Source organism: Erinaceus europaeus, chromosome 7 (genome assembly GCF_950295315.1).
Source record: "Erinaceus europaeus chromosome 7, mEriEur2.1, whole genome shotgun sequence".
In the NCBI taxonomy this organism is placed as follows: domain Eukaryota; kingdom Metazoa; phylum Chordata; class Mammalia; order Eulipotyphla; family Erinaceidae; genus Erinaceus; species Erinaceus europaeus.
The window spans coordinates 113,008,166-113,069,113 of record NC_080168.1 but is presented as its reverse complement, the minus strand read 5'-3'; the positions used below and the strand labels follow the sequence as shown (position 1 = coordinate 113,069,113).

The window sequence follows — 60,948 nt, the reverse complement described above, 5'->3', positions numbered from 1 at the left end:
GGGGAATTAAAAAGTCAGAGGCTGAGTAATAGCCAGCCACACCCGTGGCCCCATAAATCTTCCCCTGCTCCCTGGAAGATGGACTCACTCTACCCTCACCCAAGTGCCTTGTGAGGCTCCTGCTGCTGGACCAGCTCATCCTCCTGGCAGCTCCAGCCCCACCAAGGTGGAAGTGTGAAGAGGGCCTATTGTTAGACAATAGGCATGTCTCCCTTCCTCTCCTGAAAGGCCCCTGTAATTCTAGCCCATAGCTGTTGGTTAGGTATAGCTTCCTGAGTCTTCTTCTGAATCCCTTGATGAGGGGTCCAAATCCAGGAAATCAGCCTCCTCCCCCACTCTGGCCTCTCCAGGAAAGGAGAGAGTGGGGGCCTGCAGAAGAATTGGCAGATGGTGCAGTGTTAACAGATGACAAGGAAAACAAAATTACTCAGCTGTTCCGTCTCCCCCCATCTTCCCTACAGAAGGGGATGGCGTTCAAACTGGAAAGAGACAATGATGCCAATTAGGAGTGGTTCAGGGGAGGGGGGTAGGAGGAGAGCAGCCACAGCCCACAGAAGGTCTGGCTTGAAATTCTCTCTGCCTCTCACTTCCTGGGTGATAGTAGGCAGTTCCACTAGCACCCACACTCTGTTTTGTCACCCCAAAAATGGGTCAATAAAAAGCCCCTGCCTTCCCTTCTGCTTTTATAAAAATAATGAAGATATTTATGTTTTTCAAATGGGCTCTACAACTTGTGACAGTGAGAAAGTATAAGTTACTTAAGAACTGTGCCAGTCCATTAGTCATTCATAAAATCATTTAAAATATTTTTTATATAGTAGAGATAGAGAGATAGATAAATAGACAGATGAGAGCACTGCTAAGCTCTGACTTACTGTGGTGCTGGGGATTGAATTTGGGACCTCAGAGCTTCAGGCATGAAAGTCCTCTGCAGAACAATCATGCTGTCTCTCTAGGCCCTGTAAAATGATTAAAAAATGGTTTGCTAAAGGATTAGTCCAGTGGGTATGCCACTTGCCTTGCCATACTCAAAACCCAAGTCTAAACTCTGGAAGTGTCTTAACACAGGGGAAAAGCTCCAGTGCTGTAGTGTCTATTTCTCTCTCTCTCTCTCTCTTTCTATCTGAATGAGAAGAGCTACCAAGAGCACTGAAATAGTGCATGAGTGACACCTCAGCTCCACAAAAAGTTCTTTTTTTCCATAGAAGATAGAGTAGAAAGCATCATAGTCAACTCCCAGGAAGTGGTGCAGTGGATAAAGCACTGGACTCTTAGAAGCATGAGTATCACAGCACATATACCAGAGTGATATTCTGATTCTCTCTTCCCTCCTTCTTTCTCATTAATAAACACATCTTAAAAACCAACCAACCAACAAACAAACAAAATCAACCTTGGTTAGTAGTCATTGTCCATGCTGATGTGGCATGTCCTGTGGCTGGAGGTAGAATAGTATCTGTTGTTCAACGCACTCCAGGTGGAGAAAACTCTTTAATGAGAGTTCCAGAAGGAAACGGAAACTAACAGCATGCAATATACTGGGTGAGATTTCAGTGCATTTAGCAGTAGACTGTGGAACCCCTCCAAGATGGGAGATTGACTGAAAGCAGTTTCTTGTAACTGAGGTTGGTATTGATGGAAGGAGGTTTTACTTAAGGACTAGCCTGGCTGCCCTGACTGGTAATAGGCTCTCTTTGCTTTGTCAGCTGCCTAGGTCTGAATCCCAAGGACACTGTCCCTGAGTGCCTGTGGCTGTGGACACCACACCTTCTACATGGGCCTGAGCTGAGCCAAAGAGAACAGACTAGTCTGTGAAACCTTGAACTTCTGAGCCTAGACACCCCACCCCCACCCCACCAATCCACTAAGAGGGCAGGATTGGCAACAGGTGTGATGTAGTGGTGGTCAGGACCCCCACCCCCCTGCCTGAACTTCACCCATGACCCTCATCCCACCCCCACCCTAGGGTCTATAGTCCAGTGAGAGGGGCTCTAAATCAGTCCCAGACTTCCCTGGCTGGGGTTGAGTTATGAGCTGTGGGTTTTGTGATGTAGATCATGGTTGGGGAGGAGGGGCATGACCTATGGCAGGTCACACAGGACCCCCAGAAGGGGCCAGAGTCAGGGTCAGAGGCCACCTCCTCCATTCTCTGCTCCGCCCCTTGGGTCCTATCCCGTGTCTAGACCTTAAACTGGATTGGGCCATTTCCTCCTGACTCCTGGCTGGGGCTGTACCTGACTTCAGGCTTGTAGAATTGGGAGGTCAATGTGAGTGTTGAGAAGAGATCCTGGAAAAAAGGAAGAGAGGATGTTATCTGTTTGGTTTCCTGAGGGCATCTGGTCTGTACTCCAAACCAGACACAAGACTTTGCTGAACACTGTCTGAGAATTTGCTACTACAAGCTCTCCAAACCTTCACCTTCTCTTCTGATTGATTTCACAAATCAAAACTCCTGCAGAATCTTAGATGATTTGGCATGACAGTCAAAGAATAAGAGAGAAAGAGAAAAATCAAGCTAATGTTGTTCCAGACAATAAATGTTATGGGTAGGCAGAGAAAGAATTCACCAGATGACTTCTCTCTCTCTCTCTCTCCCTCCAGGGCTCGGTGCCTGCACCATGAATCCACTGCTCCTGGAGGCTATTTTTTCCCTTTTGTTGTTTTATCATTGCTGTGGTTATTATTGTTGTTATTGATGTCGTTGTTGTTGGATAGGACAGAGAGAAATGGAGAGAGGAGGGGAAGACAGAGAGAGGGAGAAAGACACCTGCAGATCTGCTTCACCACCCGTGAAGCAACCCCCCTGAAGGTGGGGAGCCGGGGGCTTGAACCGGGATCCTTATGCCGGTGCTTGCGCTTTGCACTACCTGCACTTAACCCTCTGTGTTACTGCCTGTCCCCCCTCTATCTCTCTTTCTGAACACACACACACACACACACACACACACACACACACACACACACACACACACACACACACAGTCTTAAAAGGAGAGAACTTACTTTAAAAAGAGGGATAGAGGGGGCCAGGCAGTGGCACAGCGGCTTATGTGCATATGGCTCAAAGTGCAAGGACTGGCTCAAGAATCCCACTTCGAGCCCTTGGCTCCCTACCTGCTGGGGAGGGGGATCGCTTCACAAGTGGTGAAGCAGGTCTTCAGGTATCTACTTTTCTCTGTTTCCCCCCCTCCATTTCTCTCTGTTCTATCCAACAACAACAACAACAACAGCAATAACAACAAAGACAATAAAGGCAACAAAAATGGCCTCCAGGAGCAGTGGATTTGTAGTGAAGGCATCGAGCCCCAGTGATAACCCTGGAGGCAAAAAAAAAAAGATAGAAAAGGAAAAATTTCAGAGGGTGAGATGAGAATAATCAAAAGTTGAGAAGATGGAGAGAAGGTGAAGACTGACAGAAGGCAGAGAGAAAGCAAGGTGAAGAGAAATTGGAACAATCAGAAAGGCATACCCCAGTGAAGTTCCTGTCAGGCCCCAGCAGCTAAGAGCCTGGAAGGAATCTTAGCTTGCCCAATTCCTGTGCTGTTAATCCTGAAGCAGCCACATGGAGACTCCAAATGCCTGACTGATATTTACCTTTATCACCAGGCTGCTCTCACTTTACACAGTAACCAGCACCCTTCACTCCTTGCAGCCACTCACATCTCTGTTATCTGGACAGACAGTGGAAGGGTCCAGACCCAGTCTGGAGAGCTAGGCAGGTGGTGGGACATGACCCATGGAGTTCTGAGAATAATGTCACTACAGATAGGTAGTAAGAAAGAAACACTAGGGAGTTGGGCGGTAGCGCAGCAGGCTAAGCGCACAGTGGCACAAAGCACAAGGACTGGCAGAAGGATCCTGGTTCGAGTCCCTCACCCCCCACCTGTAGGGGAATTGCTTCACAAGCGGTGAAGCAGGTCTGCAGGAGTCTGTCTTTCTCTCCCTCTCTCTGTCTTCATCTCCTCTCTCCATTTCTCTCTGTCCTATCCAACAATAATGACATCAATAACAACAATAACAAGGGCAATAAAAGGGAAAATAAATAAATATATATGTAAAAGAAAAACTCACAAATCTTCTGTGTATCTTGTTAAGAAGGCTGGTCTACAGAAATAACTTCCCTGTCCTTTGAACTTTGCACCCAAAGCAGGACCCCATCACCATCCTGTGCACCTGTTCTGCCAAGACTTGTCCTATTATCCATCCCAGAACCATGTGCTATAGTTTTAACTCTGGGTTGGGATTGCAGTTCCAATTCCTGCCCAGGGCTGCCACCTGCTGGCCAAGGATGGCCTTGCAGAAACAACTGGAAGTGGTTTCTTAAGGGACTTTCTCTAGACCTGGAGAAGAGAATTTAAAAAACAAAATGTTCCATTCCTGGCATCAGGTGTGCCAGTGTGATACTATGGTGTTTCTTTCTGCCTCTGTATCTGTCAGTAAATAAACTCTAGTCCCTTCCTTCCTCACTGATAAACATTTGAGTTGCAACCCCCCCCCCACCATTACAAATGATGCAAAGAATATATAGATTATCTTTGTAGTGTCTCTGTAAATACTGTTTAGGGAAAGATTTCTTTTTATTTATTTATTATTTATTTATTTATTCCCTTTTGTTGCCCTTGTTTTATTGTTGTAGTTATTATAGTTGTCGTCGTTGCTGGATAGGACAGAGAGAAATGGAGAGAGGAGGGGGAAGACAGACAGGGGGAGAGAAAGACACCAGCAGACCTGCTTCACCACTTGTGAAGCGATGCCCCTGCAGGTGGGGAGCCAGGACTCGAACCCGGGATTCTTCCGCCGGTCCTTGCACCACCTGCCCTTAACCCGCTGCGCTACATACAGCCTGACTCCCTAGGGAAAGATTTCTAAAGCAAGAGCTTCTGAGCTAATGTGTATGTCCATTTGTTATTTTGATAGCTACTGTCAAAGTGCTTTCCAAAAAGACTTGCCTAATTTACATTTTTCTAACAATATAAGTATTTAATATTCTTAATGATTTATTTTTTGCTAAGCTGATGGGCCAAAAATAATCCCTCATAGTTTTAATTTGCCTGTTTACTTGCGCTACTTTTTAATATGTCTATTGGCCATTTATATTTCGTCTATGAATCAGTTGCCATGTCTTTTACCCATTTTACTATATATTCTTTTGTTATTCACTGGGACTGCACGTAGTAATGTGTGTCAACAGGTGTGGCACCACTTAGCCCCTGTCTCTATTTATAGCTCTGTCTTTCTATCTAGAGTGGTGAAGCCTCAATGATGTCTTAAAATTTTTTTCCGGGGGGGTTGGGCGGTAGCGCAGCAGGTTAAGCGCATGTGGCACGAAGCTCAACAACTAGTATAAGGATCCCGGTTCGAGCCCTGGCTCCTGTCTATGGCCATACCACCCTGAACACGCCCGATCTCGTCTGATCTCGGAAGCCCTGGCTCCCTACCTGCAGGAGAGTCACTTCACAAACAGTGAAGCAGGTCTGCAGGGGTCTCTCTTTTTCTCCCCCTCTGTCTCCCCACCTCTTTCTATTTCTCTCTGTCCTATCCAACAATGATATCAATAACAACAACAATAATAACTACAACAAGGGCAACAAAAGGGAAAATAAATAAATATATAAACATTTTTCCATAGTATGTAGTTTATTATTTTTTTTAATTTATTTATTGGGGGATTAATGGTTTATAGTCGATAGTAAAATACAATAGTCTGTACATGTATACCATTTCTCAGTTTCCCACATAAGAATTCAGCCCCCACTAGCTCCGTCTTTATCATCATGTTCCAAGACCTGAGCCCTCCTCCTTACCCCAGAGTCTTTTACTTTGGTGCAATACACCAAATTCAGTCCAACTTCTTTGCTGTGTTTAAAATTTTTTTTTAATTGAACATATAGCTATTTTAAATTTAGGACCAGCAGAAAGGTTACCAGGCAAAGTATATGCCTTACTATAAGTGAAGGCCCAAATGAAATGGGGCCTTGAAATATAATCCATATAAGCCCTGAAATCATATGGAAGCACCACTGGACTACATCAGGAGATACTCCACAGATGGCAGAGCTGTGTGGTGGCTCTTTTTTTTTCCTTCTCCTTTTTTTTTTTTTTTTTTTGCCTCTAGTTGCTGGGGCTCAATGCCTGCACCATGAATCCACTGTTCCTGGAGGCCATTTCTTTTCCCCTTTTGTTGCCCTTGTTGTAGCCTTGTTGTGGTTATTATTGTTGTTGATGTCATTTGTTGTTGGATAGGACAGAGAGAAATAGAGGAAGGAGGGGAAGACAGAGAGGGGGAGAGAAAGACAGACACCTGCAGACCTGCTTCACCGCCTGTGAAGTGACTCCCCTGCAGGTGGGGAGCTGGGGCTCGAACCGGGATCCTTAAGCTGGTCCTTGCGCTTTGCGCCATGTGCACTCAACATGCTGTGCTACTGCCTGACCCCCTTCCTTCTCCTTCTTATTCTTTTTGTTGGTGATTTAAAAAATTACAGGATAATAGGGGTACAGCTCCACACTGTTCCCGTCACCAGAGCTCTGTGTCCCTCTGTTTCTTTTCCTATTTGAAATTAAAAAAAGTAATGTGTAACACTTCTCAGTTTTTTTTGTTGTTGTTGTTGGTTTTATCTCCAGGGTTATCCTTGGGGCTCAGTGCCTGCACTACGAATCCATTGCTCCTGGAGGCTATCTTTTTTCCAATGTTGTTGTTGCTGTTGCTGCTGCTGCTGTTGTTGGCTAGAACAGAGAGAAATTGAGAGAGGAGGGGAATATAGAGAGGGGGAGAAAGAAAGACACCTGCAGACCTGCTTCACCATATTTGAAGCAACCCTCCTGCGGGTGAGGAGCTGGTGGTGGGGGCTCAAACAGGGATCCTTGCGCGGGTCCTTGTACTTCACAGTATGTGTGCTTAACCTGGTGCACTACTGCCTAGCCCCCTCAATTTTTAAAAAAGACTTTATTTATTAATGAGAAAGATAGGAGGAGAAAGAGAAAGAACTAGACATCATTCTGGTACATGTGCTGCCGGGGATTGAACTCAGGACCTCATGCTTGAGAGTCCAATGCCTTATCCACTGCATCACCTCCTGGACCACCATTTCTCAGTGTTCCACAGAACAATCTAAACCCCTCTAAGTCCTCTGCTATCATGCTCCAGGACCTGAACACCCCCCCCCCACCCCAGAGTCTTTTATTTTGGTGCAATACACCAACTGCAGTCCAAGTTCTGCTTTGCATTTTCCCTTCTGTTCTTATTAAAAATAAAGTGTTTTTTTTAAAGAGAAAGGAAGATAAAAACACCATAATACGAAGCTTCCCTCTGTATGGTGGGGGTTGGATCTGAACCCGGGATATGCACATGGCAAGGCAAGTATACTATCCAAGTGAGCTATATTGCGGTCCAAATGGTCAAATTTAACAGCAGATTTAATTAGCTGATTAGACACAGCTAAAGAAAGAATTAGAGCTTGTTGACAAGTCAAGAGAAATCATCCAGGCTACTTCAGAGAGAATGAAAGGGAGAGAAGAAGGGTATTTATCTGGCATATGCAGTGTCAGAAATTTCAGTCTGGGACCTTATACACTCAAATCTGGCACTCTGCACTGCACTGCCTCCCGAGTCACCAGTAGATCTAGTCTAACTGCTGTACGAAACCTAGTCACCTAACTCAAGTCACCTAACTCAAGTTGGACGTGCTAAGATCGACCCAGTCTGGAAAAGAGAAATTTCCCATGAGTGGTCGTCCCACTTCCGTTTATCTTGTCCATCTCCAAAACTCTCTCCCTTTACACTGTCTGAATTGGAAGACGCTTTGAAGAGGGTTAAACTGGGAACAGCTGCTGGCTATGATAACATCACCCCAGAACTCATTCTTAACTTGGGCCCCGCGGCAAAGAAGTGGCTCACTACATTCCTGTCCCACATCTTGGAATCCGAATCTATGCCCAAAATTTGGCGTCATGCGAAGATAATAGCAGTTTTGAAACCAAAGAAAGACCCAACACTGGCCGCCAGCTATAGACCAGTTTCTCTCCTCTCCGTGTGTTACAAACTCCTTGAGAGGCTGCTTCTGTCACGAATTTCTCCTCTTACAGAGAAATTCCTATCACCCGCCCAAGCTGGTTTCCGCCCAGGAAGATCTACCTATGAACAAGTCCTGGCCCTCTCAACTTACATTGAAAATGGATTCCAGAAGAATTTAAAGACGGGTTCTGTCTTTGTTGATCTCACAGTAGCCTATGACACGGTCTGGCACCGTGGTCTCCTAGTCAAGATCTCAAGATGCCTGCCTCCATGGGTGGCCAACACTATATCGTTTCTTCTCCAAAACAGAAGATTCTGGGTTCATCTGGGTGACAAGTCTAGCAGATGGAGACTTGTCTCAAGTGGCCTCCCCCAGGGCTCTGTTCTGGCTCCTACGCTATTTAATATTTACATCAATGACCTCCCAGAAACTTCTTCAAGGAAGTTCATCTACGCCGATGACATCTGCTGTGCAACTCAGGCATCCAAGTTCAACATCCTAGAGGAAACACTCATGAAAGACATGTCTCTGATATCTGATTACTGTAAAAAATGGCGACTAATCCCTAGCACTGCAAAAACGGTATCATCTGTTTTCCATCTACACCATGCCTCGGCCTCGCGTGAGCTTAATGTGCAGCTTGACGATACGAGAATCCGGCATGAAGCCCAGCCAGTCTATCTTGGCGTTACTCTTGATCGCACTCTGTCATTTCACAATCATCTCATAAAAATTGCAGCAAAGGTGGGCGCGAGGAACAACATCATTGCAAGACTGGCCAGCTCCTCATGGGGCGCGAGCACTTCCACACTACTATCTCTGGCATTATGCTGTTCCACTGCAGAATACTGTGCCCCAGTATGGTTCCGTAGCCCCCATGTCCACTTGGTCGATTCCAAATTATGTTCCTCCATAAGGATAATTTCTGGAATCATCCGTTCCCCCCCGGTTCCATGGCTGCCAGTTCTTAGCAACATCGCCCCGCCAGATATTCGTCGGGATGCGGCATCATCTAAGTTCATTTCCCGCTTCTACGCTCGACCGGACCTGCCAATATACGCGGATATCTTCGCCCACCCTGTCCAACGCTTGATGTCTCATCACCCAATCTGGTCCCCTATGCCTACACTGAACTTCTCTGTTCCAGACTCTTGGAAACAGAGCTGGCAGTCAGCTGAGGTCAAGAACAAACACCTCATCACAGACCCCTGCAAGCGTCAACCCGGCTTTGACCTAGCACGTTATGATCGGGCCCTCCTCAATCGCTATCGAACAGGCCATGGCTGGTGCTCCGCTATGTTCCATCGCTGGGGAGCCAGAGACGACCCGAACTGCCCCTGCGGCTCCAGACAGACTATGACCCACATAGTCAACGACTGCCACCTCTCCAGATTCAAAGGAGGTCTTGAAACTTTACATCAGGCTCAACCTGACGTTGACTGGCTACGGAAGAAGGGCAAATGCTAGAAGAAGAATGAGACCTGTAAGTGTGCGTCCATTTTACTGTGATGGCTAGAGACATAGCAGCTGTCTTGTGGCCATGAATAAAAAAAGTCAGACTCCCAGAAAGATGCTGACCTCATCAAGTTCTGAATCAGTAATAGTTTTCTACTTCTGAACTTTTTATCTTGTGTAAAGAATAAACTTCTTTTCGTTTAAGACACATGGTTCAGTTAGGTTTTGGCTGCAGACAGCTGAAATTAATCTAGTGGCCAGATCAATAGCTCAGCTGCTAGAGCATGGGACTTACAAGCCTGAGGCTCCTGATTTGACCCCTTAGTGTAAATACTGGAATGGTGCTCTGGCTTCTTTTACCCGCCACCTCCAACTCTACCTCATATGAAATAAATTAAATATTTTATTTTACTTTGCCTCCAGAGTTATCCCAGGAGCTTGGTGCTGGCACTACAAATCCACTGCTCCTGGTGGTCATTTTTTCCGTTTTATTGGATAAGACAAAAGTTGAGAGGGAAGGGGGAGATAGAAAGGGGGAGGAAAAAATAGACTCCTGCAGACCTGCTTCACTGCTTGTGAAGCTTCCCCCTGGCAAGTGGGGAACTGGGGGCTCAGACCCAGATCCTTGTGTGGGTCCTGTGCTTAGTACTATGCACACCTAACTGGGTGCACCATTTCCTGGCCCCCATTAATACTTTTAAAAACAAGACTTATAAAGCAGGTTAGTTTAAATGGAAAATGATGGAGAAGTAGGCTGTCAGTATAGGAATAACTCCCAAGTTTAAGAGGCACATGACTTCTGCCTGCACTGGGGAAAACAGTCCCTACTGCAGGAAGCTGCCCACCAGTAGTTCTCATGTCAGTGACAGCAAGACGGATGTCCCTTACCACCAAGCTCTGTTACAGATTTATGTCTTGCAAAAGAACGTAGATTCCTAGCCATAGAGAACTTGGGAAATGTAGTCTTAGCTTTCTAGTTTCTGCATTTCAAAAGAAACACTCAAAGGAGTTGCTGGCTGACACTAAGCATTCAGTCTGCTTGTTCCTTGCCATGGAAGCAGCCTTTCAATTGCTTACAACCAAATGCAAGTGTTTCACAAGAAGCAACACAGTAGCTTAGAGGTGGCACATTAGATAAGGCGTTAGACACTCAAGTCCAGAATTCAGTCCCAGACATATGTCAGAGGGATGCTTTGGTTCTCTCTCTCACTTTCTCTGTATCTCCCCTTTCTCTCATAAACAAACAAATAAATAAATAAATAAATGTTTTTTAAAAAGCAACAAGGATAAATCTCCCAGACATAGCACTGAATGGAAAAATAAAATAGAATGACCACCAGAGCTCAACTCCTAAGCTGCTAATTCAATTTCTCTCCACTGAAAAGTAAACTATAATCTTTCCAAGGATATAGAATGCCAGGTGGTAGAAGGAAGGAGGAAGACAATAGGCTATGGGTACCAGGGATAAAAGAGATAAATCAAAATGAGTCAAATAAATCAAGAAGAGATCTTGCATAGGCTGATAGTAGGTACGATATAAACAGAAAAATATAACTGGCTCAATGTTCTACATCTGAGGCCCAAGTTCAATCCATTAAAGTTAATAATCAGTAATAATTTAGTTTAAATACTAGCAATAATTTATGATCAGATGATGATTATAAATAATTGGGCTTAAGTAATTAATTCATCACATTGTAAATCTAGGATTTAAAGACATTTAATTTGCCTCACCAAAATTGAATTATTAAACTTAATATATAGTAAATTCCGTATTCTAATTATTCAAATCCTCCCCATAACCTTAAAAATAGGCCCAAGTGGGTTAAGGAGAGAAAGCAATAGTAACCCACTAGAATTTCATACCAAAGACTCCAGAGGGCCCAGTTCACTCCCCAGCAGCACAATAAACAGTGCTGCACTCTCTCTTCCTCCTCTCTCATTAAAATACATATTGGTGTTTTTTTTTTCTAATAGTTTCATGTGACCCCTGAAGGGGCCTGTCCCAAAGCTGTTCTGAAAGGGCCTGACCCAATTTCGAGAGCCATCTGAACTCTTCTCCTGCTGCCCACCCCCCAGTCTGTCCACAAATCCCCACCCCACCAAAGGGCAGGAGATTTCAGGCTTTCAAGATTGGATTTGGAGACCTGTCATCTCCTTGTTGTCCAAGAGCCTGTGGTGCCACAGGGCTCTCCGGAAGGCAGAGGTAGGCATGTGTCTGAGTGAGGAGGGTCATGTGGTGAGTCTGAGCTGCCCTGACTACTCCTGGCAGATTCTTGGAGTGGGTCATGGTCACCCAAGAGGAGTGTGTCTGCCCCTCCCAGCCGCCTCCCCCCCCCAGCCCTTAGTAACCCGGCTTGATCCAGCTCAGCTTGGGGTGTTTGCAGTAGCTCCTAAGTCCAGCCATCTGTCACCTGCATTGTTTCCCAGGGAGACAGACTCCAGAGTCCACCTTGGGTACTCCCAGCCATTTGGGGATGCTGTAGACAGCCAGCAATGACTGCCTCCTGGGAAGTGTGCAAACTTCAGGTAAGGTCCCCTGGGGAAGAAAAACCAGGCATTGTGTGAGATGTCCCTCACTGGGTCTCTCACAGTAGGATCCACTTCTGCTCTTCTAGGGCTCAGCCACTCCATCCTCTGCTCAAGCTTTGTCTCCCCTCAAGCTGAATTGCTCCCCACTTTCCTGCAGCAGAAGACTCTCCTAGAGCAAAGCTTGGGTGATTCATAGTTGCTGGACACTCTTCTGGGGTCTAGGTAGACTCTGCTCCCCTGCATTCTGTGTCTAGATGCAAGTTGCTTGAGGATTTGCCCCGAGGCTGGAAGAGCAAGAAGAGCTGCTGGAAGAGGAAGAAGAGGGGAGGGCTGGTCATGTCTGAGACTCTGCCCAGCCTCGATGTTGAGACCCCTGCCCCAGGTTGCAGCCTGGGGACCTTGTACTGGGCCTGTGTCCGCAATGACCCTGCCCAGCTCCAGGCCCTGCTGGATGGTGGAGTCTCCCCAGAGGATGCCGCCCAGGTGGACAGCAATGGAAGGGTGAGAACCCCTGCCCTTTCCCAGGCAGGTCTGTGCCCCTACCTCACCACACTCCTGAGAGTTTCAGGAGACAGGTACCCATTGTGTCCTCAGGAGGGTGGGAGTGGTGAGGGCAGGTCTCACTGGGATTGGGACAACTGGGGGTCTACAGGGTCCCAGGGCCCCAAGGAGGTCCTGGAGAAGGGTGCAGGGACTAAACTGTTCCTCCTCTAGACAGGCCTGATGGTTGCCTGTTACCATGGATTCACTGGTGTTGTGGCCCTGCTCAACCACTGCCCATTCCTCGATGTGAACCAGCAGGACAAAGAAGGGGACACAGCCCTCATGCTGGCTGCCCAAGCAGGTGCCAGGCTGTTGACACCACCCTCTACCAGTTGTTCCCCTGCCCCCATCCCTGCACAAGGTCTCAGTCATGCAGTTTGTCTGACCTTCTCCCACCCCAGACTGCCCGGCCCTGTCGGTTGGAGGGTGGATTTGGGACTTCATGACCCCTTTGCTGGAGAGTCAAGCTTTCTTGGTGTCCCCGCAGGCCATGCATCTCTGGTGAGTTTCTTGCTCAACTACTATGCGGGCCTGGACCTGGAGCGCAGGGACCAAAGAGGGCTCACAGCGCTGATGAAGGCCGCCATTCGGGACCGCTCTGAATGTGTGGCTGCTCTCCTCATGGCAGGTGCATGGGGCCCGGATTGGGGTGTGTGGCCTCCAGTTCCTCTCTTGACCCTCCCTACCAGATGCTGAGTCAGCTGCTGTAGATACTGAGAGGGGAGAGTTGGAAATGGAACACTCTAGGTGGACTTCCCAGAGTAGGAGAGTGGTAGGGCTTCTCACAAGCAACAAGGCACAGCTGTGGATAGCTCTGTTTTCATTGGGAATGGTAATCACAGAAACAAAAGCTGGGAAGGATAACATAGATCATATGGAAAAACTAAACTGATAAATAAAAGCTGGTGTCTGGAACGAGACTCTGGGGGTCTAATACTGGCTCTGCCACAAGCTGAGTGGCCCTGAGCCAAGGGCGTCATCCCCTCTGGGCCATGCCAACATAATAATGATGAAGGAGCTGGCCTTCTCTGGGATGACTTCTAACTATTGCAAGCCAGAGGAGGGTTGGCAAAATAGCCGGCCTGGATAGTGCACCTGTTCTGCCATGCATGCAACCCAGGTTCGAGGCTGGCCCCACTACATTAGAGGAAACTTCAGTGCTATGATCTTTCTTCCTTCCTTCCTTCCTTCCTTCCTTCCTTCCTTCCTTCCTTCCTTCCTTTCTTCCTTCCTTCCTTCCTTCCTGTCACCAGGGTTATTGCTGAGGCTTGGTGTTGGCACTACAAATCCACTGCTCCTGGTAACCTTTTTTCCCTTTTTATTTATATTTATAATAATAATTATTATTTATTTATTTATTTGCCTCCAGGGTTATCACTGGGGCTCAGTACCTGCACTATGAATCCACTGTTCCTGGAGGCTATTTTTCCCCCTTGTTGCCCTTGCTGTTTATTTTTGCTGTTGTTATTATTGTTGTTGTTGTTGTTAGTATTATTGTTATTGTTGTTAGATAGGATAGAGAGAAATGGAGAGAGGAGGGGAAGACAGAGAGGGGGAGAGAAAGATAGACACCTGCAGACCTGCTACACCACCTGTGAAGTGACTCCCCTGTAGGTGGGGAGCTGGGGGCTTGAACTGGGATCCTTATGTTGGTCCGTGCACTTTGCACCATGTGCACTCAATGTGCTGCGTCACTGCCCGGTGCCCCCCCCTTTGTTTTTTATTATCTTTATTTATTGGATAGAAACATCCAAAAATCAAGAGGGAAGGGGGTGACAGAGGAGGGGAGAGATAGAAAGACACCTGCAACATTGCTTCACCACTCACAAAGCTTTTCCCCTGGATGTGGGGAATGGGGGCTTGAACCCAGGTCCCTGTGCATTGTAACATGTGCGTTCAACCAGGTGTGCCACTACCTGCTCCCTTTTCTTTTCTTTCTATTTTATTTTCTAGGACAGAGAGAAATTGAGAGAGGAAGGAGACAGAGGAATAGAGAAATATAAACATTTTCAGACTTGCTTCATCACAGTGTCCCCTCTACTGCTGGGGACCAGTGGCTTGAACCTGTGTCCTTATGTTCAACTGGGTGTGCCTTGGCCCCCTTCTATCAATGTTTCTTTCTCTCTAAGTGGAATAAAAAAAATATTTGACCTGCATCAGTGAAGTCCTAGCAATGATAAAATAAAATAAAACAAAACTGGTATTTGACAAGCCAGGGCTCCAGAGATACAGTGTTGTGGAGTTCTTGGGGATAGAGTCACTCTGTCAGGGAAGTTGGGGAACGGTGTCGTTCCCCAAGGTCAGGCTATCCTTGAAGAATTAGGTCTGGGATAAGAAGGGAGGGATCCTGTACCTCCTCTTCCATCAGAACAGCAGCTACTTCTCACCACTTCTGGACTAGAGGGCTGTGGTGGTAAAATGAGGGGCGGGGGGACTGGTAGGAGCCCCTCACCTGCTTCAAAGGTGCAACCTGTCCTGAAGACTCTTCTCAGTTCTTTTGTTCAAAAACCTATTTATCAGAGAGAGGCGAAGGGACTAGAGCATCGCATTGGCATATGATGTGCAGGGGATAGAACTCAGGACCTCATGCTTGCAGTTCCAGAGCTCTGCTGCTGTGCCACCTCCTGGACCACTGGCCAGTTCTTTGAGTGGGGAGATATCTGTTCTGCCCAAGCTTGAAAACCACCCAGAAGGTCTCTCTAAAGACTTTTGACTCCTCTCTGGTATTCAGTTTCTCTCCCTGTCTTTAAAATTTATCGTCATTATTATTGTTATCACCAGGGTTATTACTTGGGCTTGGTGCCTGCACTATAAATTCACTGCTTCTGGTGGTCATCCCTCCCCACTTTTTTTATTCCTTTCTATTATACTTGATAGGACAAAGAGAAATTGAGAAGGGGAGGAGAGAAAGAAAGGGAGAGAACTCAAGGTGTCTAGTAGTCGCGCTAGGTGAGATGGGGTGGTCCCCAGTTCCCACCTGCAGGGGAAAGCTTTGTGAGTGGTGAAGCAATGTTGCAGGTGTCTCTGTTTCTCTCCTCCTCTGTCACCCCCTTTCCTCTTGATTTCTGGATGTTTCTATCAAATAAATAAAGATCATAAAAATGCTTGTTGGGGGCCAGGCAGTAGTGCACCAGGTTAAGTGCACAAGGACCTGCACAAGGATCCCAGTTCAACCCTTCGGCTCCCCACTTGCGGGGGGGGGGGGAGGGTTGCAAGCAGTGAAGCGGGTCTTCAAGTCTATCTTTCTCTCCTCTTCTCTGTCTTCCCCTCCTCTCTCAATTTCTCTTTGTCCTATCCAACAACAATAACAGCAGCAACAACAACACAGTGCGAGGGGGAGATGGCCTCCAGGAGCAGTGGGTTCATAGTAAAGGCACCAAGTGCCAGCTATAACTTTGGAGGCAAAAAAATGCTTGTGAAGTGTTTGAGATCTGGGGTTATAACTACTGAGGATTCCCAGATTCCAGCTGTTGTAGAAGGGGATTCCATGGCACTAAAGTGAATCTAAATCAAACCTACTACTAAAGACTCTGGCCTTCTGCAAATCACCAGCCTCTGTCCCACCCCTGTTGCCCCTCTGCCTCCTGCCAGGAGCTGACCTGACAGCAGTGGATCCAGTTCGAGGCAAGACAGCCCTGGAGTGGGCTGTGCTGACTGACAGCTTCAACGTGGTGCGAAGGATCCGGCAGCTACTGCAGCGGCCGAAAGTGGAGCAACTCAGTCTGTGTTCCCAACCCAAGTGGCCAACCTTGCCCAGGGTCATGGCCCAGACTCCTCGTCAGGCCACCCCATCTCTCCTAGAGCGACTACTGGACACCCTGAATCTCTCCTTTGTCCAGTCTCCTCAGGAGGGGGGTGTCCTGGACCACCTCGTGACCATCACAACCGGCTTGGCCAGTCCTTTTCTCACCACTGCCTGCCACAACCTATGCCCGGACCACCTGCCTACATTGGGCAGCCGAAGCAAGTCTGTGCCAGAACTGTTGGGCACTGCCCCACCCTCTCCCCCAGCCCCCCATCCTCCCCAGGAAGTCCCTGGTGTCCAGGTCCTCATCCCTTACCAGAGCCCTCAGGGTGTGTTGGGCATATGTTGTCAGTGGCTCCAGTGCAGGGACAGTACCAGCCCCACGCTCCAAACCCCCAAGATCCTTCTCTCCACGGTACCCTCTACACCCAGGCAGTCCAAGCCAGAGCCCAGACCCAGAGGGCATCGAAATCTGGCCCTTCCTGTCTGGCAATACCAGGAGCTCCGGATGGAGAGGAGAAGGCAGGAGGAGGAAGAGGAGACCAGGCAGGCTCAGAATAAGGGGGAAATGGACTAGAGCAGGCTGGGAGCAGGTAGTTGGGCTCTCCTTAAACTTCTTTGCTCTCTAAAACCTGTGTCAGCCCCCCCATCCCCTTCTGTCTAAGTAAATCTGCTTTCAACCTATGTAGGAGCCTATTAATACAACATGGCTTGCAGTAATCAAAGAGTGGAAACAACCAAAGTGTACATCAGTTGAGAATGGACTAAATTGATTCTGGGTGTGATTACTGTATATCCATACAATGTATTCTATACAATAGTAAAACTTAAGTAAGGAAACTCTTTTGCTGTGATTTGAAACGACCCTCTAGTTAAATTAAGTGAAAATAGCCCAAGGTTAGAACAATTCTATGTGGCATCCTACTACTTGTCAAAATAAAATATATACAGAAATAAATTTGAATAATAACAATATAGAGTACCAAACTCTATTAGTTTATTTTTATTTTATTGATTTCGTGAGTCAGAGATAGGTAGAGAAAGAAGAGAGAACCAGAGCGTCACCACTCTGGCGTATGCAGTTCTGTGGGCCAAACTTGGGACCTCATTCTTTTTTTTTTTGCCTCCAGGGTTATCACTGGGACTCAGTGTACTATGAGTCCACTGCTCCTGGAAGCTATTTTTTCCCCTTTGTTGCCCTTGTTGTTTATTGTTGTTGTTATTATTATTGTGGTTATTGCTGTTCTTGTTGGATAGGACAGAGAGAAAACGAGAGAGGAGGGGAAGACAGAGAGGGGGAGAGAAAGATAGGCACCTGCAGACCTGCTTTACCTCCTGTGAAGCGACTCCCCTGCAGGTGGGGAGCCAGGGCTGGATCCTTGCGCTGGTCTTTGCACTTCACGTTATATGTGTTTAACCTGCTGCACTACTGCCCAGCCCCCAGGCCCTCATTCTTTTTTTAAGTTCAAAGCACTACACCACCTCCCAGCTAGCACAAGATTTATTTAACTTTTTTTTTTTTGCCTCCAGGGTTACTGCTGGTGCTTGGTGCCTGCAGTATGAACCCACTGCTCCAGGCAGCCATTTTATCCTTTGCTGTTGTTGTCTGATAGGACAGAGAGAAATTGAGAGAGGAGGGGAAGACAGAGAAGGAGAGAGAAAGATAGACACCTACAGACTTGCTCCACCGCTTGTGAAATGACCCCCTTGCAGGTGGGGAGCCGGGGGATCGAACCAGGATCCTTGCTTGGGTCCCTGCACTTCGCACTAAATGCATTTAGCCTGGTGTGCCACTCCCTGGCTTAAATTCAACCTCTTAATATGTGTTCCAACAGGATAAATCAAAAGGTGAAATGAAAACTTTTACTGACATTCAAAAAAAAAAACCGCTGGACTAAGATTGCAAAATCTGATACAAAAATATTAATTTATACTTGGCAATAAAACCATACCTTTTTTTTTCTTGCATGCAAAAATAATTTCAATTTATCAGTCTTCTACAGTGAGGACCTTCTGAATCCTAATCAGTAGTAAACATGTCAAATAAAGTGACTTACCCTACTTGACCCATAGGTGGGGCTAGTAGGCAGTGATCTAAAATAGCTTTGTCAGGACAGCATTTTTCTTTTACCTCATTTACAAGTTTTCTTATTTTTCTTCCTTTTTTTTAAAGAAAGAATGTAGATTGGGGGCCAGGCAGTGGCACACCCCATTAAGCACGCATAGTACTAAGTGCAAGGACCTGCACAAGGATTGGGGTTTGAGCTTCTGACTCCTAACCTGCAGGGGTGACACTTCACAAATGGTGAAGCAGGTCTGGAGGTGTCTATCTTTCTTTCTCCCTATTTCCCTCTGCTCTCTCCATTTCTCTCTGTCCTAGATAATAAAAATGGCTGCCAGGAGCAGAGGCTTCGTAGTGCTGGCACAGTGATATTCCTAAAGGCAGATGATGATAATAATAATAATAATACTGACCATAGGAGGGAGAGTTTTCATTTTAATATCTTTCTGAACCTGTACTTTTTTTGTTTTTCATTTTTAAAATTTATTTTACTCTCTTTTGTTGTTTTATTTTCTTTATTTTTTCTTTTTCTTTTTAATTTTCTTTTATCTGTGAGCTTGTACTTTTATTTTATTTATTCCCTTTGTTGCCCTTGTTTTTTTTTATTGTTGTAGTCAATGTTGTTATTGATGTCGTCGTTGTTGGGTAGGACAGAGAGAAATGGAGAGAGGAGGGGAAGACAGAGAGGGGGAGAGAAAGGTAGACACCTGCAGACCTGCCTCACCGCCTGCGAAGCGACTCCTCTGCAGGTGGGGAGCCGGAGCCTCGAAGTGAATTCCTTACATTGGTCCTTGCGCTTTGCGTCACATCTGCTTAATCCGCTGCGCTATGCCAGACTCCCTGAGCCTGTACTTTTCTATTTTTTTTGCCTTCAGGGTTATTGCTGGGACTCGGTGTCTGCACTACTAATCCACTGCTCTTGGAGGCTATTTTTTCCCATTTTTGTTGCCCTTGTTGTTGTTGTTATTGCTGTTGTTGTTACTACTGTTGTTGTTATTGGATAGGACAGAGAAAAGGAGAGAGGAGGGAAGACAGAATGGGAGAGAAAGACACCTGAAGACCTGCTTCACTGCTTGTGAAGCAACCCCCCCCCCCCCCCGCAGGTGGGGAGCCGGGGTCTGGAACCTGGATCCTTAACTCTAGTCCTTGCGCTTCACTCCATGTGCACTTAACCCGCTGTGCTACCACCCAAGCCTCGAATCTGTACTTTTAAAAACAGCTTAGATTTAGCAAAAACTTGTGAAAATAGTGCAGAGGGATTGTATAAATCCCTTGCCATTTCCTCTATTATTAATATGAGTATAATACATTTGTTATAATTAAAGAACCAGTATTAATATGTAATTTATTTTTTGCCTCCAGGGTTATTGCTGTGGCTCAGCATGAATCCACTGCTCTTGGAGGCCATTTTTTCCCCTTTTGTTGCCCTTGTTGTTTTAGCCTTGTTGTGGTTATTATTGTTATTGTTGATGTCGTCATTGTTGGATAGGACAGAGAGAAATGGAGAGAGGAGGGGAAGACAAAGAGGGGGAGAGAAAGATAGACACCTGCAGACCTGCTTCACTGCTTGTGAAGCGACTCCCCTGCAGGTGGGAAGCCTGGAGCTCGAACCGGGATCCTTCTACCCGTCCTTGCCCTTTGTCCTTGCCCTTTGTGCCACGTGCGCTTAAGCCGCTGCGCTACTGCCCGACTCCCACCAATATATAATTATTAATAAGTTCATACATGCAGGCTAGGAGGTGGTACAGTTGCCAAAGTGTTGGACTTACAAGCATGAGGCCCCAACTCCTATTCCTGGCATTACATGTGCCAGAGTGATGCCCTTGTTCTGTCTCACTTACGCTTCTCTCTCTCCCCTTCATTAATACATAAATAATTTATTTTTTTTAGGTTTTATTTATTTTTCAGGAAGCTAGAAGGAGAGAGAGAAATAACCAGACATCATTCTGATACATGTGCTGCTGGGAATTAAACTCAGGACCTCATGCTTGAGAATCCAACACTTTATCCATTATGCCACCTCCCAGACCACATAAATTTTTAAAAATAAATAAAGCTCCTGCTTTACTCAAAGTTACTTAGTTTGTACCTGACGTCCCTTTTCTACTCAGGATACCACATTTTGTTTCGTTGTCCTGTCTCTGGTTTCCTCTTAACTGTGGCACTTTCTCACATTTTCTTTGTTCCTCATGACCTCAACATCTTTGAAATACTGAAATTTGAAAATACTGATTTCTGAAGGACCTGGTAGTGTCTAGGGCACAGGGTACACAGTTTCATGCCCAAGGATCCTGGTTTAAGCCCTTGGTCCACAGCTGCATGGGAGAAGCTTCATGAGTGGTGAATTAGTGCTGCAGAGAGCTCTCTTCTTCTTTCTCCTTTTTTCTCCCTTTCTATCTCTCCCACTCTGTATCAATAAGTAAATAAATAAATAAATAAATAAGATAAAGAAAGAAAAGAAAGAGAGAAAGAAAAAAGAAAAGGAAATACTGATCTTTGGAGCTTTGAATACACTGATCAGGTGTTTCAGAGGGAGTCCCTTCATTGTGATTCCCCTGTTCGTTCCCCCATGATTGGACAGTGATGATGAGTTGTCAGGAGGACTGTAGAGGTAGCCTGCCCTTCTTATCAGGTCATATCAAGGGCCCATGCTGTGAACATGACTTATCACACTTAGGTCAACCTTGGTCACCTGTCTAAGATGGTGTCCATGAGGCTTCTCTGCAAGCCCCTTCCCTCCCCTGGGTAGACCCCTAATAGTACTCCTTGGAAGCTCAGGCTTAAACGGTGGAAAGCTATGCCCCATCCCATTAGGAATGGGCTCCCTACATAAATTATTTTGAACTCTGCACAAAGCATCCTTACCTTTTATTCATAGTTACCAAATATTGAACAAATTTTTAAAAAGGTAATTTTATTAGAAGAAGACACACAGAGAGCTGAACATGACTGGCAGAGCTCGTGTATGATTTCTCCCAGAAATGTCTGCGGACAGTGATGTTGGACAGCGATGGAGCCACAGGTCAGCTCCTTTGGCCATCTCCTGCCTGTGTGACCCTGAATTGTGCACTTGTTCGTCTTTTCTTCTTTTTCTCATCTGTTAAGTGGGAGTGGGGTAGCAGAGTGAATAAAATATTGGACTCTCAAACATGAGGTCCTGAGTTTGATCCTCAGCATCACGTGTGCAAGGGAGATGCATAATTTAATGGGGGGCTGGGGGAAGAAACAAACCTACTGGAAAGAAAAGTAGATAACATGTGGGAAAAGGCTCTGTAGAGCACACCTATTACTATGAGCAAGGACTCAGGTTCAAGGCCCCTGTTCCCACCTGCAGGTAGGGAGGTACTGCAGGTATCTCTCCTCTCTCTCTCTCTCTCTCCACCTTCTATCAAAAGAAGAGAAATAAATAGTTTTTTCTTAATAAATAAAATTTTAAAATGAAAAACTCTGGAGACCAGGCAGTAGCGCAGCGGGTTAAGCATACATGAAGTGAAGCACAAGGACCGTCATAAAGATCCTTGTTCGAGTCCCTGGCTCCCCTCCTGCAGGGGAGGTCGCTTCACAAGCAGTGAATCAGGTCAGCAGGTGTCTTTCTTTGTCCTCATCCCACCCCCATCTTCCCCTCCTCTCTTGATTTCTCTCTGTCCTATCCAATGGCAACAGAAGCAAAAACATCAATAATAATAACAAGGGCAGCAAAACTGGGAAAAATGGCCTCCAGGAGCAGTGGATTTGTAGTGCAGGCACTGAGCCCCTAACTGTGTAAACAAAAAAAAAAAAAAATAGAGAGAATGAAAGAGAGAAAGAAAGAAGTAAGAAAGGAAGGAAGGAAGGAAGGAAGGAAGAAAGAAAGAAAGAAAGAAAGAAAGCTGAGTAGTAGTGGTTGGGTGGGTTAAGAGCACACTGCGCAAGTGCAAGGACTGGTGTAAGAATCCCGGTTCGAGGAGCCCCTGGCACGAGCGCCGGGCTCCCCACCTGCAGGGGAGTCGCTTCACAGGCGGTGAAGCAAGTCTGCATGTGTCTTTCTCTCCCCCTTTCTGTCTTCCCCTCCTCTATCCATTTCTCTCTGTCCTATCTAATAATGACAACATCAATTACAACAATAATAATAACTACAACAATAATAAAAAAACAAGGGCAACAAAAGGGAAAAATAAATATTTAATAAATTAAATAAATTTTTTAAAAAAGAAAGACTCTGTAAACTGTAAAGTACTACCAAGAGTTGAGAGGGTTTGGAAAGGCTTGGAAGACTGACTTGGAACTGCCTGGGTTCTCTGGGATGGAGCTAGAGTCCCCATCCTACTCCCCACACCCATTGCAGAAACCAGCCCTGGCATGGGTTTTGCAGAAAGGGGAATAAACTACATCTACAGGTTCCAAAAAGCAGGGTGGTTATAAGCTTCAACCTGGGAATTGGCTTGTGACTTTGGACCTTTCTGTGCCCCAAGGCTCTCTCAATATCTAGAATGGAGATCATTCACAGATGCAGCACTTCCTCCTCTGTCTGGCTTTATCAGTGCCATCATGATCCTGGTTAATCCACACAAGCTTCCTACCATACAGTTGAGGAAATGGAGACCATGAAGGTTGGTGACTGATGGCTGATTGCTGAGTGGTGCTTGGAGCTCAGGCCTGAGAGACCTGGGAGCCTGTGCCCTTCCCACTGTAGCAGCAACTTCTCTCTCAGCTTCTCCCTCTCACTTCCAACTGACTTGAAGTTTACAAGTGTGAGGGGGAGAGCACATCCACAGGCCCAGAGGACTAGGCTCCAGTGAGTCTCCCTCTTTGCTGGGTATAGTGGGTGTGCTTTGGGAGGAACAGACTGCAGGGCCCGGGCACCCGGGCTGAATAACATATTCCAGCAGAGGGAGCCAAGCTTCTTCACCTTGGAGAAAACCCACCTCTTCCAGATCATACCATTTTCAGGGCATCTAGAGAAACCTTGGCTTTTAGTCTAGTGAGTTCCCTCCCTCCCTCCCTCCCTCCCTCCCTCCCTCCCTCCCTCCCTCCCTCCTTCCTTCCCTTCTCCTTCCTTCCTTCCTTCCTTCTTTTTTCCTGGAAAAGAGCTTCATATGAGCATGATTTCACTTCTTTGGTTCACTTTTTCATTTCCATAGTGGGGAGACAGGTTGGGAGGGATAGCATAATGGTTATGCAAAGAGACTTTCTAGCCTGATGCTCAAAAAAACCAGGCTCAAGCCCCCCCCCCCCATAAATTTGAGCTGAGCATGTTCTGGTTAAAAAGGGGGGAGGGGGGAGGGGAGACAGACACCACAACACCAAACTTTCCTCTTTTGCTGTACCATCATCCTCGTGGTTCTGGGGCTCCAACTTGGGCAGCACATGTGGCAATGCAGGTTTTCTACCCAGTGAACTATTGCTCAGGTCCTTTCCTCCCCGGTCAAATCATAATCCTCGAATCCCCTAACAGGTCTTGACAGTCTTTCAGTCTGCTAACCTCTCCATTAACATCTCAGCTTCTCCCCGCCTCCAGCCAGTCTAGAAATTTCCAATCTGAGTTCCTGTCAGCAAAGATTTTGATCACAACCAAGACAAATGCCCTGGTTGTGCACACTGGCCTCAGTAAAGCCACCCTCCTCTGTCCTGGGTTGGGTCCTGCCTCTGCCTTTTAACATCTCTGTGACCAAGGGCCCCTTCAATTCATCTCAGCAAGGCACTGAGCACATGGTCAACATCCAGGAAGTAGCAGTCATTGTATGTATGTATTTATTTATTTTTACTATAGTGCTGCTCAGCTCTGGCTTACAATGGTGCTGGGGATTGAACCTGGAATCTTTGCTGCCTCAGACAGGAAAGTCTTTTTTTTTTTTTTTAATGACTCATAGTATTCCATTATGTAACACAACTTTATTTTTTATTTCTTTTTTATTATCTTTATTTATTTATTGAATGGACATGGCCAGAAATCGAGAGGGAAGGGGAAATAGAGTATATGAGAGACAGAGAGACACCTGCAGCTCTGCCTCTCCATTTGCAAAGCTTTCCCTCTGCTGGTGGGGACCAGGGGCTGAAACCTGGGTCCTCGCACATTGTAACATGTTAGCTCAACCAGATGCACCACCACCTGGCTCCAGGAAAGTCATATTTATTTATTTATTTATTTATTTATTTATTTATTTATTTATTCATTCATTAAAAATTTTTATATATATATATATATTTTTTTTTTCTTCCTCCTCCAGGGTTATTGCTGGGCTCGGTGCCTGCACCATGAATCCACCGCTTCTGGAGGCCATTTTTCCCCCCTTTTGTTGCCCTTGTTGTAGCTTCGTTGTGGTTATTATTATTGCCCTTGTTGACGCAATTCTTTGTTGGACAGGACAGAGAGAAATGGAGAGAGGAGGGGAAGACAGAGAAGGGGAGAGAAAGACAGACACCTGCAGACCTGCTTCACCGCCTGTGAAGCGACTCCCCTGCAGGTGGGGAGCCGGGGGCTCAAACCGGGATCCTTACGCCGGTCCCTGCGCTTTGCGCCGCATGCGCTTAACCCACTGCGCCACCGCCCGACCCCCAATTTTTTTTTATATTTATTTTATTTATTTATTCCCTTTTGTTGCCCTTGTTGTTTTATTGTTGGAGTTATTATTGTTGTTGTTGTTGGATAGGACAGAGAGAAATGGAGAAGGGAGGGGAAGACAGAGAGGAGGAGAGAAAGATAGACACCTGCAGACCTGCTTCACCGCCTGTGAAGCGACTCCCCTGCAGGTGGGGAGCCGGGTTCGAACCGGGCTCCTTATGCCGGTCCTTGTGCTTTGCGCCACCTGCGCTTAGCCCGCTGCACTACAGCCCGACTCCCATTTATTCATTTTTTTAACCAGAGCACTATTCAGCTCTGGTTTGTGATGGTACAGGGGATTGAACCTGGGAATTTGGAACCTCAGGTATGAGAGTCTCTTTGCAGAACAATTATGCTATCTCCCCAGCCCAGCAACCCTTGTTATTGTACTGAGCTGTCACTGGCAAAGAAGGGGTCTGAAGGGGCAGCTCTGTGGAGGAGGCCAGTGGATGCATTCTTGGAACCTGCAGGATCCCCTGTGCTTCAAAGATCCTATTCTGGTGCATCTTCAGGCATATCCTGAGCACATTCTCTACCAGACTGCACCACAGACAGGACTCCTGCAGAGGGACAGCAGGGTGACTGTCCTGACACACACTAGGATATCAGTCAGGCTTGGAGGGTGGGACATCAGGGGAACCCTCCCGTAATTCCTATGGGTATAGAAACTCTGTCTGTCTCCTTAGCCTTTGGCTCAGAAACCAGACCATATAAGCTCAGTACACATGTATAGAAAATGACTGAGTTCACAGGTGAGGGAAATCTGTTAGAACACAGGATTTGCATGCCTGAAGTCCCCAAAGTTCCAGGTTCATTCCTTGGCACCATCATAAGCCAGAGTAGTGCTCTGGTCTCTCTCTCTCTCTCTCCTCTCTATTTTGCCTCTGGGATTATCACTGGGGCTCGGTGACAACACTATGAATCCACTGCTTCTAGAAGACATTTCCTCCCCCCATCCTATTGGATGGGACAGAGAGAAATTGAGAGAAGACAAGGAGATTGGGATAGAGAAAGACGACTGTAGACCTGTTTCACCACTTGTGAAGCGTTCCCCCTGGTCTTGAACCCAGATCCTTGTGCTGGTTCTTGCACTTTATACTTTATACTATGTTCGCCTAAGCATGTGCACCACTCTAACCAGCACCTTGTTTCCTCTCTCTCTCTCTCTCTCTCTCTCACCCCTTCCTTTTTGTCTGAAAAAAAAATCTGGGGGCTGGACTGTAGCACAGCTGTAGCACAGCGGGTTAAGTGCATATGGTGCAAAGCACAAAGATGGGCTTAAGAATCCTGGTTCCAGTCCCCACTCCCCACCTGCAGGGCAGTCGATTCACAAGTGGTGAAGCAGATCTGCATGTGTCTATCTTTCTCTCCCTCTCTCTGTCTTGCCTTCCTTTCTTGACTTTTCTATCCTATCTAACAACAACAGCTATAATAGCAAGAGCAATAACAACAGGGCAACAAAAATGGCCTCCAAGAGTAGTGCATTTATAGTGCAGGCACCAAGCCCCAGAAATAACCCTGGAGGCATAATAATAATAATAATAATAATAATAATAATAATAATAATAATATTTTGGTCTGGGGAGATAATTTAACCTGTTTGAGCACCAATTTGTATGTCGAAGGCCCTAGAGTCTACAGGTTCAACTCCTGGTACTGCCTTATGTCAGAGTTGAGCAGTGCTCTGGTCTCCTGTCTTCCCCTCCTCTCTTGCACTTTCTCTTTGTCACAAATAAATAGTTTAAATAGTTTAAGTGGTCCAGGAGGTGGCACAATAGCTGAAGTGCTAAATCCTCAAGCATGTGGTCCTGAGTTTGATGCAGACATTGCACGTGCCAGAGTGATGCTTTGGTTCTCTCTTCTACTTTTTTTCTTTTTTTTTTTTTTAAAAAGAGGTTAACTTATTTTTTAAACATTTATTTATTTATTCATTTCCCTTTTGTTGCCCTTGTTGTTTTATTGTTGTAGTCATTATTGTTGTTATTGATGTTGTTGTTGTTGGATAGGACAGAGAGAAATGGAGAGAGGAGGGGAAGACAAAGAGGGGGAGAGAAAGATAGGCACCTTCAGACCTGCTTCACCACTTGTGAAGTGACTCCCCTGCAGGTGGGGAGCCGGGGGCTTGAACCGGGATCCTTATGCTGGTCTGTCCTTGTTCTTTGCCCTATGTGCACTTAACCCGCTGCGCTACCACCTGACTCCCAGATACTTTTCTTAACAAAATTAAATACTATTTTATTTTTAAATATATTTTACTTATTTTGAATAGAGACCAAAATTGAGAGGGAAGGGGGAAGATGGAGCAGCAGAGAGACAGAGACACCTGGAGCACTGTTTCATCACTCTTGAAGTTTCTCCTCCTGCAGGTGGGGACCAAGGCCTTGAACCAGTGTCTTTGTGCACTATAATGGGCCATTTTGATTCCAGGAATGGCAGTGCCCCCAGTTATTCCAGAGAAAACCCACAGAAAATGCTGCTGGGTGAGGAGAAGGCAAGGGAGTTCATGTCTGTGGTGGAGAGAGAAGGACTGGTGGGGTCTTATTTATTTGTGGACCCTGCCCTGAGGCTGAAGCACCTGGACAGATGATTTCGTGACAGAGTCTCACTTCCAGATGGTTGTAAATACACATATGCTTCCAAATCAGCCACTGGCCAGCCACACCTAGGCCCACATTTCTCTGTGTGTCCTCAACCACTTCATCATCCCAACCCCTGAGGAATTTTTCCTGACAGATACTGGCCTGCTCTGCCCGGGAACCCACTGGGCCAGGATTCATGGGGAAGAACCAGACCTGCTCACCTCTTTCCTTTTCCTCACAGCAGACATTACTTGCCTGGCTAGAGAAGATATTATATCTAAAGGGAGACCTGAAGGCAAGGTTTGAGTTGGGTGGACCCAGAAACTTTGATCATTGTCACAGAGGTGTTAGTACATGTAAACATACAATTAGCTCTTCTCACATAACTCCATGGCCAAGTCCTAGTTACACAGAGAGGACGGACACACACACACACACACACACACAATCAAACACATGCCATCACACAGATACACAAACACACACTAACTGTCTAAGGACAAAACAAAGACAAGTTCCCCTATTACCTGGGCTCCCTTCCTCTCACCACTTTGCATCCTCACTCCGGCTCCTTACCCTAACAGTTTGGAGAAAGAGTTAGAGTGATCGAGGGAGGGTCAAGTCTTGTCCCGAGCTCTTTCAGAATTGGATGTCTACTTTAACTATGAAGAGTCACATGACTGAGAAAAAAAAAGAGGTGAGCAGGTTGACTAAATCATGCTTTGCAACAATTTACTCTAGCCTTGAAAACCCCTAATCTGCATGTCCTCCATCTGGGTGGGGGGGGAGGAAGGGGCAGTGGGCTATGGGTGGGTGGGTGGTCCTAGAGGCCACAGAATGCTGGGGCAGGTCCTCTGTGCTGGGGAGGGCACAGCCTGGGCACGGATGCTGGAGGGGTAGGAAAGGGGCAGGACCTGTGGCATTTCCCCTCCAGCTGGAAACAAAGGCAGATTCCTGTGTCCTGCTCCAGCAATCCGGTCCCACCCACCCGAGTGACTGGAGCTGAAGGAAATCCCGCTGGCCTCTGGCCTCACCCAGCCGCCCAGTTCTTTAAACAGTCTCCCAGCTCAAGACATTATCTACCTTCAAATCCTGGGAACCCTGGCCCTGTCCAAATTAGGGGTGATCACCTTTTGCCCTTCAGTCTCTCTCTCCAGCAGTAAGGTGCTCCGACTCTCTCTCTCTCTCTCTTTCTCTCTCTCTCCTTAATTGCTGACAGGGTTATCACTGAGGCTGGATGCTGGCACTACTAATCCATCATTCCTCGCAGCCATTTCTTTCCTTTCTATTTTATTTGATAGGACAGAAAGAAATTGAAAGGAGAGGGGGAGATAGAGAAGGAGAGAGAGGGAAAAAAAGATAACTGCAGACCTGCTCCACTGCTTGTGAAGCATCCCCCCTCTTTCAGGTGGAACAGGGGTTCAAACACAGGTCTTTGAACATGGTAACATGTGCATTCAAGCAGGTGCATCACCACCTGACCCCCAGCAAGTCTTTCTCGGTAATACCCAAAAGCCTGTCAGCTCGCTAAGCCCTTGCTGGTCAACTCTGCCACCCTCACACCAGAAACTCTTGTCCCTACCTTTCCCACAGGCATGCCCAAGGCCTTGCTGCTTTCAGGAATGCCTGTGCTACCCATAATGCTCAGCAAACTCTCAAGTCATCCTCTTTCTCCTGAGCTGAAGAGAATTTCCTCAACAACTAACTCACCTTGGTTAGTTAGACATTTCTTCATGTATTGCAGCAAAATTTTGTCTCTGCATCAGGATGGGAGCAATACTACCTATTATTAGTGAAGTATCAAGAGTTCCTGCATGACTCTAGAACAGGGGCCAAAGATTTATTATTGAAATTGATAAAATCATGGCATGATAGTCAATAATAAGGGAGGGAGAAGAAAGATATTCTGAATGACTTGAATTCTGAATTTTTGAATAATGCATGATGCTGTTAAATCTAGAGATGACAGAAAACCAAATACTAAATAGTATTTCTTACATACGTTCAATCTAACAACAGTCTAACTCATGGAAACTGGAAATAGAAAAGTGGCCACCAGAAACTGCAGGGTGGAGAGGTAGGGAGAGGTTGGGAAAAAGTGACACACCTTTAAACTATAGGAAGAGTGAGCTCTGGTGGTGACTGTAGACTCTAGCCATCTTCGCATTAATTAATTTTCAACTTTATTTGTCAATTCTACTCCAATAGATCTGAAAACATCTCTAGTGATAGCAGTATAAACATGTTCTTTAGAGCTTTGAGAACAATGCCAGAGAAACTCTGAGAAGAAGTTGGCTCCAGAAAGAGGTGGGTACAGCTGCTTCTCATCTAAACCATCTGCAGAATCTGATTCACTTCTTATATCCCAAATTTATTTAGGACTTATCTGATTGTTTTTACAATGGCCACCTATACCTCAAAGTCCTCTGCAGTAGCTATCCATCCACCTGTGTTTCAATGCCTCAGTAACTATCAGTAAGAGAAGCAGCACTTAGTACTCATCTTTAAACAGATGAGGAGGCTGGCCCTGGAGGTGGTGCAGTAGATAAAGTACTAGACTCGCAAGCATGAGGTCCTGAGTTTGATTCCCAGCATTGCATATGCTAGAATGATGCTTTGGTTCTCTAGCTCACTAGTAAATAAAAGAAAACAAGACAGGAAAAAAACAAAAACAAAACAAACAAACAGATGTTGTGGGCCATTGGTGTAGCTCAGTGATTGAGAATATCATTTGCTTTTACAAACCTCTGGGTTAAATCCCTGGCCTAAAAATCATCCCCCCCTTCCCTTCACAAAAATCTACCATGAACAGTTAAGGAAACAGAGGTCTCTACTCCCTGGCCTTCCACCTCCTGACTCCTGGTTCATGCTCTTGCTCCCACCACCCTGCTCAGTTCCTCTTCCTCCCTCCACTCAAGCTGTGAGTTTCTCAGCTGGTAGAGGACTTTCATAGATATTTTGCTTTTATCCTGAGGATTTGGCAGAGAGGAATTAGCAGTTCCTTTAAGAGATCTGCAAGCAGGGACCAGGTGATGGCACACCTGGTTAAGCACACACATTGCAGTGCTCAAGGTTGCAGGTTCAAACCCCTGGTCCCCACTTACAGGAGGAAATCTTCAAGAGCGGTGGAGCAGGACTACAGGTGTGTCTCTCTGTGTGTGTCTGTCTTCCCTTCCCCTCTCAATTCTTCTCTGTCTCTATACAATAATGAATGAATGAATGAATGAATGAATGAATGAATGAATGAATGAAAAGAGATCTGGGATCTAGGGGCAGGGTAAATAGCATAATGGTTATGCAAAGAGACTCTTATGCCTAAGGCTCCAAAGTCCCAGGTTCAGTCTCCCATACCACTATAAGCCAGAGCTCATCAGTGGTCAAGTTAAAAGAGAGACAGAGAGAGAGAGAGAGAGAGAGAGAGAGAGAGTGAGATCTGGGAGCTGAACTTCATACACAGGGTCTGTCATCCCAAGTTTGAGGCCTTGCTTTCCACAGGGGGTGCGAGGAGTGGGACAGTTTGACAGATGAAAGAATCTCCAAAAGGCAAGTGGAAGGTGAGGGAGGCATCTAGGGGTCAGTAGGTAGTGGGTTGGAGTGGAGCAGCTTCTGCATGGTACATGGGCTCGTACCTCTCTCCAAGTATATACATGGCACTGTGTGACCTCAGGTTCCTGTCCTGACACACCACTCCTTCCTCAAGAGTTTCCACCCTGAGATAAGTCATACTGAGGGCTGAGGGTGGGCAAGAAGCGGATGAACCCATCCACAGAACAAGAGGTGGAAGGAAGCAAGAAGTGGCTCAGAGTCTAGCAGTCTGCCCCCAACTACCAGGCTTTTCCTGAGATGCTGGACAGGACTCTGTCCTCTTAGCTTCTCAAACCTTGTCACCAGCCACTTGTGATTGACCTACTGCGTTACCACCCAAACTCCCCACTTTGCCTTTCTGATCTGAGCTGTGGAACCAGCTGGTGTTCCTGAACCTTAGAGTCAACGATTATATAGGACTGGGTGGGCCAGAGAGACAGCTTACTGGATAGGGCACATGCTTTGCTGCCATGTGTGCAGCCCAGGTTTGAGTTCCAGCACTAAAAGGGAGTGCCACAAAAAATGTCAGCCCAGGAGCATTGAAATTGTTCATGCATGAGACCTTGACTGTGGGAAAAAACAAAAACAAAACTGGGAGCAATTTGGTAATATCAGTTTAGACCCCAAAGTGTACAGAGGAGGAAACTGAGGCCCATGGATGTACTATAGAAATGAAACCCAGGTTTACTCTTTTTAGGACACTGGACTCTTTCACCCTCTGATGAAGGAGACTTAAAGAGATAAGTTCCTCTTCCTTTAGGCAAAATTCAGCCTGTGGGTTCATGCTTGCAGCACCAGAGTTTTCAATTTCAATCCTTAGCACAACCAAAAGCCATAGTTGATCAGTGCTCTAGTAAAACAAACCAGAACAAAACAAAACAAACAAGCTGGCAGGCAAGCAAGCAAGCTCAGCTCGTAAGGCTGAAACTCTCCTCTGTGTTGAACTGATAAATAAACAGAACTTAGAGGCATCTGACCCATGTCTTTCCTAAAGGAGACCCGTAGTTCTTCCAGTCCGGGTACCCTGTTCTGTTTTCACATTTCATATGTTTAAAACTCTTCAGGCTTGTCTGATCTAAATTTCCCATTCTGAAATTTAAGTGAAGCAAAGCTCATCTTCTGCTAACCCTCACCCCCCCCAGCTTTATTTCTACTCATCCTAGTGTAGAACCAGCTATGTAATTTGTGGGCCCCTCAAGCAAAATGAAAGTGCTTGGTCCTTTGCTCAAGCACTATTAAGAATTTTAAGGTGTAGGAGGTAGTTTAGTGACTGGTGCTCTGGACTTCAAAGCATGAGGTTCTGAGTTCTTTCCTCAGCATTGCATGTACCAAAGTGATACTCTGGTTCTCTTTCTCTCTCCTCTCTATCATTAATAAATGAATAAAACTTTTTTATTTTTTGCCTTCAGGGTTATTGCTGGGACTCAGTGCTTGCACTATGAATCCACAGCTCCTGGATGCCATTTTTCCCAATTTGTTGCCCTTGCTGTTGTTGGACAGAATGGAGAGAAATCAAGAGAAGAGGGGAAGACAGAGAGGGGGAGAGAAAGACATCTGCAGATCTGCTTCAACATCCATGAAGCAACCTTCCCCTTCAGTTGGGGAGCCGGGATTTGAGCCTAGATCCTTACGCCAGTCCTTGCACTTCAGTCATGTGTGCTTAAACCATGTTGCTACCTCCTAGCCCCCACTTTTTCCCCTTTTGTTGCCCTTGTTGTTTATTGTTGCTGTTTTTATTATTGTTGTTGTTGTTGCTACTGTCATTGTTGTTGGATAGGACAAGAGAAATCGAGAGAAGATGGAAAGACAAAGATGGGGAGAGAAAGATAGACACCTACAGACCTGCTTCACCACTTGTGAAGCAACCCCCTGTAAGTGGGGAGCCGGGGACTCAAACCCAAATCCTTACACTGTTCTTTGCACTTTGTGCCATGTGAGCTTAACTGGTTGTACTACCTTCTGTCCCCCCCCCCACTTTTAAATCATAACAGCAAAGCTTTAAATCAAGTGTGGGGTTTGCATGTTGCCACTACAGATTCTACCCTGGTGTCAAGAGTAGTGCTTAAACTCAGTACTCACAGTATGGTCAAATTGTCCAGTCCTGGGGACCAGAGAGCAGTGCACTTGGTTGAGCACACACATCACCATGTGCAAGAACCCAGGTCTGAGATCCCACTCTTTAACTGCAGGGTGGAAGCTTCAAGACTGATGAAGAAGCAGGCCTATAGGTCTTTATCTTTCTTTATTCCTCTCTATCTTCTCCCTCCTCAATTTCTCTTTCTATCAAATAAAATAGAAATAAAAGAAAGAACGAGATAAAAATGGCCCCCAAGAGTGGTAGATTCATAGTGCCAGCACCGAACCTAAGCAGTAACCCTGGTGGCAATAAATAAATAAATTAAATAAACTGAACACAGATGAAAAATCCTTTTGAATATCCAAATCCAAATTTTAAAACTTTGGTGGGCTAGGGAAGTGGGAGGAGGTTCTGCATCAGAGCACACTTCTTGCATGTGTGAAACTCTGGCTTTGATCCCCAGCACCATAGATGAGCAACAAAGACAAAAAGACACACATTCTCTCTCTCTCTCTCTCTCTCTCTCTCTCTCACACACACACACACACACACACACACACACACTCACAAAAGTTAATAATTAAAATAAAAAAAACTTAAGTGGAACTCCATGGATGGTGGAGCAGTACTCTGGTCTTTCTTTCACTCATTAAAAAATCATTAAAAAATATATCATAATCCTTTGGGTTTGTTTCTTCTTATTCTGTATTCATCATTTATGGGGAACAGCTGGTTCTTCTAAGCAAGTAATTCTTGTAGACTTGGACATTGTCTGCAATTCTTTCTCCCTTTCTTCATAGGACAGTTTCCCATGCTCTCTCCAACTCTGTTCTTCTAGGATGCCTTCTCAGCTTCTGTGTGCTGTGGAAGATATGGGGGTTCACATGAAGCAGTAAAGAGCACCAGATGGGGTCCAGAAGATGGGAGTGCTTCAGTAATGAAGAACAGCTGTCCTCTATAGAGCCCTGTCCTCCTCCCCAAACTCACTCTACTTTCATCTGCTTCATGAGCTCTGCCCCAGATAAGCCCTACATCCCCACTGGCTCAACAACTTTCAGTTCAAGTCCATCTCAATGCCGCTGTTTTCAATGTGCACTTCAAACTCAACACTTGCCTTAGAGAAGCCTCTACTTTGCATATCCCAGGTCAGGGAAGCTGGGAGAGTTGTGTTAGATGTCACAGTAGGGAAGGGGGGAGGGAGTGGTGGAGAGTGACTATGAAAGATGCATATGAGGCCACATTCCCAGTTACCCAGCTAATAGAGTGTCGAAGTGGCCACTATAATCTGAGAGAGTAGATACCGTAATCCCATAGTACTTCCTATTGGCTGCAGGACACAGCTCTGTCCTGACACTGAAGCTTGGGTGTGTCTTGGTTCTGGAATTCACAGTGCTCACAAATTGTGAAGCAGCTGTGGGGTGGAGGATAGGCAGGGTTTCAACAGAGGAAATGAGGTCAGTCAACAATTGATGCCTGGCCTAGCCTTTAGTCATTGTGTCCCCCAGTCTCTATTCCTGTCAAAGGGTTGGGGTCCTAGGCCCATATCACAGTATCCTCGAGTTAGAGCAAGGCCCTTTAGAAGTCTGTTACAGGGTGGGGGTAGATAGCATAATGGTTATGCAAGGAGGCTCTCATGTCTGAGGCTCCACAGTCCCAGGTTCAATCCCCTGCACCACCATAAACCAGAGCTGAGCAGTGCTCTGGTGTTTCTCTCTGTGTCTTTCTCTCTCTGCATCGCTCTTAAAAATTAAATAAATAAAATACTTTTTTAAAAAAAGCGTGTTAGTGCTTCTAATGCACAAATTTTTGCACTTGACTCTAAGGCCATCCTCTCCTCGACATTTTTATAGATTGATTTTAAACATTTTCGTTAAAGCTCAGTCAGTCAGCATTTTTGCAATAAATTAAGATAAGCACCATTTCTGTTCATTCTCACAACACTTCTGGGATAAGTTTATTATGCTCATTTAGTACATGGGGGACCCAGGCATGGTAAGGTACCACTTACCTAAGGGTACCAACCCATCTGGATTTTCAGATTCCAGAGCCTTTGTGGATGACCAGAAAGCTAAGAACAAAACTGAAGCAGACTAGATTAGTCAGGAAAGAAGATATCCCTCTGCATTGTCACCTCAATGCAAAACCAGAAGAACTGGTTGAATATATGACTGACTGACTGACCACTTCCTCAAGGTCCAAGTGGTAAACAAGCACTGGAAGAAACCAACTGAGACCAAGATGGCGCCTGAAATGTGTGATAGGTGACCCTGACCCACATTCTACCATCATTACAATAATATCTCCACAGTGGTCAGGCAGGGACCCATTGTGCACCTGAGGCTATGACAGTTCCAAAATGGACAAATACAGTCTGAAAAGAGGAACCTGGATTCCAGGAAAACTCCACCTCTTCAAGAAAATCCTTGTCCCCTAATGAATAATAATTAGCCCACCTTTTCCAACCTATCTCTCCTAGACAGATCTCATGTAAAGCTGAACCCCATATATGTTGAAGTAACACCCCCAGAATCTGTCTGCACTCTGCTTTTGTTCCCCATTCCAGGTGAATTAGATCTGCCACTCACTGGTGTCTTTATCCCTGAATTATTCCGGGACTCTGTCTAATACCTGTGACTGAAAGCCAGGCTCACTTCCTCTCTCCTTCCCCCACCCTGCCTGTATCATCTTTCCTGGAGAAGCAACCATACTCCCATTAGACACCAAAACCAAGTCCAGCCTTCAGGGGATTCACAGTGATTGGAGCAAGGCAAAGTAATGATGTCAGTGTTCTGAGCCTGTGCAGGAACAAGAATTTGTTTCTCCCTGGGAAAGAAGCTATTCCGTTCCACTCCCCAGTGACTTGTTCCAAAGACAGCTCCCAACTTCATCTCTAAGGCTCTGTTTGGTGGGGCAAGGAGCTTTCCTAGAAGGCGGCAGCCCAAGGCAATTTCCAATCTCTCTCTCTCCCTCTCCCTCTCTCCTGGCTGCCCATCCTGGAAGGTGGCATCTTTATCTTGTCGAAGAATTGCACTGAGTCCAGAGAGGCTCAAACTGTCCTCACCACTGACCCGGAGCCATCCCATCTGGGCCCACTCAACGACAGCTCAGAGCAATGAGGCTGCGGAAGAGGGGAGGGAATAGGAGTGGGTGAGAGAGTTGGAGGGAGGAAGCTAAAAATGTTGGACTGGATGGGTGGTTGGGGTGGATGGGGGTGTCGAGGGCAGGGTGAAAAATTTGGGGGGACGTTGCCAGCCCCAGGCTCTGCTGTTCCGAGGAGGCTCCCCAGCCTGAGGACCCCTCTTCTGCAAGCTGGGCTGAAGCTGAGAAAAGGACAGGTAACTTCCCTCCTTTCTCTCCGCTCCCCATTTAGCATCCTGGGATTCCAAGTGGCCCATTCAGCGGCTCTGACCTAGATGGGGCGCCGCCCCATCCCCCCAACTCGGGCCATCTGACCACATCTATGTCTAGGTTCAGGCCCTCACCGCTAGGGGCCCAACCCCATTAGACCCCCAGAGAGCCTCGTCCAAGGCCCGCCCCTTCGAGGAGGCGGATGTGGGAGGCTGGGGCGGGGGCGGGAGCGGGGGCTGCGGGGCTGGGGGCGCCTGAGGGGGCGATGTTCTAGGGGTGCGGGAGCCGCGCGGGGGAGGGTGCGGGCCCCGCGAGGGGCCAGCGGGCGGCCCGTCGGCTTGCTGGGCAATAGGAAATGGTTTATTAGGAGGGAGTGGTGGAGCGGGGCCAGGCAGGAAGACGCTGAAATAAGAAACATTTTTGCTCCAGCCCCTTTCCCAGTCCCGGGAGGCCGCCGCGCCAGCTGCGCAGAGCGAGCCCCTCCCCGGCCTCAGCCCCGTCCCGGGCCGCGCCCCGACTCCCGCTCGCCCGCCAGCCTCGTCGGGGGACCGCGGGGGAGAAGAGGGGCCGCCGCCTGGGGCGACGCAGCGCCCCGCCGTCCGCAAAGCGGCCCCGAGGTGAGTCCGAGTCAGCTGGCGGGACTGGGGGAGGGGGCGACCTGAACCTCACCCCGCACGCTGAAGCTTCTCCTAAGCCATCAGGCCAGAGGGGATCCCAGTCACCGTGCAGGCTGGGACCCCAGATTTTCAGTCTGCTCTGTTGAGCTCATCTCTGGGTTGGCCGCCCCGCCCTCTTCTTGTCCAAGGACTGGGGGGCATCTCCGAGAAGATCTTGACTTCTGATGGAGTCGGGTTCTGCCCTCCGCTCCAATTTGTCCTTAGAGCGTGCCCTGTGGGCTCATCAGGTGGTTTACAATAGTTTTCTTTTATTGACCACGTACTAAATTCACCCTGACGTGTATATTTCTCATGTAATCCTGGTCACTAGTTAACAGAAGAGGGATTGTTGCACCCATCCTACAGAGGCTAAAGCAAATTCAGATTTGAGTCACTTGTCCAAAGAAAGTTCCACGAATGGTATAAGTGGCAGGGTTTTGAATCAACTTTTGTTAAGTGTTCAGTGCTGTGTTGAGTAATTTACATCATACCTATAAAAACGAGCCCCCTTTTTATACAGGGAAGCCTACACCTAAGAAAGGTTAAGTACCTACCTCAAAACTCACGGCTCTTAAGTGGCATAGGCAGGATTTGAACTCAGGTCTCTATGAGTCAGATCTCACATTCTGACCTCTGTGATCTGTCTGAGACCCTAAAATCCAACCTGATTGCTGCATCGCACTGCTGCACAGGCTAATGAAATGATGTGACTGGAAGTGTGGGTGGTAAATAGTAACCCTGTAAAAAGTGCTCAGGTTGGTCTTTTCCTGTGTCCAGTTGCTGCTGCTGCTGTTCCTGCTAAAACAGATAAAAGTGGTTTTTATCTCTCCTGTGTGCCAGGGAGAAAACTATGGTCACCTACTTTCTGAGCATACCCCTATTCTGATTCTCTCCACCTGAGGGGACTAAGCCTATACCAAGCATGATTCCCCCCCTCCATGTCTGTTAATATCCTGCACTCACCAATGAACACAGCAGCTGACATTCTGAACATTTGAGAGACCTGCTCCATCTTTTTTCTCCTTTGAGCGATTTCTCTAACAACAACTAGAGGGGTAAAATGACCAAGTAAGTGGCCTGGAAGGTGTTGCACTAGACAAGGTGTTAGACTCTCAAACATGAGTTCCTAAGTTCCATCACCAGCATTGCATGAGCCAGAGTGATGCTTTGCTCTCTCTCATAAATAAATAAATAAATAAATAAATAAATAAACAAATATTTTTGAATGACCAAGTAAGGAAATTTTTAAATGACCCACCAATTTAAGTTGATGAAGCCACACTGGGGTGGTCTGGAAGGTGACACAGTGGATAAAATGATGGACTCTCAACTGTGAGGTCTGTGGTTCGATTCCTGGCAGCACATGTACCAGTGATGTCTGGTTCTCTTTCTCTCCTACTATCTCTTTCATTATTAATAAATAAATAAAATTTATTTTTGAAAAAGAGACAGACATTGGTATGATTAGGGGCAAGAATTAACAGTGGGAGCTTTAGTTTCCTCTTTGCATTGTGGTGATGAAATGAGGTCAGCCATTACTGTTCAGTACTTAGCATATAAATAGTACTCTGGGAAGCTTCCTTTCTTACTAAGGATTTCATCAGTGGTAGCTTAATGTTTGAGTTAGTCCAGTATTTGTGATTTCTGGACAGCAACTGTGATGCTTCTGTCAGCAGAGGATCCTTCTGGAAGTTTTTGCTTAGTAGTGAAAGGATACAGCGAGTTCCCGGGAGTCTGTTTGTGCTAGAGTCAGGTTTCAGAGCAATTCATGCAGGGTCAGCTTTGAGTTTGGACTGAGTAAAACTCTGCACCCTTCTGTATTTAACCTCATGCTGGACACACGTGGGAATTGGGCAGTCAGAATTTTACTTCACTGTATCGCTCGGATTAGATCCGAGGTGTGTTCTGCATTGGGACTGGGAACCAGGTTTGTGTGTATGTGTGTGAACACTGGAGATAGCCAGATCAAAGCCCTCATCCCACCCTCACTTGGCAGTAGCTTAAGCTACTTCTCTTCTGGTCCCTTCTCTTCTGGTGTGTGTGTGTGTGTGTGTGTGTGTGTGTGTGTGTGTGTGTGTGTAATGAGGGAGAAGGTGAGAGTGCCCAGGGTTGGAGTGAGGACCCTTATCCTCTGCTACACCTCACTCCCATTCACCCAACAGTCCTATGAAATGAAGGCTCAGGGACCTAGAATTGTGTAGGACACATTTCTAAAAATGATCAGCGTTATCTGAGGAACTTATAAAATGTATGTTTCTTGAGCTGACAGAATAGCTCACTGCCTAGTGTACTGCTCTGCCGTGTGTGACCCAGATTCAAGTCTGGTCCCCACTGTACTGAGGGAAGCTTTAGTTCTCTCTCTTTGCCTGGCTGCTTTCTGTTTAAGAAGTAGCAGTAGCAGTAGTAGTAGTAGTAGTCATTGTCATGTTTCTTGTTGGTGCCACATCAAAATCTGGAATAGGGGGTGTGACCAAAGAATGTGCATTTCTGGGACTTGGGAGTTGACTCAGTAGATAGAGTGCATGCCTTCGAGCCTCTAGGTTTGATCCCCAGCACCACATGAGAATACCAAGGACAGAAACAAATGGAGTTCCATGGACAGTGGGAGCAGTGTTGTGGTGTCTTACTCTCCCTCTCTCATAAAGATACAAAATAAGAAGTCATGGCAGGGGTAGATAGCATAATGGTTGTGCAAAGAGATTCTCATGCCTGAGGCTCCAAAGTCCCAGGTCCAGTCCCCTGCACCATCATAAACCAGAGCTAATCAGTGCTCTGGGAAAAAAAAAATAGAAGAAAGGAAGAAATCAGGCCAAAGGAGCCAAATAGTGGTACACCTGGTTAAGTGCACATGTCACCATATGCAAAGACCTCGGTTTGAGCTCTGCTTCCTATCTGCAGAATGGAAGCTTCACAAGCTGTGAAGCAAGTACTGCAGGTGTCTTTTCTTTCTCACTCTCCATATTCCCTTCTCATCTCTTATTTTCTTTGTCCTATCAAATGGAGTGGGGGGGAGGAAAATAAATGGCCTCCGGGAGTAGTGGATTCCTTGTACAGGCATTGAACTCCAATAATAACCCTGGTGGCAATTAAAAAATAAAAGGAGGTGGGGCCGGGTGGTAGCACAGTGGGTTAAGCACACATGATGCAAAGCGCAAGGACCAGCGTAAGGAATCTGGTTCGAGGCCCCGGCTCCCCACTTGCCGCGGAGTCGCTTTACAAACGGGTCTGCAGGTATCTGTCTTTCTCTCTCCCTCTCTGTCTTCCCCTCCTCTCTCAATTTCTCTCTGTACTATCCAGCAACAATGACAGCAATAACAATAATAAAAACAATGATGATAAACAACAAGGGCAACGAAAGGGAACAAATAGCCTCCAGGAGCAGTGGATTTGTAGTGCAGGCACTGAGCCCCAGAAATAACACTGGAGACAAAAAAAAAAAAAAAAAAGAAGAGGAGGAGGAGGAAGGGACTGAGTGGTGGCACACCTAGTTGAATGCACATGTTACAATGTGCAAGGACCCAGGTTCAAGCCCCCAGTCCTCACCTGCAGGGATAATCTTCACACGTGATAAAGCAGGGCTGCAGTTGTCTCTTTGTCTGTCTCCTTCTCTACCTCTCCCTTCCTCTCAGTTTCTGGCTATCTCTATCCAATAAATAAATAAATAAATAAATAAATATAGAAGGAGGAGGAAGAGGAGGTTAAGAAGGAGTAGATAAATCAATAAATCAGGCCAAAGTTCCAGGGAGGTTCAATCCCAGAAATCACATATGACCAGAGTGAAGGGGTCCAGAGGTGGTACACCTGGCTGAGTGCACATGCTACATATGTTCTGGTCTCTTGCTTATTTGCTCATTAAATAAGTGAGCCTTTTTAAAAATTTGAACTGGGGAAGTGGCAGAGAGCATGTGCAAGGTCCTGGGTTCAGTTCTAGAACTGCATTAAAAAATGTATATTTCGGGGCTGGGTTGTGGCACACCTGGTTGAATGCACATGTTACAATGTATAAGGACCCTGGTTTAAGCCCCTGGTCCTCACCTGCAGGGGGAAAAGCTTCACAAGTGGTGAAGCAGTGCTGCAGGTGTCTCTCTGTCTCTCTCCCTCACTATCACCCCCTTCCCTATCAATTTCTGGCTGTCTCTATCTAATAAATAAATAAAATATAATAAAATTTAAAAATTTTCTTTAAAAATGTATATTTCTACAAAGTACTTGAGTGGATTATGATTCATAATAACAGTGAGAAGATGAACTGGGGCACAGTCAGAGAAGTGGAAGCATGGTAGAGAATTCCAGAACGATGCCAGATATCATTGTCACTGTTATCCTCTCCTGCCTTCTCCATACTCTCTTCTTTGCTGCTTTTCTAGGCAAGCAAAGACTATCAAAGAGATTCTTGTCCCCTACCTCAGTGGATAAATTCAGTTTGTCTGGGACTGGAGGTGGGTGGGGGAAGAAGTCTGCTGTCTCCAGTTTTCTTTGTGGGCCAAGAGGCAGGCCAAGCAGGACTGGGGACACAGCTGGAGCAGCCCAGAGCTCTTTTTCCTCCTCCAAGCCCTAGCCTCTGGGGCAGAGGAAGCCCAGGCAAGAAGTCTAGAGCTGCCATCAGCCAGAGAGACCCACAAAAGCACCCCTCCCACACACCCAAGTCCATTTCCACCTCCAAGCCACCCTGTACTCAGTCTCAGTATCTTGATCTTGGGCCTTCCGCAGTCTCTATAGCCATCCGCTAAGCCTCACCACATCAAGCCAAGGGTCACTCCTCCCACTTCTTACTAGCTGCCCAGCACATCTTCACACTCTGTCATTCAGAGAGTCCTTCTTGCTGTCTACTTCTGGCCCTTCCTGCTTTGGTTGCAATCCTTCACATTGTAATTCTTTCAGAAATGAAGAAGAGAGTAGCTTCTGAAACACTCATTTGCATGGGACCTGGGTGCTGCTGATTACGGATCATAATTACTCCTCTTAGCACTCCACCAAACTTCTGGAAAAGTTCAACCTCAGCTAGCCATGAAAGGTCAAATGCTGAGTGTCTAAGTGTATTTCACTTCCTCTCCCACATCGTGAGCCCTTCCCCTCCCTTTCCCAGCACAGTGAGGCCAGAGAGGGAGACCAGGGACTGGTTGAGAGACCCAACACTGCTCAAACTTTGGAAAGTTGTTACCTGAGGGTGAACTCCCACCTGGGTCAGTAGACAGGTAGGAAAAAGCACTGGACACCAGGTGGTGTCCCTACACTACTGCTACCATTTCTCAATCCTGTCTGACTGGATAAGTCTCTTCCTTCATCCCATTTAAGAGCTAGCAGGCCTGGAGGTAGGTAGAGTACATTTTTTGCATGCCTGTGGCCCCAGGTCCCATGCCTGGTACTACATATGAAGAGACAATGTTCTGATATTCTCCTTTCTTTTTTTCTTTCTCTCTATGACTAGATAAATATTAAAAAAAAAAAAAAAAAAACTAAACTAAAATAAGGGTCTGGACTTTGTGATTCACAAGGTGTCCCCTTAGGACTCTGTCCTGGGTGTCTTAGCCCAGGTAGCCCCTCTAGACCCCATATCCGTTCCAGCCTACCCTGAGAATATATCCTGAACTCCCTGCTGTGCGTGACTCCTGCCTGTTCTATCCAGACCCCAATCTAAACAATCTTGATTCCTGTTCCCAGCCTGGCGGAACCCTGAATGGCAGGAAGTAAAGACAGGAGCCTGTTTATGTTTTGAGGCAGCCAGGGCTGGGAGGGTGGGGGGCACTGGGGCAGGGCTGGGTAGGGTAGGGGTGGAGGCTAGGAATGTGCTGCTGAAGAAATGCTCCTTCCACCCCAGTCCTGTGCCCCCTGCGCCCTCCCTTCTGAACTCCACAACAAGGTGGTAGCTGGGAATCCCCTCAGCAATTTGTCACTCAAATGTGGCTCCCTCCCCTTTACCCTCCAACAGGGTAAAGTTTCCATGGGGAAGTGAACCAGGACTTCCCCTACAGTCTCTGCCCCAAAGTCAGATGTAGGGAGGAGGGAAGAGGACTCCCTCACCAATCCCAACCCCCCCCCCCGAAAAAAAAAACTGACTCGCAGTGATTTCCTCTGGGTGGGAGGGACCCACAGTCAGTGGTTGAAAACACCAAGTGAACAGCTTTTCACTGATCATACTGTATCCTCTCTCTTGCTCTTGTTTCTAGGACCATGTACTTGGACTCAGGCAGGAGTGGCATTCTGATACTACTAATGGCCTTGGGCATGACCCAGGGTGAGTACTGGGGAAACAGATACATATCAGAAGCCTGGGCAGAGAGAGCATCTCTGAGCTCAGCTCTTGGCTAGAACTGAGTTGGAGGAGCTGAGGAGAAGAGACCTAGGTGAAGGGCTGGAGTGTAGGGTACACTAGTCACCCAACAGCCCCCACTCTCGTTGACTGTCTTCTTCATCAAAATCTCAAGCTGAAGCTCTCTAGGAAGCCAGGATGGGAACCTCGCTCTCTGGGCACATAGAGAATAAGGATGGGGGTCAGGTGGTGGCACACCAGGTTAAGCACATTTAGTACTAAGAACAAGGACCCATACAAGGATTCTGGTTTGAGCCCCCGGCTCCCTGCCTGCAGGGGGAATGCTTCACAAGCTACGAATCATGTCTGCAAGTGTCTTGTTCTCTCAACATCTCTATCTCCTCCTCCCTTCTCAGTTTCTCTCTGTCCTAGCCAATAAAAAAGGAGGGAACAGCCACCAGGAGCAGCAGATTTGTAATGCCAGCACCAAGCCCCAGTGATAACCCTGGGGGCAAAAAAGAAAGGGAGAAAGAAAGAAAGAAAGAAAGGGGGGCCGGGTGGTGGCGCATCTGGTTGAGCGCACGTATTACAATGTGCAAGGACCCAGGTTTGAGCCCCTGGTCCCCACCTGCAGGGGGAAAGCTTCATGAGTGGTGAAGCAGGGCAGCAGGTGTCTCTCTGTCTCTCTCCCTCTCTATCACCCCCTCTTGATTTTTGGCTGTCTCTATCCAATAAATAAAGATAATAAAAAAATTTTTCAAAAAAGAAAGGAAGGAAGGAAGAAAGGAAAAGGATGTTTGGGGGAACCCTCAGGGCTGGGCCTGGAATTAGGAGGGGAGCACCTCGGATCAGGGAGAGAGAAGCTCTAGGTCTCAGTTTCAGCTGCCTCCAGTTAGTGGTAGGGGAGGCTGTGCAGGGAAAGGATAATCTGAGAATGCAACTAAGGGACAGGCTTCAAGGGGGTGGTGTTTGAGAGATCAAAAGGGAGGGGACAGGGGGACAGGCAGGGATATTGAAGTCAGCCTGGGGTACTGGGCCCAGAGAGGCTGAACTTCCTGTGTGTCTTTTAGGTGACTCTTCCAAGACTCCTCCGGGTCCGAGGGTGACCTGCACTTGTCAAGGCCCAACCTGCCAGTTGCCCATCTGCCAGGGGATCTGGTGTACAGTAGTGCTGGTGAGGGAGGAGGGCAATCACCTTCAGGAGTACCGGGGTTGTGGGAGCATCAACCCCGAGGTCTGCAGGGGGCAGCCAACTGAGGTTTTTCACCACTACTGCTGCTCCAGCTCCTTCTGCAACAGCAATGTGTCCCTGAAGCTAGAGGGTGAGTCCCAGCACCCCATTCCCCAGCTTCTCTCCCTGCCCTGCTTCACTCCTTGCATGCTTTAGCCATGGGTGGGGGAAGCAAGACCCTGGCTTCTGGCTGGCAGAGCAGCAAGGGGGTGGGGTGGGGAATCTGCCTGGTGGAAGCTGGGTTTCAGTATCCCCTCTCCCCCAGCCACGCAAACTCCGGAGTATCCAGAAGCAGATGGACAACTGCCTCTGATCCTGGGCCCTGTGCTGGCCCTACTGGCCCTGGTCGTCCTGGGCACCCTGGGCCTGTGGCATGTCCGAAGGAGGCAGGAGAAGCATCGGAGCCTGCTCAGTGAATTGGGCGAGTCCAGCCTCATCCTGAAGGCCTCTGAGCAAGGGGACAGCATGTTGGGGGTATAGGCCTGGGAGGACCTGGGACACTTGGTGGGCGGAGCAGGGGCAGGAATTGAAATCAGAAATGCATGTCACAAATAGCTGAGAAAAGTGCCATCACAGGCACTCAGAGAATCCAGTGGGGGCGGGGGGGGGGGAGGCGCTGGGTGAATGGGGAGCTTGTGGGGTAGAGCACTGGAATTCAGGCTGAGGAGGGAGAAAGGGGCCAGGGTGAGTGGGACTGGCCTCTGAGTGCCTCTTGGTACCCCCAGGACCTCCTGGACAGTGACTGCACCACAGGCAGTGGCTCAGGACTTCCCTTCCTGGTGCAGAGAACAGTGGCACGGCAAGTTGCCCTCATGGAGTGTGTGGGTGAGCAGTGGGTGAGCCCTGGCACTGAGGACCCAGGGCTCTCAGGGACTTTGGAGGTGGGGTGGGGAGCACTTGTTCTCTGGAGTCACAGACTAGGGATTCTGCTGGGTAGGGTGTAGGTTAGAGATGGGTCAGGACTAGACCCTTCTGCAAGAGCTGAGGTGGGAAAAGAGGCAGAGCCTGCCAGCTGGCTCTGCATCTAGATTAAGTTAAACAGGCATCATGTTCTGGAGGTGGGCTGGTGCAGCATCAAGATGGGGAGTGCTGGGGCTGGGGGGGGGGGGACCTGAGCTTTGTGTGACCCTCTTCCTCCCATGTGGCCTTTGGCTCAGGAAAAGGTCGCTATGGCGAAGTGTGGAGGGGGCTGTGGCATGGTGAGAGTGTGGCAGTCAAGATCTTCTCCTCAAGGGATGAGCAGTCCTGGTTCCGGGAGACGGAGATTTACAACACAGTGTTGCTCAGACATGATAACATCCTAGGCAAGTTGAAAGGACGGTGTTAGGTGGCGTGCACGCCATGCCTGAGGCTCTCACCCCTGCACTCAGGACCCCAGCAGACAGACCCTCATCGACAGCCCCTGACTCCAGCATGCTCTCTGATGTAAAACAGACCAGCCTCCTCCCCAAACCAACTTGGCCCTCATCCAGTCTATCCTGTTTGCTTTTACCCCTGATCCTGACCTGAACCTGTTTAGGCTCCCTCATTCCTCGCCCTTTTACTCAGCCACCTTGCCCTCTGCCACAGGTTTCATCGCTTCTGACATGACATCCCGCAACTCCAGCACTCAGCTGTGGCTCATCACGCACTATCACGAGCATGGCTCACTCTATGACTTTCTTCAGAGACAGACTCTGGAGCCGCAATTGGCCCTCAGGCTGGCCGTGTCCGCGGCCTGTGGCCTGGCGCACCTGCACGTGGAAATCTTCGGCACCCAGGGCAAGCCTGCCATCGCCCACCGAGATCTTAAGAGCCGCAACGTATTGGTCAAGAGCAACCTACAGTGTTGTATCGCTGACCTAGGTGAGCGGGTGGTGGCTTGGGGCGGGCCTTCACAGGTGGGAGGGCTTCGCAGGTGGGTGTGGCTAGGGGGCGGGCCCGAACTGGTCTGTCTGAGAGGGGTGGAGTTCAAGTGCTTTCCCTCTCCATTGGCTTCTGTCCTTGTCACTTTGGGTGCAAGGATGCTGATTGGTATTTTAAAACTTACAGTGCTGTTCTTTTGTCTCCGCAGCCTCATAAGTTGTCTTAGAGTATATATATTAGAGACCCAGATTTATTTATTTATGAAAGAAATTCATATTTATTTATGAGAGAGATCCATATTTGTTTATTTATTTATGAGAAAGAGAGAGATTCATTGTCACTCTAGCATGTGTGTTGCCTGGGATTGAACTCAGAACCTCATGCATGTAAGTCTGGTGTTTTACCTGCTGTGCAACCTCTCTGTCCACTGTTGTAGCACTCTTTTCAAGCCCAGGTTCCTCCCATCACACTACCCTGGCTCCAGGAGTTGGAAGAAAGGGGTGGGGAGCTAGAAACACGAGTTCTTATCCTGCCTTTGCTTCCTGCATGGCTCCCCCTTACCTGACCTTGGGGCTCTGCTCTGCAGTATGAGTGTAACAGAGCCTGCCACGCTCACTCACATCTCACCTGGTTCCTGGATACCAAGCAAAGCATAATGGGGAGAGGTGTTCTCCTATCCCAGCTGAGAGAGGGTCTCCATTTTCCGATGTCTCCGTGTCCCACTGTGTCTCTGGACCCCAGTCTGGGGGACCGCACTGCCTGCATGGTCCTCTGAGCAGAAGGAGTGACATGCCTGGTGCCCCCAGGTCTGGCTGTGATGCACTCCCAGGGGAGCGATTACCTGGACATTGGTAACAACCCAAGAGTGGGCACCAAGCGGTACATGGCCCCCGAGGTGCTGGACGAGAAGATCCGCACTGACTGCTTCGAGTCCTACAAGTGGACTGACATCTGGGCTTTTGGTCTTGTGCTGTGGGAGATCGTTCGCCGGACCATTGTCAATGGTGAGGGCCCTCTTTGCACTGGGCAATGAGGGGTTGGGGGAGGCGGGTACAGCAGGTGGGTAAACAGGCAGGACACCCGCCATGGCTGGTTCCTGTGACCTGCGGGGCTCGTAGCCAGACCTCCAGGATTTTCTTCATTGACCCTCACCAGGTGGTTCAGCAGGGTGACCTTTTATGGTTCATTTGAATCTGTGAGTCTAAGATTCTATCTGTGAGTCTAAGATTCTATCTGTGAAATCTTGGGTAAGTGATAATAACAGGAATATTAATAGCAACTAACATTTATTGAGTTAAAATATGTGCCAGATGCCATGCTATACACGTGTATTATTTATTACCATGTGTTAATGGGTAGTGTTGCCTAGTGGTTAAGAGCATGAACTGAGAGTCAGACTGCCTAGGTTTGATTCCTGCTTTTTGACCATGTGCAAGATTACTCAACCTCTCCATGCCTCCATTTCCTCATTTAAAAAATGAGAACAAAACATTTCTAGGTGTTGACATCATCTGAATAGATATTTGAAGATAGTATCTGGAACTCAGTAGATACTAGAAGCACTTGTGGCTTGACCCTTTGAGTACCTGTTATCCGCATGTCACAGATGAAGGGAAGGGGGTGCAGAACTGCATACAGTGGGCTGCTGGAGGCAGCACTGGTATCTGACATCAGGCTGTCTGACTCTAGGACCAGAGCTCTTTTATCACTGTGCATTTAAAACTCTGTTGTTGGTTTCCATGTCTACAAAAATGCATAACACCATCATGCCTGCATGCCTGCTTATCACTACCTTGTTATCACTCTGGGTACCAAAGAAGATCAGATTGGGAGTGGCTTTGAGCGGGCAGTGGGATCTCATTCCTGCAGGCTCTGTTAGAGGCAGCCCAGGGGCCAGTGGCCTCCCAGTCCTGGGGAGGCTAGATGATAGTGATGGTCAGGGCCAGAGGGGAGACTTGTCAGTTGTTGTGGAGGCTGTCCACAGGCAGGGGCTTCCAGGGGTCCTGAACAATCTGGGAACGACTTTCAGATTATGACTGGAGCCCTGCTCCTTGAAGACAAGGACATTCTCATATTTCGAGCCAACTCCCAGCCTTCAGCAGTGGAGGCCAAGGGATCTAGTCCCTAAGGGAGAGTCTTAAGATCAGGTTCCTACCCTCTCTAGTCATGAGCTCCTGGTATTAGCTCTGGGGAAGAGGGATAGCAAGAAGGAAGGGAACACCTGGAAGAAGCCTAGGCCCCTTGGGCCAGACTACAGGCTGGAAAGGAAGGCTGGACCAGCTGGACTGAGGAGGAGCTGACTGTAGGCTTCTGGGGCGGAGGGGAGCGCTGTCAGCCCCACACAGATTCACAGTGCATTATAAACACTGTAATCTGGTGTCAGCCCCGGCCCTGATTAAAGGCCCATTAGGCACGCTCAGGCCTCTGTGCAGCACTGATTAGGGCGCAAGCGGCACAGGGGCTGGTCTGGAAGTCCGCCACGTAGAGAACAGCTGGCGCAGGCACTTCTGAGGCTGTGACTGTGTGGCCACAGCCCCCAGTGGCAGGACAGGGCAAGAGGTGTGCTTTTGCCCAAACTGTCTGCAGCTCAGAAACCCATGCTGAGGACCGTCCACCTAGCACAGTGAGGAGAAGGGCTGCTGGCTGAGGGGCTCAGCAAAGGTATCCATTATCCTTTTCTCTTAAGAGAAGTTGTTTTTGTCCCCTCTTTTAAGAAAATATTTATTTACTTATTCCCTTTTGTTGCCCTTGTTTTTTCTTTTTTTGTGTAGTTATTATTGTTGTTGTTATTTGATGTCATCGTTGTTGGATAGGACAGAGAGAAATGGAGAGATGAGGAAGACAGAGAGGGGGAGAGAAAGACACCTGCAGACCTGCTCACCACCTGTGAAGTGACTCCCCTGCAGGTGGGGAGCCAGGGGCTCGAACCAGGATCCTTAGGCCGGTCCTTGTGCTTTGTGCCACCTGAGCTTAACTTTTTGCGCTACCGCCTGACTCCCTGCTCCCCCTTTTTTCCTTGTTCCACATTCCCAGCCCACTGTCAACTAGCTAACCTTTCTTTTTTTTTAATATTTATTTTATTTTATTTATTCCCTTTTGTTGCCCTTGTTGTTTTATTGTTGTAGTTATTATTGTTGTTGTCGTCATTGTTGGATAGGACAGAGAGAAATGGAGAGAGGAGGGGAAGACAGAGAGGAGGAGAGAAAGATAGACACCTGCAGACCTGCTTCACCGCCTGTGAAGCGACTCCCCTGCAGGTGGGGAGCTGGGGTTCGAACCGGGATCCTTATGCCGGTCCTTGTGCTTTGCGCCACCTGTGCTTAACCCGCTGCGCTACAGCCTGACTCCCTAGCTAACCTTTCTTAAGTGCAGTACAAAAGCCAAGTTCATGGGCTTAGGTTAGATTTTAGCCTAACTCTATCACTGCCTGTGTAATCCCAGACAAGGATCTTAAACTCTCTGGTCTTGATTTCACTGCTTATAGAACAGAGTCAATGGTATTGGTTATATCACAGGGTGGTTGTCAGGGTTTTGGTTTTTTTTTTTTTCTGGCCTCCAGGGTTATTGCTGGGGCTCGGTGCCTGCACCATAAATCCACTGCTCCTGGAAGCTACTTTTTCCCCCTTTTTTAAAAAGTTGCTCTTGTTGTTATTTTCTTTTATTGTTGTTGTGGTTATTTTTATTATTATTGTTATTGATGTCGTCATTGTTGGATAGGACAGAGAGAAATGGAGAGAGGAGGGGAAGACAGAGAGGGCAAGAGAAAGATAGACACCTGCAGACCTGCCTCACTGCCCGTGAAGTGGCTCCCCTGCAGGTGGGGAGCCAGGGGCTTGAACTGGGATCCTTATGCCAGTCACTGTGCTTAGCGCCACGTGCACTTAACCCGCTGCACTACGGCCCGACCCCCAATTGTCAGGGTTTTAATACAATACACATAGTAAGTTCTCAGTAAACTTCAGGTAGTACTGAGGTTAGTTGAGTTGATTAGTTACTATGCTAGTTGGAACCTGGGAGCAGCCCCTGGGCTCTGACTAGGAAACAGCTGTGGAGAGACTGTGGAATAAGACTTGACTAAAAAGCCAACAAGATGAGTGTAAGTCTTGATTCTGCTATGCCTGCATGTGTAACCTGGGCTCAACTTCTGAGAGCAATTTCTTCATTGGTGAGATGGGGGTTAGTAACATTGTTACTAACATTGTTAGTAACATTGGATCATGCCTGTAAAGTGTTTCTGGCATAATGACTGCTGTGTGGTAACAAAATAAAATGGCAGTGTGTTTTGAGGGGGCCTACCAGGTAGGGTATGTGTTCTGCCCATGACCCAGGCTTGAACCCCAGAATCACATGGGAGTACTATGGCCCCGGGGGATGAAGCTTCAATGTTGTGGTATTTCCTCTTCCTCTCTCTATCTTTCTATCTAAATGGAATAAAAAGCAGTCTCCTGGCAGCAAAACCATGCATACACAAGGCCAAAGCTTCAGAAATCATACAGTAAATAAATGGCAGCAATTATTACCTGTGAATATGTTCATTGTATTATAGTGTCCCTTTCAGGGATGGCATAACCAGGTCACTGGTTTCCTGGCTCCTGGGACTGAGAGTGGACAAGGCTCTCCACTGAGAGAGCCTTGATACCACTGAGGTGGTATTGAGGCTCCTTGGGGGTGGGGTAGGATAACCACTTGGGGTCCCCTCTCCATCCCAGGCATTGTGGAGGACTACAGGCCACCCTTCTATGACGTGGTGCCCAATGATCCCAGCTTCGAGGACATGAAGAAAGTTGTGTGTGTGGACCAGCAGACCCCCACCATCCCCAATCGCCTGGCTGCAGACCCGGTGAGCTCTCCAGTGGGGCTGGCCTGGCAGCGGGTGGTGGCTGACAGCTGGGGTTTCTGGGCTCAGTAGTGTGTTGTGTTTCTGAGGCCCGTGCTTCATTCTGGCTAGATTCTGGGAAGTAGGCCCCTGGGTGCCTCCCTGGGTACTCCTTCCCACATTCCCAGGCTAGGGACCCCCCCTCCCAGTGATGCTCTGATTATTCTGGGATGTCAGAACCCTTCACATGCCTAGAAAGTCAAAGGCTCTTTGCTGCATTTTTGCTATTGCTATTTATTCTCAACACACACACACACACACACACACTAGCATGCATGTACATAAACACACACATGCAGTGATGCTTCTTTATAAGCCTATGTGCACAAATGCACAAGTACACACATTTCCTTTGCTGACCATTATATCTTCATTACCTAGCACAGTGCCTGGTACATAACAGGTGTTCAGTAAATAGTTATTAAAAGAATGAATAAAGGGCTGAGTAGTAGTGCAGCTGGTTGAGTGCACACATTACAGTGCACAAGGACCTGGGTTCAACCCCCCCCATTCCCACCTGCAGGAGGAAACTTCACAAGTGGTGAAACGATACTGCAGGTATCTCTCCCTCTTCCTCTCCTTCTGTATCTCCCCCTTTCCTCTCAATTTCTCTCTTTCGCTATCCAAAATAATTAAGCAAATAGTATTTTTATAAAAGAATGAATAAGCTGGGGAAATAACATAATAGTTATGCAAAATACATTCCAACCTGAGACTCTTTGGTTCCAGGTTCAATCCCAGATACCAGCTATACCAGAGGTAAGCAATGCTCTGGCTCAGAAGCAGTAAAGAAAATATTAATCCATCTCTAGTACATTAACTAAAAGTAAGACAGAATGTGAGGGCTGAGAGATAGCTCACTTGGTATAGCACATACTTTCCTAGATACAAGGACCCAGGGTCAAGTCCCCAGCCATCACAGTGCATTTCCAGGGCAGTGTCTATCCCTCATTCTCCCACTGTCCATCTCTCCAGTCTTCCTCTAGTCTTCCCTTACTGTGGTTTTTCTCCTCTCTGTCTCATACCATCTGACTAAAAAAAAAAACTCAGGAGTTGGGCAGTAGCACAGCAGGTTAAGTGCACGTGGCATAAAGCGCAAGGACTGGCGTAAGGATTCCTGTTCAAGCCCCCGGCTCCCCACCTGCAGGGGAGTCGCTTCATAAGTAGTGAAGCAGGTCTGCAGGTGTCTATCTTTCTCTCCCCCTCTCTGTCTTCCCCTCCTCTCTCCATTTCTCTCCTATCCAATGACAGCAACAACAACAATAATAACAACCACAACAGTGATAAAACAGCAAGGGCAACAAAAGGGGAAATAAATAAATATTTAAAATAAAACTCACTAGGATCAATGGAATCATGAAGACACAAAGTTCTAGCAAAGGCCTTGGTAGCAGGAAAAAAATGAATAAAGGTATACGTGTATGTACATATGTGTATACAGAGATGTGGACATTAAAAAATTTATATTTATTTATTTTCCCTTTTGTTGCCCTTGTTTTTTATTGTCGTTGTAGTTATTACTGTTGTTGTTATTGATGTCGTCATTGTTAGATAGGACAGAGAGGAATGGAGAGAGGAGGGGAAGACAGAGGAGGAGATAGACATCTGCAGACCTGCTTCATCACCGATGAAGCAACTTCCCTGCAGGTGGGGAGCCAGAGGCTCGAACCGGAATCCTTACACCGGTCCTTGTGCTTCAAGCCATGTGAGCTTAACCCGCTGCACTACTACCCGACTCCCACATGTGGACATTTCTGCACAGTGTATATATCCACCAAAAGTCACACATACAGATTCCATACAGATACACACACACACCCTCTCAGGAACCAGAACCAAGCTCTGAGGAGAAAACACATACACACACACATCCTCTCAGAAACCAGAAACACACACACACACCCTCACACCCTCTCAGGAACCAGAAACACACACACACACACACACACACACACACACACACACACACACACCCCTCTCAGGAACCAGAACCAAGCTCTGAGGTAGAGATGGGACTGGTTCACTCAGGGACCACTGAGCTTCTCTGGACATGTGAATTTTCAGGACACTATCTAGCCCTCATTTTCCCACTGTCCATCCTTCCAATCATCCCCCAGTCTTCCCTTAACTATGCCTCTACTTTTCCCTTCCACCCCCTAGGTCCTGTCAGGCTTGGCTCAGATGATGCGGGAGTGCTGGTACCCCAACCCGTCTGCCCGTCTCACTGCTCTACGCATCAAGAAGACAATACAGAAACTCAGCAACAATCTGGAGAAGCCCAAAGTGATTCACTAGCCCAAGCCTAATGCCTGGCTCCCCTCTGCCTGTAGAGGAGCAAGGGACAGTAGATGGTGGCCTATCTGGGTAGAAGTCACATGAATGTGTGTGCTAGGGAGGATGTCCCTGTATGGGTGGCTGTGTCTGCCCAGCCCAGCTTGCTCCCCAGACCATCTAGCCTAAAATACAGCTGGACTGAAACCTGATTCCCCCCTGTCTAGTCTGCTCAGAGCTGCAGGCTCTCTGACGCCTGGCTGCCTCCCCACCTCAGGCTGTAGGCATACCCCCTCCTATCCCCAGGACAAGAGGCAAGAATGACCTCACAGCCTGGGTGGCCCAGCCAGTGAATCCCAGCCCTGGGTCCTGGGCCCAGAGCCCAAGCCTGCACTTTACTCCTTGCCCTCAGTCAACCCCACTGCCTGCTCTCCCCAGCTACCAGGGTAGAAGGACTCTGTTCAGCCAGCAGTAGACATCCAGCCCTGCCAGGTCTCAGCCTCTACCACACCCAGACACTGAGGGCCCAACAGTTTCTCTCCATGGCTTTGTGTCCCAGCTGCATGACCCCTTGAGCTTCTGGGTCCCTGGTGTGATGCCGGCTGCCAGGAAGGACTGGGACTTGATACTATGCCCACCCCACTGGCCTTTTAGCTGACCTGTTAGAACATCAGACTAAAAAAGGGTTCTGCTGAGGGTGTGGCAGGGTCAGAGGTCAGTAGAAGGTCATATGGATAACAATCAGGGCTTTTGAGAGGATGATGAGGTTTGGCTAAGAGGTAGGAGACCCTGGATGCATGCTGTGTATGACAAGAAGAAAGTCCTCACTGGCCCCAGGATTTTTGTTTCTTCATCTGGATTGCAAAAGCTTTGATCTAGATGTCTCCCGAGGTGTCTCAACTCTTGACTGTCTTTCAGTGACCCCAGCTCTTGGCAATATGGGGATTTGAAAAGAACTTTTTAGGAGACTTCAGAGGAATCTAATTCTACAAGCTCTAGCTCTTGCCCTAAGCTGTACCAGTGGTCATTCTTACCATCAGACATACTGGGGTCTTCTCGCTAGGAAGCTGGCTGCCCAGCACCCCCTGGTTTGGCCTTCTTGTCCCCAGGACTGAAGGCTAGCTTCCTGTGGGGCCTCCTCCAATGCACAGAAGAAAATTGACTCCAGCCAACAAGCCTCTAGCACCTAGTGCTGTTCCTCAACTACCCAGGCCTACACCCTTGGCCAGGCCCTGGAGAAATAACGCAGAAGGTTTAGCACTTGTTTTTAGCACTTGAAAGTATCAAGAGTATATGTCCACTTACTGGGGAGGCTATCCAAAACCTTAGGTGGAAGATGGACTGGAAGAGAGGGGTTGGAGATAGAGAAGGTATTGGAACATGTAGGGAGCTCATACTCCAGACAGAGACAGTTCCAAATTTGAGCAGATAGGGCTTTGCAAAACTCAGCCTTTGGGGCACGATAGAGGGACACCCCCCCGCCCCCCGCTTCCCTGCAGGTATGAAGACAGGACAGGTTCTGCCCTTCCTGCTGGAGATGACCCAGCACAGCCTCTGCAGCAGGCAAATGTCTTGAATGTTTCTTCCACCATCTTGTAGCACTTTCCCAGGCCTGACTCTCAGCATTGTGCAAGAGAAGAATCAGGAAGTGAAACTGGGTGCAAACAGAAAGTAAGATGGACCCACTGCATTCCTAGGTCTCCCCAGGCCAGCTTGCATGTGGCTGGGACTCTGCAAGCCCAAGTCTGCCCCCTGATGAATGTTCTCTGCTGGAATCTGGGGCCAACAATCTCCTCCTGAAACTCTACAGTCAAAACCAGAAGGTGGCAATTCTCCAAAGACTGGAAAATGACTCCAAGGCTGTCCAAGGCTGGGGGAAGATGGAGAAGAAGGAGCACTGCAGAAGGACAGGTGGTGGCGAGAGAGAGAGAAGGAGGCATTGGGGAGAGCAGGCTGCATACTGCTCCAAGCGCAGGAAGGTGCTTCAGGATGGATATTGCACTTCTCTTCCCTGGAGATGCTGTTTATGAGAGCATTTAGTACATGCTTAGCACATAGCAGGTCCTCAATAAACCATGGTTGATTCTGGATTGCCTGAGTCATGTTAAACTTTGGGGCAGGAGAGCATCGCAAGGCGTCATGTCCGGACGTTGCCCTTATTTTAAACAGGTCACAGTTTCTGCAGGCTCTGGCTTAGACTCCTCCCTGGCTGCTGCCGCCCAAATCTCAGTTCCTGTACTAGCATGGGAGCGGCCTGGACGCTGTGTCAGCCATATCGCCCTCTGCTGGCGAAAAGCTGCATAGTGGCCAGCTCCCTGCCCCACCTCCGCTCAAGGACCCACGGGCCTTTGATAGCGGGTAGAGGTCACTAGGATTTGTCAGAATGCCAGACTAGAAAATTGTGCGTTTGCATTGCAGACCTACTGAAGTAGCCACAGAAAGAGTACCCCAACTCCTTTTGCCATGGAGGGGCCACTAAGTCAGCCTCACTTGCAACTAACTCCCTAAGACATCCATGGAAATGATCCCTTAGATCCACTTTGGGGAGACTAGAGCATTCCTGGCTTCTTGCAAAAGCAGCCTTTCCTCTTGCCCTGCCTTCTGGACCCTGACCCTTACATCCCCACTGTGGTGGCCATGCTGTGATTGGAGAGTGGGGATCAGGAAAGTGGAGGAGTTAAGAGACGCTTATATAGAGTCAGGGGGAGGAGAACAGATTCCTTATCCTCTGGGACTAGAGATTTTTAGGAGGTCACAGAGTCCAATCCGTCACCTCCCAGCCTGCTTACCTTTAAAGAAGGAAACGCATTAACTTTGCAAGTTTCACCTGATTTGCCAATTCCTTACCTATTAAGGGAGGGCGAGGGAGATAGCATAATGGCTGTGCAAAAGACTTCCATGCCTGAGGCTCAGTGGCCCTAGGTTCAATCCCCCATATCTTTATAAACCAGACCTGAGTAGTACTTTGGTAAATAATAATAATAAGTAAATAAAATACAAATGGCAAGAATCTTCTGTTTGGTGAGGGTCTTCTCTGAGGGACAATGAGTGTGTGTGTGTGTGTGTGTGTGTGTGTGTTCCACAGAGCATGAGCTTGATGCTGCCCATTTCCTCCAAAGGTTTTGGGGTACCCAGGCCCTCAAGGCTAGTTTTCTCAACTCTCCCAGTCAGCATTTTCCCTCAGTGTTCATGGAGCACTCTACCTCCTCCAACCCTCACTCTATCAAGATAAATTGATCCAGAGATGACAGAGCGCTCATGCCTGAAAAAGCCAGCCCTGCAGCCCTGCAGCCCTGCAGCCCTGGAGGTGGCACAGTGGATAAAGCATGAGGATCTGAGTTTGACTGCCTGACATCACATGTGCCAGAGTGATACACTGGTATTCACCCCCTCCCCTGTCCCTCTGTCTCTCATAAATAAGTGAATAAATCTTTAAAAAAAAAAAAAAAAAAGGCCCAGCCCTGGGAATGGGGTGGATAGGTGTTCATCCTGAGTCTGGTCTCCTTGGGTGGGGACTAATGCCAACAATGCAGTTGTCACTCTTGGTGGGTGACTAGGAATGAGATGCTTCCACCAGGACCACATTCAGTTTGCTAGAAATAGAGACAAAGGGCTTTTTGACTTTGCATATGATTTGCATAATGTCATAGACACACAGTCTATTTTCAGGCAGTTTTCAGGTTAAAGTGTTGTCACTGCTGCCCCAAGGGGTGTCACGTCTGGATGAGTCTCTTCTCTGTTCGTTCTCACCCACCCACTCTTACTGACCTAGATCCCCATGGGCAGAGCTCGGGGGTGGGAGTGCGGGGTGTCCAGGGAGACACAGGGGCAATGCGAGAAGTACACTGGAGTTTCCTTTGTTGCTGCCTCCCCCAACAGCAGTGTGTGACTGTTTGTGGCAGCTGAAGGCAGAGGGGAAGGCGTGGGAAACACGGTGGACCCTCTTCTGTTCTGTGAAGACCTTTCCCTACCAGAACAGTCAGTTCCCGAACACTCTATTCAGTCTTCTGCCAGTTTGAAGAAAGATGTCTTGATAAACCTGTTCCTCTCAGCCATCCAGAAAGACTTGTCTGGTCAGGATAACCCTCTTGGGCATTTATGTTCATTCACAACAAAGGTTGGATCTTCATCTCCAGTGAAATCTAACTATTTGCCTGCCCTCTGCTGGGAGCCCCAGCTGGGAACCCAGTGTCCTAGTCCCATGATCATTACTTTTATACGCACATAGTAGGTAATCATTCAGCCCACCCACCCATCCTTGCCACCCCATCTTGAAGTCTATACCAAACAACTCATTGTTCCAGACCTGGTGGCTGTCACAGACATGTTTTTCCTCCTTTATTCCTCTGTTTTCATCATTTCTTCTCCTTTCTTTCTTCCAACAGAACACTGAGTACTCCTGGTGCCAACAATTGAATCTGGGGCATATGAGTCTAAGGCATGAAAGTGTGTTGTGTATAACCATTGTGTTATACACAATGGCTTCATGCACCATCTTCTGAGGCCACTGAGGCAAACACATTAGATGGACCAGTTTAAGGTAACTAAGTAACCTAGGAAGGTCACTTGGTTTCTCCTTTAGAAAAAAAAAAGGGCTTGGGAGCAAGAACATTTCACAGGTCTTCATTTTCTTAAAAAAAAAAAAAAAAAAAAAAAAGCTGTATTTACTTACCTATGAGAAATGGGGGAGAGAGCCAGAGCATTACTCTGGCACATGCCATTCCAGGGACTGAACCGAAGACTTCATGCCTGAGAATCCAATATTTTTATTCACGGTGCCATCTTCTAGGCCCCCCTCCTTTTTTTTTCTATTTTTTAAAATTAATTATTGATTTTGGTCTCCTCTCCTGGGTCAACTAGGCATACCAAAGGAGACCACCTGGGACTGCAACAAGGCAGGAAAAGAACAACTTCAGGAACACACCAACCCACCAGTGGGTGCAAACACGTGTAACTCGTGGACAGGGAGGAGCCTAAGGAGAGACCGAGCTGCTGGTAACAGTCTGGCAGTTTGCCAGTTGAGGCACCACCTCCAGTCTGCTTTACCAACAAAAAGACGGCTGAATGGAGAAGAGGACTCCCCTAAGACTCATCTAATGCAACTGTGAGAACTTCTCTATTCCAGTCTCTTGGAAACAGAGTTGGCAGTCAGCTGAGGTAAAGAACAAACACCTCATCACAGACCCCTGCAAGCGTCAACCCGGCTTTGACCTAGCACGTTATGATTGGGCCCTCCTCAATCACTATCGAACAGGCCATGGCCGGTGCGCCGCTATGTTCCATCGCTGGGGAGCCAGAGACGACCCGAACTGCCCCTGCGGCTCCAGACAGACTATGACCCACATAGTCAACGACTGCCACCTCTCCAGATTCAAAGGAGGTCTCGAAACTTTACATCAGGCTCAACCTGATGCTGTTGACTGGCTACGGAAGAAGGGCAAACACTAGAAGAAGAACTGTGAGTCTCCATTGCTACTGCTCTCAGAGGCTGGAGCAGCAGGGGGGAGGCCCAGTGCTGACATCGGGAACAGAAAACTGATCAGGAAACTCAGGAGAAGAGCTACCCTTTGGTGGCCTAGCAGTGGGGATGTACGGTGGGAGCCTTTCCACATTGTTCTCCTGATGAGAACATGGTGAGTAATTGCCTCAGAACCTATAGACTATAAACAGGACTTGTTTAGAAACTCACAGGGCCCAGCAGTGCTGCCCAGCTTTGCAGACAAGTTGAATTGAGCCTGGAGCTTTGATTCCTTGGGGTGTGAGAGTCTCTTTGCATAACCACTGTGCTATCTCTCCCCCACCCTGCTTTATCTCTTGGTCAGGAGTGAGTGATTAAGCTAAGAAGCCTACTTATACTTTAAAAGCCCTGAGGCTCCCATAGCATACAGGGAAGAAAAAGAACAAAAGAGGCTTTTAACAGTCTCTGTGCTCCAACTCAGGGATTAAATAATATTGAAACAACTGTTAATTTCCACAACTGTGAACTCTTTAAATACCTTACTTAGACACAAGTCAATCCAGGCAAGAGTGATCAGTAATTTGAAAAGTACTATGAGAGGGACCTCATAACATACTATATAGAATGGTTAGGGAGTCGGATGGTAGCGCAGCGGGTTAAGCGCAGGTGGTACAAAGCAAAGACCAGCTTAAGGATCCCAGTTCGAGCCCCCAGCTCCCCACCTGCAGGGGAGTCGCTTCACAAGCGGTGAAGCAGGTCTGCAGGTGTCTATCTTTCCCTCTCTCTGTCTTCCCCACCTCTCTCTATTTCTCTCTGTCTTATCCAACAACGACATCAATAACAACAAAAACAATAAAACAATAAAACAATAAAACAATAAAACAAGGGCAACAAAAGAGAATAAATAAATATAGAAAAAAGAATGGTTAAACCAACAAGAAGAAATATTGGAGAAATAAACCAGGACAAGAGTCCAGCTAAAAGCCCCCCAAAGGTTGAACCACAAAATAGTGAGGTCAACATCCAAATGCTTGTTAAGGAAATAGTTACAGGAGTGAGTAAAGAATTTGAAAGAATTGTCATCAGAAATGCAGAAGCAACAAATGAGACTCTGAAGAAAACACTATCTCAAGGTTATTAGAGAGCTGAAAGCTGAAATAGCTGAGCTAAGAACACAACTAACTGAACAAGGTAAAACAGTATCAGAACAGGGTAACAAAATAGATGAACTCCAGAAAACAGTAGAGAGGAGAGAGAATAGAATCAATAGGGCTGACGACAGAATTAGCAAGATTGAGGATGAATTAGTGACAACTAAAAAAGAAGCAATTGATCTCAAAAGAGATTAAGAGATACTGAAAACAACATCAGAGACATATGGAATGACCTCAAAAGAAATAATATACATGGGAGTCAGGTGGTAGTGCAGTGGGATAAGGGCAGGTGGCACAAAGCGCAAGCCCCAGGCTCCCCACCTGCAGAGAAGTTGCTTCACAAGCAGTGAAGCAGGTCTGCAGGTGTCTATCTTCCTCTCCCCCCACGTCTTCCCCTCCTCTCTTCATTTTCTCTGTCCTATCCAACAACGACATCAATAATAATAATAACTACAACACTAAAACAACAAGGGCAACAAAAGGGAATAAATAAATATTTTTTTAAAAAGAAATAATATATACATTGTAGGATAGATATATGTTAGGCCACAAAGACAGCATCAGCAAATTCAAGAGCATTGAAATCACCCCAAGCATTTTCTCAGATCACAGTGGAATTAAACTAACACTTAACAATAAAGAAAAGATTAGTAACAGCCCCAAACTGTGGAAGCTCAAGAATACACTAC

The 60,948-nt window shown here is 47.4% G+C and overlaps 2 protein-coding genes and 1 long non-coding RNA gene across 6 annotated transcripts; all 3 read left to right on the top strand.

Annotated features, from left to right (window-relative positions):
- The first annotated feature begins 11,897 nt into the window (after positions 1–11,897).
- On the top strand, positions 11,898–17,130 carry ANKRD33 (ankyrin repeat domain 33). The gene is made up of 5 exons (XM_060193479.1): positions 11,898–11,996; positions 12,254–12,500; positions 12,714–12,843; positions 13,030–13,170; positions 16,134–17,130. The coding sequence occupies exons 2-5, from the start codon at positions 12,336–12,338 to the stop codon at positions 16,862–16,864; spliced, it is 1,167 nt and encodes a 388-aa protein (XP_060049462.1). The 5' UTR covers positions 11,898–11,996; positions 12,254–12,335; the 3' UTR covers positions 16,865–17,130.
- Positions 17,131–21,765: 4,635 nt separating this feature from the next.
- LOC132539321 (uncharacterized) lies at positions 21,766–33,989 on the top strand. Its single transcript, XR_009550572.1, has 3 exons — positions 21,766–22,938; positions 29,717–29,815; positions 32,871–33,989. It is a non-coding gene; the product is annotated as an uncharacterized LOC132539321 (long non-coding RNA).
- A 2,400-nt stretch (positions 33,990–36,389) lies between these two features.
- ACVRL1 (activin A receptor like type 1) lies at positions 36,390–55,737 on the top strand. Of its 4 annotated transcripts, none has more exons than XM_060195330.1 (11): positions 36,392–36,505; positions 36,948–37,135; positions 43,342–43,409; positions 44,495–44,746; positions 44,921–45,129; positions 45,381–45,480; positions 45,813–45,959; positions 46,225–46,500; positions 47,307–47,504; positions 51,210–51,340; positions 53,537–55,737. In XM_060195330.1, exons 3-11 carry the CDS (start codon positions 43,346–43,348, stop codon positions 53,669–53,671), a joined length of 1,512 nt encoding a protein of 503 aa, XP_060051313.1. In that variant the 5' UTR covers positions 36,392–36,505; positions 36,948–37,135; positions 43,342–43,345; the 3' UTR covers positions 53,672–55,737. The 4 variants fall into 4 exon arrangements, with proteins under 4 accessions (XP_060051314.1, XP_060051313.1, XP_060051316.1 ...); XM_060195333.1 differs by lacking the exon at positions 36,392–36,505 and adding an exon at positions 42,056–42,188 and having other exon boundaries at positions 36,788–37,135; XM_060195332.1 differs by lacking the exon at positions 36,392–36,505 and adding an exon at positions 42,056–42,195 and having other exon boundaries at positions 36,789–37,135.
- The last annotated feature ends 5,211 nt before the right edge of the window (positions 55,738–60,948 follow it).

What these genes read in the sequence shown, in the direction of transcription:
- ANKRD33 (XM_060193479.1), top strand. Translation starts at nt 12,336, where the DNA reads ATGTCTGAGACTCTGCCCAGCCTCGATGTTGAGACCCCTGCCCCAGGT. An exon ending in AGGTGGACAGCAATGGAAGG is followed by an intron (nt 12,501 to 12,713) that starts GTGAGAACCCCT and finishes TTCCTCCTCTAG; the next exon opens with ACAGGCCTGATGGTTGCCTG. An exon ending in CATGCTGGCTGCCCAAGCAG is followed by an intron (nt 12,844 to 13,029) that starts GTGCCAGGCTGT and finishes GTGTCCCCGCAG; the next exon opens with GCCATGCATCTCTGGTGAGT.
- ACVRL1 (XM_060195332.1), top strand. An exon ending in GGCCTTGGGCATGACCCAGG is followed by an intron (nt 43,410 to 44,494) that starts GTGAGTACTGGG and finishes TGTGTCTTTTAG; the next exon opens with GTGACTCTTCCAAGACTCCT. An exon ending in TGCCCTCATGGAGTGTGTGG is followed by an intron (nt 45,481 to 45,812) that starts GTGAGCAGTGGG and finishes CCTTTGGCTCAG; the next exon opens with GAAAAGGTCGCTATGGCGAA.